We start from the raw sequence: 68096 nt of genomic DNA on the forward strand, positions 1-68096 counted from the left end.
CAAACCGGTTCGCGGACCGAGTGAGAGCTGGAAACCCTAGCGCCAGAAACCGGCAACGTCCAGCACGTCCGGCGACGCTCGCCATGCGTTGTTGGTTTTTGCGGCGGCAGTGTTGCAGTCTGATGCTGCATCTTGCCGTGCAGTTGTCGCTTCTCGTCTCGTCCAGCTTCGCAACCGCGGCGGAAGAAGGAACCGATGGAGTCCGGTGGCCGAGTGCCGGGGACGGTCGGAGGGGCGCCGGGTACGTTAGTGCCAACGAACGCTTCAACGAGGTACTGGACCGCGAAAATCTGCGCTCGCAAATCAGCCGCCAGCTGCCGAAGGAGGGCCGATTTTTCGAAGAGTTCGACGGAAGTAAGTAATTAGCCGTTAGTGTGCCGGAACTGACACCGCGGTGGGTTGAGTGAACTCGGTGGGTGGAAGGGTACGGGTACTTAGTCGGTACCACTGCGACGATAGCGCACTAATCGACGAGCCGGACGTTGGAGTGTGGGTGGGGTACAAAACTGTTCGGTGATTAGGGTGAAGCTCAAATTAGTCCGAAAATGTTTCCAAAAAGAACAACTAAATCACAGGCCCCGGATTTCAGCTGTCTCGGATTAAAAAAAGTAAATTCAAAAATAAAATTGTTCCAAAATTAAATGATATTCTTTTAAGAACTTTATTCTCACTCTTTGTAACCACAGATAAGTTAAAATGCGGATGAAAAATCAGGCCAAATATTTAGTAATTTTCAATGTGGTTTTTTTTTGAGAAATTAAAATTGGATATAAAAAAATAGAGATCCTTCCCTATTTTAAGTTATTCCTAATAGCATAAGTTTCTTTATCTTCCTGTCCGTCCAAATATATATTTAAAAAAATCCTTCAATTCCTCTATGTATTTGAAACAGGAAATTCCCTAATTTTTATCAATTGCTTTTTTCGTATAGTAGCAATAAAACTACAAAAGTGTATTATTTTATTTCTACTTTGAAGGATGATAGTAACAAGGTGCTTTGTTGAAATATTATCTTTAAACATACAATCCTAACCACTTTCATTACTGTCCAAACTGCTGTTTTCTTTATTTGATATTTTCAGAATAAAATTTCAGAAAATATTCAGAGATTGAAGTAGTAGGAATAAACTGTTGTTATTTAAAACTAAATGCTTAGGAGAAACTTCCGATTGGCACAGGTCTGAATCATTGATTATATTCGGATTACATTCCACTTGCCGGCATCTTTCAAAATAAAAGTCAATATGTTGAATTTAAAAAGGTTCAAAAATAAATATTTGATGCACTGTTTTCCCTGACGTTGAAAACCTAAAATGTCAAACAAAATGCAACTTTCTTGAGCCTATTTGTCCCATAATCCTAAACCGTTGAGTCAACCTTTTCCAAAATTCGAATATCGCGACTCGCTTACGACTCATCACGACACTTACGCAACGGCTTTGTCACCTCCTTCACAGTTCCTAAAACGATGGGAATAAAAATGTGCGAATTGTGTGTGTGTGTTTTTAATAACTTCCCCATCGCGGGGCAAAGATTCACCGTCCAGCTGGTGATGCTGTTCCACTGACACAGACGCACCCTTCGCCGTAGACCGAAAGGCGATCCATCAAACAACCAACCAACACCAATCAGCCGCGAAGGAAAGCATTTCCCTTTTCGGCGCTGTGGAATGGAGAACATAAGTTGTTCCGAAAACTTACGGATCGAATATGAGATGGTTTGTGGTTAGGAGGCAAATGGGAGAGGGAAAACTGGACGGTGGAGGTGACCAACAAACCGAACCGAAAGAGAAAGTAAACAATGGCCTCGAACAGCAGGGGGTTTGGGACGCCGTTGACTTTCGCTTTCTTTCGCCGTTCGGAAGTGGCGAGGGCGCGAGTCAAGTGAACATGACCGAAAAACGTGGACTCGAGATCCCGAAAAACCGGCCCGCCGTGAGGGGGCGAGGCACTCACAAGAACCTGTGTGTGGGATGGTTCGGGCCGGAGGGTTGGGTAAGGTGACGTTATGTAAGGGGAATGTCTGGCGCGGGTGGTAGCTTCTTTGTTTCTTCTCCGATTTTGTGGAAAAAGTCGGTTCCGAAGTTAGTTGCTTCAAAATGATTCAACTCCCTTGTCAGAGGGAATTTGAGGGCTAAGTTTCAACAGGGTTTGGTGGTTGGTGAAACGCGCTGTCCCGTGTGGTGGGAGTAACAGCAGAATGCTGGTCTGAATGAGCTTGCGGTTGGGAAAACCTCACTGTCACGCGTACAGCGATCTGTCACAGCTCGCACGAAACGGACCAGCGCCGTCGATGGTGTTGGTTTCGTAGGCGAATCGAATCCGCACAGGAGCGGTAGGGACGGTAGGGGGACCATTTTATGTTTTATTTTGCGCAAAAACCCACGTGCCGTGTCGCAAGGTGTCCCTACCGCCGGTCGAGTCCCGCGTCCACCGCGCGGAGACAACCGTTCCGAGTCGGTTTTCAACTCACTTTCTCCCCGAAGCCAACCGCAGACGAGTTGCGCATTGCGGTTTGCTTTTCGGTGGGTTTGCTGACTTCGGCCCACTTCCCTGCCGTGCGAGATCCGCGAAACTTCCCTCGGCTGCATGCGGAATGAGCAGGCGAAACACTTTCGACACCTTCACGATGCAGCTGTCAGAGAATATGCATAACGCGCCTAAGCAGAAAGTGCGCGCTTTGCTGCATTGGCCTTGCAGCGGCTTGGAGTGGAGTGATATAATAATGTGGCAGGCTTGCAAAATGACAGACTTATACAGCGATCAACAACCAATTAGAGGCGCCCTATCCTGAATGAGATGTGAAGCGAATAGGAGCAGATGGACGGACGACATTTAAGGGTAGTTAAATGAGGGACGCAAAAGACTAAAATTAGCATACCTTTCAGGTTTCAAATGAGTAAGTGTTAGAATGCACTGATAGTCATGAGACAAAGCAATTAAGGTGAAATTGTGGGCAACTAGAGACGAAACGAATCGTTTAAGTGGAAGTGGTCTTAAGGTTAACTTTACTATTGGTAGGTAATATAAATGAGGCCAACAAAAAAACCCAATTATCACAGTGCCTCAGAAACGCAACAAAAAGGGACGGATAAATCCTCATAAATAGGACGTAATAAGAAATAAATATAATACGAATTTAATAGTTTGAGCAAAAATATTAAAATACTAACCTACTAATAATTTTAAACTATGTTAAAATACTAAAAAAAATTAAAATACTTCCTACTAAAATGTTAAAATACTTCCCCATACGTTCAAGTATTACAGGGTCACAAATCTATAACTAAGAATGAAATAGGATTTGTGTTTAACGCAAAAATATGGCATAGGCCAATGTAATAACAGACAACTTTTGGGACCTTTTGATAATTGTCTTACATTATGAACCATTGTTTTGCTTTGTGAAACAAAATAATTAAAAAAAAACGTATGCAACAGAAGGAGCATATTGGGTCCTTTGGAAAACATAAGAATTCTTTGCTATAAATGTGTTTTCAGACTATGTTATCTATGTTTTTAACCGTTTTAAGAAGATCACATCATAGCTATACTTAAATTTTCACTTCTTTTCTATTAATTTTAGTTGTGTTAATAATACTGTAAGAAAGTTTTAAATAAAATAATTTACGGGTTTTGAAATCCACATGCTTCATTTTTCGAAACAACAACCCTAAACCCTAAACAAAAATTCGGTCAACTACCTCCAGAATTGAGCAATAAAACGAACTGTTTCAAAATTGAACAAAAATGGTATTACATCAGTTTAAGCAAATTTTTAATTTTCTTTGTTTTGAAGAATCAGCTACAAAGTTTCTCATGATAGTTTAATCCATTATGAATGTTATACTTTCGGAACCCTCGTCTTTCTACCGTTACGGTGCAGTTTCTTGTACGCGAACGCTGGTGTGTGTCACCGACGGTTCTAGTCATTGCGGAAGCATTTATCCTTAATTGCTGCTCCATTCTTATCGGGCCGGTACGATCGGCTCGAACCGGGACCGGGGCCGGGTGAACCACTCCGGTTGCAGGCCCTAAACAAAAGACTCCAACGACGGGCGCGACGATAAGCGACGAACCCGTTAAATCACATTCCCTTCGCGGGAAAGGTAAAGATGTCAAAACCCCGCACCGGGCGATCGGTCGCGTACCATTGACACAATCCGGCGCATTTCGCTTATTAAAACAAACAAAAACCACTCGCGCCCGGGGGCGTGCTTGCTTGGGGTTTCGCGTCCCTCCTTCTTCAGGTAGGATCACGAGTTACACCACTCTGTGGATGAACCATCGCGTTGTGTCTTGTAAGAAAGCTCGCCGAGAGAAAGGTACTCACCTGCATCTCTTTGTTTCCCCACTAAGAAGGGGGGCCTGGTGTGTGTTCACGATGTTCGTCTCGCGAAGACGTGCTGCAGGTTGGAAAGATTGCGCCCGCGCCGGGCTCCTCAGTTCATCTGCAACTCTCGGCCGGAACGTACACACGTTGGTGTTTTTTTCCTCCGATCGTACGAGCAGCGTTCGGTTCCTTTCTCCCACGAGCTGCCTGCGTGAAAGTTTTAACCGACGACAGTCTCGTCCGGGTTCGTGGTCTTGCTGGTCGGACACTTTTCGCACAAAGTTGGCCCGTGTAGCGACTTGCGTGAACGTGTTCAACAGTGGAGGGAAAAGTAAAAAGCAACGAATTTGAACACCAAACCAATCAATCTGCCCAGGGTGGACGCTACAAGCGGTCCAAGTTCGTTGGGTCGTTAGTGTGTCTCGGTCGTCAGGGGTGTTTTTTTCGTATCAGAGTGAAATCACTGAACCCGAACCGAAGAAAAAAACCACGCCACAAAGGCCACGAAAACGATCCAAGAGCCGCAGAGGCATGACGCTGACCGTGGGACCCACCGTCTATCCGTAGGTTGTGCTCGAGTGTGTGGAAGAAATTGTTGTACTTGCAACGGAAAGTGAAATTGCCCACCTGCCTGCCTTCCAGCCAGCCGTAGACGTAGGTCGTGCGTCGACTTGTGGGTTGGGTTGGGGAAAATTCTCATCCACCACGAAGAAGAAGAAGGCAAAAAGCGGAATACTTAATAACCATCACTCTCGGAACGTTTGGCAGCCGGTGGGAGGGTGGTTCGGTGGTTGTGATCTGGATGATATTGCGCGGGAGTGTCGGCCGAGTGCTTCCTTCTTTCGCCCCGCAGCAAAGTGAAGTCTGACCAATGCCAGACGGGCAGAGAGTTCATTGTCCGATCGCGTTGAAAGTGCTCCTTTTGCTACAAGGAGTCCCGAGCTCGCTTCTCGATCGCTTGCCGAACCAATGTTTCTAAGTGTTCCCTTACGATCCTCCCCAGCGTGTGTGTATGTGTGCTTGTGTCCGACGTAGTGATGTGGTGAACTTCTTTCGGATGCCCAAGATTGCATGCCACAGATCGTAGCCCCAACATGCAATGGTGCTTTGCGCGGAACGGAAGTGCTTCCAGTGTCTGACGATCGGTGATCATCATTTTTTGCCATTCGTTTCCTTCATTTTCCTGCACGGCCCGTCACACACGAGCTACACTCAGTTTGGAAAAGTAAAATAAAAACGAAATAACCCTGCGAAAAACTGAAGAGAAGCAAAGGTGATGTGCAGCAGCGTTGCATAATCCATTACGCAGGCCCGGCGCACCGGAAGTGGTGGGGAATTTTGACCACGGCAGGTTTTCCACGCGCGAAAAGAGAAGGAAAAAAACGCCAAACCCGCGAGTACCGAATTGTGTGTTGTCACACTGTTCCGGCTTGTGTCAAATTGGCCCTCGTGGAGAAAATCGTTGTATTACGATTGCGGTGGAAGAGAAGGAAGGGAGGGAGCGGCTGTGGGAGAAATGCGAAAGTGAGATTTTTGGGGAAGCGCTCGTTTGTATTTTTTCGTCTTTCGCGGCACGAACATTTTCTTCCGGCCACACAATGTTTCCGACGATAGTACGCGTGTTACGTTGACGACTGACCGATTACTTGGCCCCCCAACCCTCCGGAAACGCCTTCACCCGAGGGGGTGGTAGACGCGTCGCATATATTAGTTCCACTCGGTGGTCACCCCGGCGCCCCATTGCCGTCGATGTGCGTACAAGAAGTGTTCCGAATCGAGCGGCAAAGGTGAACCATCCTTTGTTTCGTAACCAAAATGCATTGCGTTGGAGAAATGTTGAACAAAGTGGGCCGAAGAGTGGTGACAAAGTGTGACACACGACCCCGAACACGGTGGACGTACGGATGGTGGGTGGTGGTAGGAGTGCTTGCGGCGTGCATCGGGGCGGGAAGGGCGCAGGCGAACGGACCGACACCACAGCAGGAACAGGACATACTGATACTGGATGCACTCGGGAAGCGGCAAACGTTCAACAATGAAGATTACGGACAAAATTCCATCATCGAACTGTTGGGGAGAAGTATGTCAAAGAGATTAAATTGAAGAAGACCAAGAGAAAATTCATGAACAAGCGTGCAATTAACGTTTAAGAAGAACAATCTTTTATTTTCTTCATGTGTTTACTACCATTAATATGAAAATAAAAATTAATTAGGAAGAATGGTTAAGCACAATTGAAATTCTATTAACTTAACCTAGTAAAGTTTTAAACAAATAAGAAGGAAATAAATGCATTAATGTTTTAAACTTTTTCAATTATATTTCAATTCGATTTTTTTAAATTAAAGATAAATTGGGGTTTTTAGATGATTATTAAAGAAATATTCAAACTATACTCGTTACAATATTTAAAACAATTCAAGGATTCTGCCAGGATCTAAACGACATCGTTAACACAATTTCAAGTGGTTAATTGTTGCATTCAAGTGTTTAATTTGTTGAATTTGTGGATAATTATTCATGTTCTCTTTCCACGCTTCCATCACTTAAACCTTCCCGTTGGTTATCAAACAAATAAAGATATTCTTGTACTAGTAAAAGTATTGCAAAAAAAACATTTAGGCCATGGTGTATGATTTACACAAATAATATTGGAAAGTAATGTACTGTAATGAATGTAATGAATTTAAAAATATTTAGCTTATTCTGTATTATTTTTATTTTATTTGGAAAACGTGTGTTCCGAATTAGTTTTTTTTCCATTGATGTCAATATATCGATTACCGTAACTAAGTCTAGACATTTCGTATTGTTATAAATCTTTTAAAAATATGGTTTGACAAAAACATCTTGAAGTAATCTATCGATAACCATAAGGACAATTTAAAATATTTATGCTCAACTCGTTCGACAGTTTTGTACCAAAATGAAAACTTCTAGGATGTAATAATTTCTAGGTTCTTCTTAGTTTATTACTTTGTCCTAAGACGAAATATATGTTTAGATCAATCCTGTAACTATTTGAACATATTGTAACTTCATTGATTTGTTACAATATTGTACCCATTAGATGTGAACAGTTCAACATATTAACTTCATCATTTGCTTTATATTTTTATGTTGTTTTCTGTGATTTTACAAATGTCGATAATAACTCCAAAATGTTTCCCCTTCCCTTTTCTCGTTCAAGTGATCCCGCAAACGTGCCGCCACAAGGGACGCAAGTTCGAGTGCGGCCTGTCGCTGTCGTGCGTTCTCGGCGGTGGAAAACCGCTCGATCTCTGCTCCGGCGGGATGATTTGGTCGTGCTGCATCGACCGGGACTTTGCGCCCGAGGCCGACCCCGAGCAGGGTGCCGTCCATAATGCGAGTAAGTACATGGGTATGGCAGATGTTTCTTCGACGCGACCAAGTACAATTCCAACCGCCCCAATTACTTCGACCGATCGTTTGTAGCAAGCGCTCCAGGAAATGTAAAATCCAGCTGACAGACATCCAAGCAAGCTGGAACTTGGGACGACTTAATCCTCCACAGTTTAGTTAAGCCCTTTTCTTCTTGAGCCCACGATCACGTAACAATGCAGCCGGAAAAAATCGAGCGAACGGATTAGACGGATTGAGTCGTATTGTGCCAAAGACGACATCCGCATTCGGCGAGGATTGTTGAACGGGAAAAACGATGCCAATTTGAAGCTCCGGCACTGACTCCGTACCAATTTCCATATGCCGATTTGCTTTGCTTTCCGAGTAAACGATCACACAAGACATCGAAAGAGCTGTTGACTTTCGCGCACGGGCCCGCAAGCACGAAAACATGTGACCAATCTTCCCGGGCGACGATTCCCTTGCTGTCGAACGGCATTTCTTTCGCGGCCAGCGAGCAAGAAGCGAAACCTTTTCGCGATCAACGCTCAGCCGGCCGACACGGGGAACGGTGTGTTTTTCCTTACCTCCCCAAGTGAGCAGGCGAAAACATTTTAACCATCGCCGCATTAATCCGTCGCCTTTCACTTTCCTTTCGGTGGCGCTCCTGGCGGAAAAATAGGACCACCCGCCTCCGTGCAGGGGAAGTTGGCTGCTCTGCTCTCTCGAGCACCACGAATTAGTTTTGCCATCGTTTGTCAAGCCATAAACAATGCATCGCCCACGACTCCGGGAGGGGGTGGATATGGCTATGCTTAGACGAGATAACAATTATCAGCGCCACACTCCTGCACAATGGCCCCAAATGGCGGCGTGCGTGGTGTGCACATTGTTCGGTGCGTGTTTTTCCCAACGTACCAACGAATTTCACTGTCAAACGGATGTGCACCGGAACCCGCAAAGACAAGAACTCCAACGAGCCGGCTCGGTCCAACGAATGGAAAGTCTTTTTTCGCGGTCAGAGAAGAAAAAGACGGTATCATAATTATGTTTCCTTCTTAAAACTAGTGACAGCAAAGTGTATTGCGGACAATTTTATTTTATCAACTACAACAAAAGTTTTTATCTTTAAAATTATCAATGTGAAATTTAAAAATCTTTCAACATTTCTTGGAGGAAAGTAAATCCTCAGTAAGTATAAGAAGTAGAGAACAATTTCATCCTGCATAACTTATGCTATTGGTAAGCTTCAAGTAAGCGAAAGGCAGCTCGTTAAACCATCCCGGATATGTACTTTACAAGGCTGATTGAAGATACCGATCATATGTAGCTATTTAACGTGAGAAAGGCACTTTGCAGCTTCCGAAAGTGAATGGAACGTACGATAGCTTTTGTTGGCCGGGAAATTGATAAAACTTACGCAATGGAAGCAGCAAACCTTTCCTGTTCATGTCCAATTAATGGTCGTTGGTGATAAGATGCTTTTGGAACTGTTGATAATGTAGATAAAAAGAGCAAAATCGATTGCAATGTCTACTGTTTGTAAGATTGGTTTTAATAAGCGAACAACCTCAATTGTTTTTTCATCTTTGTAAGATCATTTAGTTCACAACGAAACCGGATATTGTACACGATTGAAGCAAGCAAGAGAACCGAAAACAACGTTTCGAAAGTTGGGTTCATGCCCTAGTTGATATTGAAATTTAACTGCCCTCTTCATAACGCGCCCTTTTAAGGGTAAAATGGGTCACAGATCTTTGGCGTGGCGCGTAATGGACCCGCATTACACCACACTGCTAACCCTTGCGGTAGGTCGATAAATGATTTACGATTCCAAAAGGCGCGACCTTGGCGGTGCGCGTGAAGAGTAATTAAATTTCCACGAGCGTCTACCGAACCAGTTACGGACGCGGAGCCCGGAAAAATAGAAACTCTTCACATTCATTGTGTCATTCGCACCAGCCAAGCGAAAATTAAAGGCACGTTGCTTGCCTGTATGTTTTGACGTTAAGGTGTCGCGAATATTTACGAACTCAAACACCCGCCGCTCTCCCTTCCCATCCTAGGCACCGATGCGCTACTGAATGGATCATTAATGCTGCGCGATCGAAAGAGCGAACACACCACCAAAAAACAAGATGATATGAAGAAACGCAACCGAAGCGAAAAGGAAAGAAAACGGTAACAGGTGACGAAAGTTTTCAATGAAAAATGAACGCGAGAGGGGAAAACACAAATGGTACGAAACATCAAAACATTGTTCGCACAATGTAAGTGCCATAACTCATCGAAAGGAAAACTCGAGGTGTGACGTTTTATCGCCCGTAGTACCGTTTTTTTTCGTTTGGAGCCCGTGAGCCATCGATGGAAAAGCCCGACCGTTGCACGGTTACATTGACGCAGCACGAGGCACATTTGGTGCCTCAATTATCGCATCGCCTTAAAAGAAATGCATTAACCCTTAAAGGCTACTTGTAAGAATAGCAAGTTGTTAAAGATTATTGGTAGAAATGAAAACCCTACAAATATCACGTACCGGTGAAAACCAACTTTCATTGATTGATGTTAAAAATTAGCGGTAGCGCGAGGAAACACCATGCCACAAGTGTGGGATCGAATCTCGAGTCTGGCACCCTCCGGTATTACGAACGGCTGACCACCAATCTATGCTATACCGTCTTTCGGTCATCGAAAACTTGTCCCACCAGGGGATGTTGTGCCACAGAAAAAAAACACCAAATTCCCATGTTGTTCCTTGAAATGACAGTTTTATTTCAAGACCATCCCTCGCTTCGATTGAGATAACTGATGTCGATTTAGTGGAAATATACCAGTTTTTATTCGCAAAGCAATAACATCGTTAGAGTCAAAGTGAAGGTCGTTTTTCAGAGTATCTCACTTATGAACAACTACATTTCGGCAATGATGTTTTACAAACTAGCGCACAATAAAACAGACTTTCTATGATGCAGTGAAATAATCTGACAACAGAACATTGATGAAACTGTTATCACTTTTATTTGCTTTTTGGTGATTAAACTACCTCACGCAGCATCATTTTTGTAAAAGCCATTGAGCGCACATCATTTTTCAAATACCACCAATGGAGTGATTTCCATGAATCTATTACGTTTTTATATGGGCCATTGAGATTAGAATAGCTGCATTGGTTGTACCACCAGGCACCATGCCTCATTTTGGCACAAGCGTCATAAGCATAATTGTCATTGTCCATATCCTTCGTAGAGAATTTCCAGTCATTGCTAGCAGACAATGAATTTCCAGCCGTTCCACCATAATTTCCAACCTTCAGTTTAAATCCTTCCGCTTCACTTCCAATCGAGAAATCGTCGTATCTTGCGTAACCGTAATTTCCCTCGTAGTCCCTGACTTCCACCAACAGTTCATATCTTCTAGTTGACGTCAACTTGTGTAGATATTTTAAACCCAACCAGAATTCACCGGAGGGATTTCCAAAACCGTCACGATATTCGGTCCAATTGCGGAAGAAGTCGACTTCTCCATTGAACCGATGCTGGAATGTAATCCACCCTCCCCCGGAAGTTTCCTGTGCACAGTAAACCTTCACAAACTGACCGGGTGCTAGTTGAATATCGTATGTTCCTGACACTTTAGGTGCTGACCGGCATGAACTATAAGTAGTATCTTGCACCATTTTCGATTGATTTCTGATAAACTCAGTCTGAAGATCGGTTATCTTCTTAGTTTCACTTTGCAAATTTTGCATGGCAGCTTGTAGCGTATCCTGATAAGAACTATTAACTTTCGCTATCAATTTGTTCTCCAGTTGTTCGAATCGAGTTCTCGAATCGGCCTCTGTGCTCTTCACAATCCTGGTTACCTCCTGCAACGACACTTCCCTTGTCTGTGTTGATTTGTCCAATTCCTTCACAGTGCGATCTATTTCCTGCAAACATCAATACCACACTTTGATATCTTGCTCGAAATATATAATTTGCTCTTATGTCTTCCAATCACATACCTTCATTCCTAATTGAACCTCTTTCAATGTGCTGTCCATTGCCTTAATGATGGTTTCAAATTCCAACAGTTTTTTATGGAGGTTGTCGTCTCTCTCTTTAAACGTGCGTTCAATTTCCTGAAAAGATGAATAATTAACTTCATGCACAGATTCAACAACATTTCTCTTCATTCACCTTCAATGCACGTTCCAAATTGTCTAGTCTATCCTCTTGTTGGCTATCGTCCTGTTTTACTATGGGAACCTCTTTTGGGGTGTTCTGACAGCTCTGATCTTTCATTCTCAAATTTTGTTCGACATCCTGCAGCTTGTCCTGCAGGAAATCGAGTTTGCTTAAGAGCAAATCCATACCGAAGCTATTGGAAGCAGAGGTAAAGTGAACTGAACACAGTACACCAACCAATAGCAAAACCACACGCGCACGAAATTTCATCACTAGAAGATCGCGAAACAGGAACAACTCTACAGATGGGACTCCCTTTATTTTCTGACGATCGTGTGTGGAGTTTGCCGATCTTTTATAAGACCATGGAACATTCGGGAACGCGAAAAATGAGATGATAACGTGATCGGGGTTTTCGTGGACGATAGAGAAGTAACCTTCAAGTTAACCCTTGAAGGTGTAGATGTTGTTTTAAAACAACCTTACTTTTAAACAACATTACATTGCGAACGGTTGCAACGGTTGCTGAAATAATATGGATTAGATAGAATTAAATGAAAACATAAATCGATTTCAACATATATCATTATCGTTAATACAATAACAAAGCAAATAAAAAGCGATTTCAACACTGTGGAGTGTTTTTAACACACAATATTTTGTGTACTCGATACAATAACATTTAAAATACAATAAAATAACCAAACAAAAAGTTTAGTGCAACCACTTCAGTTCACACCGTCAGAATGTAGAAACATCGTAAGAGTTGTTTAAGGGTTAACAAAAGTCACCGTTTTTGGTTTTTCCTCCATTTAATTATGATTGAAAATTTTGCTACGATGCTCGAATGAACGCACCAGTATCTGTTATCAGTCAGTTATAGCTCCTGATCCCTGCGAACTCCTTATCTAGCTTAATTTCGGCCGTTTCGCCGATTTGCATAAAGGGTGTCCCAGAAAGTATAAGCACAATTTCAAAATTAGGAAAAAAATAAAACCTGTTCCAGAAACTGAGTTTTTGTTTCATAAATTTTGTTTGGGTTCTGTTCTGGACTATTTGCGAAAGATAAAAATTTTAAAAATTTAATCGTATTCTAATGGCCGCACTTTTGATCTGTCGCCTCCGATATGGCTCAGCACATACTTGTCGTGAACGGTTTTCGACACTTTTGAACGGTTTTACACTTTTTTTGAAAACTGTTGATGTTTTCCGTAGCTTTAACATGTTTTCTCAAGTGTGCCTTCGTTAGCGCCCAAAATATCTCAATTGGTCTGGTCTTGGCCGGCTCATCGTCAAGCTGATGAATGAGGATTGGTCGCACAACAGCTTGTCGTACAGCTTCCGGGCCCGATATTTAACGCATGCAGCCTAATTTTGCACTCCGTTTCGATTTCTTTTGGATTTTGTACGATTTTAAAATCAATCTTGCCTTGTCTCATTGGACGTTACTTTTTGACGTACCCATTTGTTGAGCCACATCGCGAATGGAACTTTCCTATTTTTGCTTGAATGCTTTTGCTCTTTCCCGGTTCAACTGTTGCTCGATAGGACCAGGTTTTTGACCACTTTTCGGCATATCCTCGAAGCTGGACTCCTCCCGAAACTTTTGGATGGCGGTTCGTACGGCTCCGATACACACACCTACCGATTTCGCCAATTTCCGTAGCGAAATGTTAGGAGTCGAACACCATTTGTGCAGAACGCTTTTGCGCTTTTGGACGGAAATGCCTCGCATTTTAACAGAAACGGTTTAAAAAAATAGTTTGGATGCACTATCTAGTAGGTTTGAATGTAAACAATCAAACACCCGAAGAATCAACTGTTTGGCGTCATCCGTTTTCCAGAAACGTTATTTAGAAATCGTGCTTATACTTTCTGGGACACCCTTTATGACCATGAACAACAAAAGAATATGATTTGTTTTGAAGTTTCTTGAGATTATTTCTGGTCGCATGACCCAAATCTTCAACATTTTGCAATGCTATCTACTACATATTTTAGCTTTTTTTTATGTATGGATTTCTATGTACACCTAAAACTCGACCAATATTGAACCGTCGCTTCTGAAACTTTTCACACATTAAGTTTAAGTACTGCAGATGTTGTTGAAGGTTTGTTTGATCACTATTTTTTGATAAAATCATCTAAATTTTACAATTTAAACTCAGTTTTACTAACACAAACAAAACAAGCAAGTAAACAAATGTCAAGGTGTATCTACCATAGTTACACTAAGGTTTATACATCGCGGGGAAATTGATGAAATATCAAAAATTTTAAATATGTCGTTATTGTAACTATTAAATGCAAACATATCTTTCAAGTATTAATTAAAACCATAATTCTTTTCTCAATTCCTTCTTCACCGCGCAACGCCGGGGCGTCAAGCTAGTATGAAATATGAAAGAAAGGGGATTTCCATGAACAAGTTATACGATTCCGTATGACAGCTTTGGGAAAGTATCGGAATAGTGTGTTTCAATTAGTGTATTTTTCGAAGTAAGTGATTGAACAAGTTATGATATATTTTTTAGAACATTGAAATTTAAAAAAAAAATTATGAAGTATCGTGTTTTAGAATATCATGCTCTCTTCCGCCTTTCTCGTATGGCCTTGATCTAAAGTTTATTGTAAATTATATATTTTTACAGTTTATTTTAGTGATGGGTTATGAATGCATTCTTATGTTGAATTTTGTTCTCCGAAAAATATTCACTGATACGACACTACGCCAACCGATCCGATTACTAGGAATGTAACCAGAAGTGTTGTGTGGGGTTTTCTTGTTTTTTATTTCTGGGAATGTGCGGATCAGACCACCCATCCCTAATATACCGTCTTTCGGTCACAGTAACTCTCTTCGGAGAGAGGCCCTGTGCCACTAGGGGATGTTGAGCCACATAAGAAAAAGTTGGACTATACTCAAAGGTTCTAAGCGCTATTTGTTCACACCTGAACCCTGAAAGTTGCTGAAGGTAAAACCATTCTTGCTTAATTTCGCGTCAATTTATGTCCAACACGCTACGAAAATTATAAAATCACTTTGAAAGTTACGCTATAGCGTATAAGCATTAGAATTATATTGACAAATTTTACGTTGCCATGGTAAAGTCGATTAAAAGTACTAGTTAAGGGCTAAGCAAACGTTTGACAGTAAACGACAACTGAAAGCTGCAATCGTTCAAGGTTTTTTTTTTGTATGTTTAGAAAAATAATGAGGCTAATAACAATCTTTGTGTTTGGATGCTCAATTAGTATTCTGCAATTGTAATGGTCAATTGTTTAAAAATCCTGCATTAAAATGGTTCTTGTTATGGTACATGAGGGGGAATTAAATTTAAAAACCAATTCTGTTTGTAGCAATTTTCTTTCTCATATCCCATAAAGTTCTCGCATTGAAATAGCAATGAATTGTTAAGCCTTCTCATTATTGACGGTAGTCAATGAAACAAAATAATAAACTAGTTGTTGTTAGTATCGTAATATTTATGTTATTTCACTCAAAGATGATTGCTGAAAAAAGTCACAGTAAATCTCATCAACATCTTTAACAAATGAATTATACTGTAGTAACAAGATTTCTTATCGTCAGCAATGTTCGCTCCAAACATTCTGTTTTGGTAAAAAAATGCTGATACCTTTGAGGGTTAACTCAACGCGAAAAACGAGTCTTTGTTGGAATGTTCCTCTTTAAACAATGTCGCTCAATTCAGGACTTTTTCGTTGATATAAAAAGATGTGAGAGAGTGCGTGTGAGGGTTTAATTGACGTATAATCGCAACTTGTCGCTGCGGTTCGTCAAAATGGCTTGAAATGAATCAAAATCGTTTCTATGCTGAGACAGTAGCACTGGAAAACGTATTTTCCGCAACAATAACGCCATGGGGAGGGTCCGACAACTAAAGGTGACGAAAATACACCAATTTCAACACGCAACGGAAAAAAGCGAGCGTTGCCTGGTGCTCTTGGCACTGCGTGTTCCTTCAACGTCTGGAAACGCAGTGCAGTCTGCGAACAATTTTTCCTCCATTTTTCACGATCCCTCCCATTCACTCATCCACACTTCTTCCGCGCGCAGGTGACATTATAAACCTGTTCGGGTTTTATCCGCCGGCTTCGCCCGCCTCATCGTCATCTTCCGCGTCGAGCTCCTCGACGGCGCACCAAAACCGTCCACAGACGACGCAAACGTCACTGTTTTCCAGCAATAACTTTAACGTACAGCCACCGTACAGCCATCATCAGCATCAGCAAGCACCCCACCTCCACCATCACAGCAACCTCCACCCGCACCAGCAGCAACATCACGGCGGCACAAGCCCTCCGCCACCGGAGTGGGGCTTCGACGGGAACCAGCTCGGAACGGGCGGGTCGCCGTTCTCCCCCGCGAACCCCCACCTGGCCAGACCCCCACCGGGACTGCCGGAACCGATCGACCACGATCGGCCCTTCAGCTTCGCCGGACGTCCAACGTCGCTGTTCGGCGGCGGGACGGGTTCCGGTGGGGTGCTCAGCAGCGGGCAGAGACCGCCGTCGTCGTCGTCGCCGTCGGTGTTCGGATATCCGGCACCAACGCAGCAGGAGGACGATGGATACGGCATCGAAAACGGTACCAACTTCGTCGCTACTTCGCGCCAACCCTGGTTTTTGTTCCCGTAGACAGTTCCCTAGTGTCCCCGACGGCCTGTAGAGATGAGGGTGGAGTAGAGGTGGTCCTCGCGCCTGCATAGATTCCGCTTCGAACCGGTTCCCTCCGGGACACACGCCAAGCTCTCTTGCGTCTTCGCTTCCTTCCGGGTGTTTTTCCGCGGCTCTTTCGTTCTGGGATGTGGGAAAACGATCTTCTGATACCACCGTGCACGAAAATTTTTAATCTCACCAACCAACACTTCACGCTCGCTAGTAGTACCTGCTTCCGTCTCTCCCGTAGTTCCTGCAAATGTTTGAAACCAAAGCACAGCACAAAACAAATCACTTACTCACGAAACGATAGTGTTTGTAATACCAACGTACAATTGTTGAAGCACCATCACCAATGGTTTTAGTGGGTTTCTCCCGAAAGGGAGATCATTTAATAGAGATCTTTGAACCACCACAAGAACCACCGATGTAAGACAACATAACTAAGTGCCATTTTCTCTCCAAAACAGGCTGCGGTGAGCTGTACACACGCACGAACCGTATCGTCGGTGGACACTCGAGCGGATTCGGAACGCATCCGTGGCAGGCAGCCCTGATCAAGTCCGGATTCCTGACGAAAAAGCTTAGCTGCGGCGGTGCCCTGATCTCCAACCGATGGGTCGTCACAGCGGCACACTGTGTGGCAACGTTAGTATTATTCGCTCGAACGGAATGTCACCCTAGACTGAGTTTTATTACGGGCGAGGTACTACTCCCGATTGTTTTCGTTTGTTTTTCAGCACACCAAACAGCAACCTGAAGGTGCGCCTAGGGGAATGGGACGTCCGGGACCAGGAGGAACGGTTGACGCACGAGGAGTACTCGATCGAGCGGAAGGAGGTGCATCCAAACTACTCGCCGAGCGACTTCCGGAACGATATTGCGCTGGTAAGAAACAGTTAGATTTTGCGAAAGATTGAGGAATTAAATCAAAGGTGTCTGTTGTGTTATTTCTCCCAGGTCAAACTGGATCGAAAGGTCGTCTTCCGGCAGCACATCCTTCCGGTTTGCTTACCCCCGAAGAGTGTGAAACTCGTGGGGAAAATGGCTACGGTGGCCGGTTGGGGTAGGACGAGGCACGGTCAGAGCACAGTTCCTTCCGTCCTTCAGGTAAGAGGAAAACTATCCTAAACAAACTATTCCTAGTTTCCGAGCCGATTTCTAATTCACTCCATTCTCTTTTTTAGGAAGTGGACGTCGAGGTGATACCGAACGAGCGCTGCCAGCGATGGTTCCGGGCGGCAGGACGGCGGGAGACCATCCACGATGTGTTCCTGTGTGCCGGCTACAAAGAGGGTGGCCGAGACAGCTGCCAGGGTGACTCCGGTGGGCCGCTCACGTTGTCGATCGACGGTCGGAAGACGCTGATCGGGCTGGTTTCGTGGGGAATCGGATGCGGCCGGGAACATCTGCCGGGTGTGTACACCAACATCCAGAAGTTTGTGCCCTGGGTCGAGAAGGTGATGGGCAAAGAATACTAGGTCGATGGCAGGATGCTCGATCATGTGATCGGTTTTAAAGGTTGCCGAAGAATGTTTCATAGGAGACATTGGACGTTGAAGAATGATTTTCTTCACAAACAAGAAAAAGAAATGGGAGAAGTGAGAAACAAAAAACAAGAATTGCAAAGCAGATACATTTTAAGGACGATACTAACAGTAAGCAGGTAGATGGTAGCGAACCGGATGGAGTAGTAATTTATTGGTAAATTATTTTAAAACCGTTAAAACACGTGGCGTGATCGCAATGGATTGCGCTGTGAACTAATTTTTTTCAAAACATATTTGTTAGTGAAATAAAAATATTGATGCTGATGCATTTTCATAAACCGGGAAAGTTTTTCATTCAAAAATGCTCACAAACACTCGTTGTTGATTAATAATTTCTACTTGGGAGACGATTTTAAAAATAACTTTGGTTGGATTAAGAAGAGTTCAGTTTGAAAATGAATGTGTGCAATACAATATTGTATGGACTATTTTCAAATAGTAATTGAGCGCAATATGCTGACATGAACAACAAATATCAGTACAATAAGTGTTTTATTTTTCTTAATAGCTGAATGCTGCACGCAGATTTTTCAATCTACGAGAAATCAAATTAAACTCAAGGTCAACAGCACTGCACAAGAACAACCATAATCACGTTGGATGGGGCAAGTCTCAAGTACTTCTTATCGCCAACATGTATCCACGGCTATTTTGGGACCACGGCTTGTGATAGCCTGCCATAATCTCGCGGCAAGCGTGTCTAGACTCCGCTTGCTAAACTGTTTTACTTCTCTCGTACAACCGAAATTAAACCAGCCTCAGTTGTGCTCGAGCAGTCGTTTCGATTGGATGTGTCCAAGTGTGGAAAAGTTCTTCGAAAGCAATGACTATCCGGGTGTGCGTCTTAGTTCTGTGTATTGCAGTAGTCTGGCTGGTCACGTTCAGCTCGGCATCCTCGTCGGAAGAAGATGATAAGGACATGGATTACGCCGAACCCGTGATCAAAAGCGAAGGATGTCAGGGGGGTTTGGCCGTAAGAAATAGACAGTGTAAAAGTGGTTAGAATAGAATAAAAATGTGATATTTACACAGGATTTAGAACGTGCATACCTAGGAATGGATGAAAATCTGAAAAACAGGCTCACGGAAATTGAAAAAAGGCTGAACAAAACGGACAACACTTTGCAAGAAATAGGAGGCATCATGAAGGTGAGGTGCGGATACGCTTTTAACCACAGAACAATGAGTTTGTGAAAATAAGTTTTGATATTTTTCAGGAGGTGGCACGCATCCTGTCAACAAACACCACAACAGGAGAGAGCTTTGGAACCAAACTGGTTGGTATGGATCAAAACCTGCTTACATTGGAGAGCAAACTGACTGCAGAACTGCGCAACATTGAACATAAAATGCCGGATTCCTGCCTCGAATCGTTCGACATTAGGCTCCTGAAGCTTGCCGAAAGCAAAAAGATCATAGATATGCGAGCCGAATCCGTACAAAAGCAGAGTACCGTAGTGGAAATATGCAAGCAGATACTTCCAGATCTGACCAAAACTAGAAAACCGTTACATTCGTGTCGGCAAGCTCCGGCAGGCATATCAGGAACCTATACGATTCAACTGAACACAAATTCCACACCATTCGAAGTGTTCTGCGAGCAGAGAAAGTTCGAAGGTGGTTGGATCGTCATTCAGCATCGGTTCAACGGCGCTGTGGACTTCTACCGGAATTGGACGGAGTATCGCGACGGTTTTGGCGACTTGGAAGGCGAATTTTGGTTAGGATTAGAGCATGTGCATCAGCTAACGAAAAATCGACCGCATCAGCTGGTAGTAGAGTTTAGGGATTTCCATGACAATTATGGCAACGTTACATACGGAGAGTTTGAGATCCAATCGGAGGCCGACTCATACCGGGTGAAAAAGATCGGGAAATTCACAGGTCCTGCAACATCTGATAACTTTATCACCTACCGGGGTCGTAAGTTTACCACGTTCGATCGTAACAACGACGCCTTCGATATGGACTGCGCAGTGCTTCGGCACGGAGCCTGGTGGTACGAAGGTTGCACCAATCAAAACTTGAACGGACGCTATCAGAATACCACGAACGATCCAAGTTCGATGACCTGGTTCGGATTGAAAAATGACTTCCGTGGTCTATCGTTTTCGAGAATAATGATTCGCGATAATATTGATTGATGTAGCAACGAAATGAAAGGATTATGCAAGTGAGACTACTTTCAGAGTACGTGAAAGAAACACATTAGTTAGTTAGTTTTTAAACTCTGATCAAGTAACTTCTACACCAAACTTTCATTTTAAATGGACTTTCAGTACTAGTTTGCTTTGAATGTTTGATTGGTTTTATGTTATAAATCTTATAACTAAAAGCACAGTCAAATAAAGTTAAAGTGCATTCATTTCTTTTTTCATCTAACATTTTCAGTTTGTGAGGACATTGTAACTAAATTTGATCGAAATGAGAAACAAAGAAATAAAGAATATCACTTTTCCTTTATCTGGTCAATAGCCATTGTAATAACCATTGAATAACCGACAAAATTGCTGACGTCACAGTAAAAATTCACAATCACTAGTACTGATTATAAAGGATGTAGTATTAAAGTATACATTACAAGGATCGGCATACATTTCCTAAAAAGCTAGATGATTGAAAGGCAACCGAAACCACAGACCAGATATCTTAAACAATAACTTAATTTTTTCAAATTAGTACAGTTCTGAATGGTGTATCATCTTTCGAAATAGTAAAGTTACATAAAAAGTGGTAAGATAAAATATTTGAAATCTTATCGTTTATGTTTTTTAACATTTTCATACTTACTTTCGCTGAATTTTGATTTGTATTCCATCATATAACAGGAGCACCTCGTTGAACAATATTTATCTTCAGTTTTGGGAAGAAGACAAACAAAATTGGGATGGATTTTGTGTATGAAACATCAACATTTTATTACGGGTCGGGTAAAATCAGTTGGGAGGCCAGATTTGGCCCGCGTGCTGAACTTTGCCGACCCCTGCAATACAGCAATGAGAGTAATGGCGAACGGAAAATTTCAAAACATTTGATTCAAAATTCTTGTAGTATTTACTAGCGCCTAAAGATATGCAACTTGTACGACGTACACTTGAACAGTGTTAAAAACGCTTGACAATCTGTTGCGCAAGCCGGTTCTCAAACCAAAACATATTGCTCATAAAATATTTAGTTTATTTTTCATGATTTCAAATGGTGGAAATGTACTCTTTTACGATTAACAATTTTCTTACACATTTGACAAACTGCAGAACAATTTCTCTAATAATATAGTCCAAAAAAAACCAAAATTAACAAAAAGGAGCATACTAAAATCTAATCATTTTCAAGTAAAATGGTGGTATCTTAATTAATTAATACCGTATGTTACCCACGGTATCATCAAATAGGAACTGTAGCAAAATGTGTTCTGCTTTTTCAACGACGGCAGGCTCATCGCGTCTCGGCTTAGGGACGCTCCTTCGCACGCAAGCCATTTATCCGCCCGTGTGCGTAGGTAATCGCACGTGGAGCAAGACATGTTCTGCTGCTTCCCTTTCTGTGCCCTTTTCTGGGACATCGCGCGGTTTGCGGGCCCGAGCCGGGAAAATTGATAGCATTCGTCGATGGCCGCACGAGCGCCCGACGTTGACTGACGTTGACGTTGATGATCGTTTTAAGGTCGTTCAACTAATATGCGCCATCCGCAAGGGCCCCAGTGTGTGCGGTGAAGATATCCACAGCGAAGCGACACAACGACACACCGTTGACAATACTGGCCGGGCTAGCTAGCGAAACGTTTGATAATTACGGGGAGTTTGATCACAACTGTTCCACTTTATCCCAACGCATGGAGGTCCATGCCGTGGAGGCAGGATGCGTTCGTAGAATCCGATCGTTTCTTGCCCTGGAAGTCTCGGAGGGAGTGGTGCACTTTATTAGCATTCCATTTTCCATTCTCCTGGTTGCGAACTGCCTGCAAAGCGGTCTTCGTCTGCCCTACAGCGGAAAACCTATCGGGCACACCTTCGTGTGTTTTTGTCTCCCCTTCTGTTCTTATTACTGCCTCCATTGCCCGTCGTCATCCGTCATTTGACATCAACAAATGCGCCCGAGATGCTGGAGCCCGAGGCAAAAATGGGGCCGCCAGTGAAGCAGGAGTGCTTGCTAAAAATTAATTGCCCAGATATTGACTTCTATTCCCGCGTGGGGCGGGTCGTCTCTCGAGGTAAAAAGGAAATAAAATCTTTCTCTCCTTCTCCCTTTGTAACACACAGATACTGCTCAGCAATTGCATTCGTGCAGACCTACGGAGGGCACTTTCAGCATCATCTATCGTTCATCGCTCGGGAAATCGCGCCCGTGGTCTCTCGGTTAATCTCCTTGAAGCTCGCCGATGCAAGGGAACGGAATTCGAACAAGAAACGGTCCGCCCGAAGAACCTGCCCGCCTTGTGAAAACGCACTCCAGGTCGAGCAAAGTGTATGTATTACTTTTCCATTTTACTAACTTATCTACGGTGACCTCCATCCGGGGCCTTCTACACAGGAGGCGGGTACCTTCGACCATCTGCAATTCCATCCGCCGCGGGTTTGTTTTCCCGACGGGGCGAGGGAAAACTAGAGTGCAGGGTGCGGCTGTGGCAAACATTGCGCCGTAATTGCGGCCGTGATCGATCCTGGGCCTGATTTGATTATGTGCCGCGCGTTTTTAGCACAATTTTCTACCCGCTTTTTCCAAGCCCGGTGGTTTTTAAGGGTGAAACAATAAAAATATGGATCTATTCGCCTGGAAAAGTAGGTGCACAGGCACTTCGCGCAACGAGGCTATCGGTGGAAAATCGTAAAAATGTTTCTCACCCCGAACGAACTGCAGCATCCATGCATCTTTGTGCCGGTGGCGGGTTATTGCTTCGGATTTATGCCTCCGCGAAGTGCTCGAGTTAATGGCCCTTTAACTTGTATCTAGTTCCACTTCAAATGTACGATAATTCCAGCCGGCTTTAGCGGGGATTCGTTCGCAATAAAAGAGGCTCAGCGTTTAGTGGCGATAATACAGCTTCACTTGCTGGACTTGCGCGTGTCATCATCCGTCAGTATCTTATTTAAATCTTCCCCCCCCCCATCCTGCACGAAACCTGATTTTTGAGGGATGAAAAATAAATCGTAGAAGAACAGTTACGGACCGCAAAAAACCCGTTTCGAACCGATCGAACCGGACCTCTAGCTCTTTTACCGTCCGTCAGCGATCGACTTGCATCGATCGTTCCGCCATTCAACGTAATACCGAATGCATCCGGCCTGCACGCTTCCCCATCGGGTTCGCATCGGCATCGAGGGATTCGTCTCGTTGGGATCATCTTGCATCATTTGTTTCACCGGCTGCCGCTGGTCGGAAATGGTTGCGTTAATTAGGCTGCGCCACCGAGCCACCTCCATCGCCCCACAACCCCCTGGGATGGGGTGGTGGAAAAAGTGGTTCTTTGCGAAACCTGACGTGCAAAGAATGCACACACAGACACTCCCAGCGCGAGTACCTCTGGCGGTTACTCCACTCCACCGCTTTCTTTATCCCGTTTTTATCGATCATTTTCCATCTTTGTTTGTCCAGTTTTCCCTCCTTCTTCTTTCTTCTTCTTCCACATTCTCCACATGCACATCCTCGGCCTCTGCTATTTTAGATACATCCCGCCGGACTCCGGATAGGGCGTGCAGTGGCCGCCCAGTCGCCCATTTTCAGGCCACCTCGGAGCCTCGGGAGGAAAAGCATTTCGCACTGGCGCGCGCACGCGCGCTCGAAAGTGTTCCTGCGAACTTTCCCTTCGCATCGCCTCGTCAAATGACGCCAAACGGGTCGCATTGTTGGGCCCTGGGACGCTTAGGGGCTGGAAAAACTGCTGGCCCCCGATCCCGGGGAATAAATAGAACGATCATTAAACCAGCTTCCTGGCGTCCCTGAAGACTGGTTGATGCCGCTTTGTCCATTTATTAGGGGGCAGATTTTTTTAAAGCAAAATAAAAGCAAAATTAAACAACAATGTTGCACATTGTAGATCAAATGGTTTGAACATAAATTATTTAGATTTTTTTAAAATAAAAATAAAATTAAGAAGCTCTGATTTTCTTGCAAGGATAGTGTTCAACATTTTAAAATCAAAGTGGGTTTTTTGCAACATTCAACCCAATTTTTCTTATGTAAATTTCCGTATGACTAATCATAATACTTATTTTTTCATTAAATGCACCGAAAATGCGTGAAGCAAGAGTGCTGATTCGTACCGGTCACCGAAAAACCACGCCAAAAAATTACTACGAGCATAAAAACCCTTCGCGTTCGGCTCCAAAATCGAATGACTCACGGTGGCAGCAAGCGACGAACCTGGCGAAAAAATTTCCCTCCGTGTTTTTCTTGCGCACAGCGGCTTGACCGCCAGCGATAACGAAGTACACAACAAAGCGGAAGAGCTGAGCGAAGAAGCTAAGCGAAGAAGCACCCAGGGGGAAGAGAAGGGACGAGGAAGGAACGAGGAAGGCTTTCGGAGAAGAAAGATGCTCGGAAAGCAGCACAAACACACTCGCCGCAGCACACATTGCAGCATAAAACATTTTCCGTCAAACAGTTGTTTTAGATGTTCTCGATCTCCTTCGCCTACCCTTCCTGCGTCCCTACCGCGCTGTTTATTTTTCGCTCTCTCTCCCTCTCTCGCTCTCCCTAATGTCGGGTTTCCTCCGCTCAGCCCAGCGTCGCCCATTTCCCTTGGCTTTTCCATGGGCAGGCGCAATGACAGCACGCCGCAAACCATTTCGCCTGACACCGAGGGCAGAAGAATCGGCCGCAACATACTTTCGATCCCCCGAGGCGGGAGGCTTCTGCCTGCAGTTCTGGCCGCGAAGATCGCGCACACACACACCCAGCCAGGTTCGCTCGCGATCTTCTCCATCCCTTTCTAGCGATCTTATACCGCAATCCAATCTTCCCGTGGGAGGAAGCGAGCGAGAAATGGATCGATGGAGAGGGTTCGAGCGAGATGGAAGAGCCGCGCGTCGTCAGGTTGATCGTCGTCGTCTCGCAGCGATCGCCCGTCAGACAACCACAACGACGGCGAGCGCGAGCGAGCGAGCAGGTTCGCTGGAAAACCGCATCGGGCGCACGGGGCAACGTTGTTTGGCCGCCGCGCCAGTCAGTCAGTATAAATCTAACGTCTTCAGTGTCAAGGTCTCTCCTTCCCAGCGAGGAGCGCTTGATCTGCAGCCCGTGCCAGACTCCGGAGACCTCTGCCAGGCAGGCAGGCAGGCAGGCAGCAGCAGCAGCATTGGATGAGCCCTGCCAGCTCATAGCTCCCGTGGATTGCGCTGGTGGAGGAAGTCGCTGGATTTTCCCAAGCCATTTCGCAGCTGAGAGTGCTGATCGGGTATTGCTTCTTCTTTCTAGTTCCTTTGCATTCCTTGCGTGCCACACTGGGTCCCACCCAGAGGGTAAATAGGGCGTCCGAAAGCGGTGGCGACCCATTCGCGAACCGAACGCAGCCCGACTTGTCCAGCACAAACTCCGAACGGGTCAAACGGTCGCTGAAAATCGTGAACAAGAATCGAACTTGCATATTCCACTCGATTGTGCAGTGTGTGTGTGTGTATGTGTTTGGGTGCTGTGTGTGCGGGGAAAGAAACAGAATTTCGGGACAAGAAAGGTGCCCTTCGCGAAGAAAGGCCTCAAGTGCAAAGTGGTCAAGTGAAAGTACGGCTCGGATCGAGCGAGCGAACGAACGAATGCACACGGCGTGAGAAAAGGTTTACGAAGTGTAAGTCTCTGTCGTCGACGTCGTCGCCGTTGTTGTTCGGAATGTGGTGCGTCCAGTTTCCCGGTTGTCCCTGGGGGGAGCCGTTCGAGATTAAACCCTGCACTGCACTGCAGAACGGTGGTGTTGGCGCTGGTGGATTGTCAACCATGATATGCAAGAATCGTCAGCGATCATAACTGTGCTTTTTAATTGAGGCGAAAAGGTGCCCCCCCCTCACAGCTGGGGAGGGGAAGCGTGTGCGGAACGGTGGCCCGAACTGTGCGCGGCAAAGGGTGAACATTCGACGATAGCACGTTAGGACGCTAATCAACGGGGTGGGCCGCTTCTTTCCGTCGAGGAAAAGTCGAAGCCCACGAAAACAAGTTCTCGGAAACGGTGAAGTTGCAGCAAATCGATGACTTTCTTTCACCAGAGCCGAGTGCCTTTCTTTTTCCCTTTTTCCACGACCAAGAGCTGCAGGAGAATGCACCCGAAAGCCTCGATCAGAACGATCACCTCAGTAATGCTGCTTTTGGTTTTTGTGGAGTTTTGGAGTTTTGTGAAAGCTTCGATCGGTGGATGAAGTTCGTTAACTAAGGACAGTCATCGTGAACGGCATGTGCAGTATTTCCGAGTACTTACCGTCCTTATTACGGGAAGAGGAAATCAATTATCGAGTTGGTTGTTTTCCATGCGTTCAAATTCGTGCGCTTCAGAAGCGAACGGAATGAAATTTGGATCTTGAATCCTGGCATTTTTGACGTTTGATTTATATCTTCCGTTTTGTTAATCGTTCCATCAACCCAGCATTTGTTTCTCCTTGCCATAATCTTCCTAATTCCCAAAGCAAACACCAACGGAAGGCATCAGAACCTGTTTAGTCTTTGATACAAAAATCTTTCGACGGACAAGAAGGAATCTATTCTAAGCTTCATTTACTTGAAGATATGAATTCTCACCTGCAAACTGCTCCTCTGCCTCGTTCCACTTTCCGAACGGGGGTTGAAAACTACACCCCATCGGTCGGTTGGGGAGCAATAAAGGAGGATCCTCGGTCAATTTATTGATCCGGACCGGGGCGTCGATAATCAATGTCTTCATCGATCGTGGTGCCTTTCGGATCGATTGAGTTTTCTTTTCTTCTTCCTCAATCCACGATCCAGAAGCACTGGGAGGGAGGCGAATTAAAAGAGTCATCGCTTAAAATTGGACACGATTGTGATGGGGTGAACTTGTGGTTGTCCGGAAAGGGCGTCAGAGGGTTGTGAGATAAGTGAAACAAAAAGAAACCAGAACGCAGCGCAAAGTGGTTCAAATTATCGATCGCGATCGATCGGAGGTGCACAATTTTTCGGTTGCCTCTGTCATCGGGGGTCGAGTCACGTGTTTAACGTCATAATGAAACGGCCCTTCTTCCGCCGGCGAACGCTCCGACCCCGGCGTGCGTCCCAATTCGGTTGATTTTTATTCTTTTCCCTCCACATTACGTTGTTGTTTCGCTGGGCTGCTCGGGTTACATAAACTTCCAACGCGTTGTCGCTTCCCCTGTCGGGATGCTGGTGCTGTGCGTTCTCGATCAGGTCGATCTGAAACCGAGGATGCTGTTGCCCTGTTTGGTGTTTTGTTGTATGTTTTTTCTTCAACCCCCTTTCGTTTCGTTGCCATTGCACTCGGCGTACAGCATCGTCGAGCATCGGTGATATGGCCACGAGATAGCATTGACCTCGGCGGATGGATCGATCCGTTCGTGTGAAAACCTGTTCCTTCGGCGAGCGTGATCGAACGCGCGCTACCAGGGAAAAGCAAAGCATTGTGCGGACGCGGACGGGCATTATTTCTTGCTCACGGAAAGAACACGACTCGGGCGCGTCAGGTGCCCAGTGGTCTGGAGGACTGGTTGGCCGGCAACAATAAAACCATAAAAGAGCTTCTCCACGGAATGGGGAGCAAGGGTTTTCCTTCGTTTCTTTTCATTTTTTCTACCTAACAAATAATTTCTCCATTCTTCAAACCAAACCCGCTGAGCTCGGAAGCACACTTTCACCGAACCGAACATCGTCCGATAGACCGACCGGGCTGTGTGTGCGCAAAGTCGCGTGGTTCGGATAAATCGGGCACGCAAAAATTGCGCCTTTGTGAAAGTATTTTGCTGCTACCCTTCCGCTCGGCGTCGACGCCAATCTGTAGTGAAAATGAAATCGAAAAAGTCAATTCCAGATCACAAACTCACACCCAGTTCTGGCCTCGATTTGGTGGCGAGAAGCGGTCGCGCAAGGATGTATAGTTCACCTCAAAACACACACCTACCGGGCACGAAGTACTCCCGATCGCGGGCGTTAATCTCTCAGCCAGTAGTTTCCACCATCCGGAGGCAACCGGAACACGGCCATTTCTTTCGCTGCAACAACCCCGACTGCAAAGATCACGATCTCGAGATCGGTTTTGCTGGGAAGATGTTGTGTTAAAAGGTGGTGGAGAAGGAAGAGAGAGGCCTGCGGGCAGGGCCGAAACCCACACTTGTTTACATTGCCGGTTAACCTATTTTTTAGAAAGTGGCACTCGGCTGAGAACGAACCAACGAGCGGCCGAAGAAGCGAACGGCGGGGCGCGAAGACAGCGAAAGCGATGCCAGGGAGAGGGCAGGGAGGAGGTGGTAGGTGGAGAAGGAAAGGTAACCAAAACACACACACAAACGCGCACACGCAGCATGCAGCCGAGGAAGGAAACCCGTGGACAGGGTTCTGTCTCCCGGGGCAAGGCGGCATCTTGGCGGAAGGCCGTAGGTTTTGTCATACAAATTGAAGGTCTTTCCGAAATGGGCCAAACAAATGCGGCGACCTGCGGAAGCAAACATGTCGTGGAAGGCTGAACTTTGGGATGTGTGGAGAACTGGACACGAGAATCAGCACAACAACGGAGAGGGACACTGTTTTTTCTGGTGTTACACGAAGGGATAACTCGAGTTGGGAACTCGGTCAACGCAACTCGGACCGAGTCCGGATACGACGGGAGAGTGACGTGGGGGAAGGTTGTACGAATGTGGGTTTGCGTTTTTGCCAAACCCGGAGAAATTTGAAAGTGTCCCCTACTGCATCCCGCGGGGCCGGTTCGACTCCGGAACGCAAATTATCCTCCACTTGGCGATAAGCATAAACGCGCGAGTCGATCCCGCATGAAAGGCCACCTGTGGAAAAAAGAAAGAAGAAACATCGCGGGAAGCGGGGTGGGGTAGAGGAACGTGCACGCATATGTAGCTCCTTGCTCCGACGTCCACCACCAGCGACACACACACACACCAAGAGCGTGCGTGCGCGAGTGACGAGAAATGGGGAAATGAGATTCCCGTATTGAGGTTATGTGAGCTTAGTCATGTGTTCACTGCCTCCCGCAGGCTGCTGGCGGATGGAGCGGAGTGTCCGCCACCACCAGCGAAAGGTGGTGCGGCATATATGAGGTCACCTCGTCGCGTTCGCGTTTCGCGCCTGCCCCGACCGCGATCGGGCGCTTTCTCCACGGTGCTGTCACCGCCACCCGTGGGCCCCGCATGCTGATGAAGTCCGTCGAATGCGCAGCAAAATTAACCGTTTTCCGGACCGAGCGCCACCAGAGCACGCGCGCGCGGAGTCGGGGGAAAGGTTGCACATACCCTTTCAGGTATCGGTTTGCCCTGGGGCGGCGGGTGTACGGGACCGTTAGTGGCTTTCGGAACGGAAGAAGTTCCTTTGGCGCTTGGGCTTGGGCTGAAGTTGATCGATTGACCGGATGACGGTTTCGTTGACGATGCTGCAGCAAGAACCGACAACGGTGAACTGCATTTTATTCTTAACAATGTTTGATTCGATTGTACGGTGTGTGAATCAACTTCTCTTTAAGTTTTACGAGTTTTGATTGAGTTTTCTTTTGTAAGTAGGAGCGTTGTTATTGATACAAAATCTACCTTTGTGTATCGCAATTTCATTTCAAACTTGAAATTTTTAAATTGTTCAGTTATTTTGTACGAGCAAACTCTTTAATAACAGAGGAACAAAAGATTATTTTACATCTGTTCTTTATTCCTTGGTTTAACTTTAGAGGATCAAACTGTGTTTGTGGTTTTCATTGTTAAAGTGAATCAATAAGCTTGATTTTAGTTATCCAAACGATCCGTTTTACGTACCTTTTAATTTTTTTTCTAATCATTAGATTTTTATCAGGTTTTAAGTTTAAACCGATATTGTTTTACATTTTCCTAATTCGTGTAGTTAGTTTGTAAAATTTGCACTATATTGTTCGAAAGTTGTATTTTTATTATTTTTTTTTTTTTAAGATCATACATACATCGTTCTTTTATAATGTGTCGATGATAGTGGTTCCAAAACAAGTTTCATACTTTGCTATACTTGCACGTTAGATTTCGCTCTTAAATTGTTATTTTACTTGATTCATGTTTTTGATTTATGATTATTCTGTTTTACTTACTTCATGTTTAAGTTGCGTTTTTTCTTCTCTGCTATCGAAAGGTTCACTTTTCAACCCATTTATTTCGTTTTTATGATGAATATCATCCTACTTACATTTGCCAACCGTCAGCAACACGTACTCATGCACGGCGAAACAACTTCTAGACCACTTAACGCAATGCGTCTGCAATCGTTCGAGCGCCGAGCGAAAACCGTACGTCCAGAACCTGTTCTACATTCGTTCTGTCTGGCGGCCCTTTCCAACGCCGCTAGTTAACCGTATCGGCCATTAGTGCGGATTTGGTTCTGCCCCTCGAAAACGGCTTCAAATCGTTCGCGAAAGAACTTTTCCTCAATTTCCTCAAATTGCGCCTCCCCCCGCGGGCTCCGTGCGCTCCGCTCTCATTCCGTTCTATCTCGTGTGTGTTGTTGGCATTCTTCGGGCGGCGGAAGCGATTCGATAACCGGAGTGGCCATCGAGTGCACCCGTGCCCACTGCCCCACCCAGGAAAGAATCTACCCCCTCCTCTTCCTCTACCGCGAGTAAAGAAACGAATTGATTTTCAATTAAATACCGTTACACTGTATAACAGTTTATTATGCTTGCTTACATGAGCGCACTGGCGTACGTTCGTTTCTAAATAAATGTTGTGCTGTATTTATTGGTCCGCCACCCTCACGCACCACTCTTCTTTCTTCTTCTACCTCTTAGCTGCCAGCCAGTGAGTGTAATCTTCACACACACGTGCGCGTTCTATGCTCTTCATACCATCGTTTTGTAATTATAAATTCCAACACTTCCTACTAACTACTTGAGCGTGTTTTTCTCGCGTCTGCTAGGGATAGAGGAGGGGAAGGGAAACAATGGTGGACGAGCCAAACACCGTTTAACGCACGCCAACCTAACGACGGACACCTGGCGTGTGCACAGTTTTTCCCACCTCGCGAAGTACCAAGTGCAGCTCAAGTTCGATTCGCTTGAGCCGTCTCCGCTCGAGAGTGGAAAAGATGCGATGAAGCCAAGAACTCACACCAAGAGGCATAAGAACTATGCTCCGGGAGGATTTTTCTCAGATTTTGCTGATGGCTAGAGTAGTTTCTTTTTGCTAAAATAGTTTTGTAAATGATTTTCTCTATGATAGTATTTTCTTGCACGCCTATATTTCAACCTTAGTTAGTAATTTTCACTTCGCTGACAAGTATCAATTATTCATGCCAACATTGTTTCCAACCTCTCTTCCAGCGCCACCTAAGACGAAGACGACCTGCATTTGGCCGCTGATTTTATGCCGTAACGGTGTCCGGTCGGAGGTTTAAAGCTCGCCAGCAACGTCTCTGCATGACCGGTGATCCAGAACCGAAACGTTACTTAGTGTTACTATCGTTCGCACCAGTGACCCTTGGTGCAGTGTACGCCGTCCCGATCGCGTGTGGATGTGCATTTCAGCTCGGTGTTTTGGTGTGCTTGTGAACAAAACGGAAAGAAAACTTCCGGTGGATGAAACAAACCATCGCCAGTGGATACCCCGATCAGTGAAAAGTGCCCCAGGAAGCGGGCTTGGTGTAACGGTGGTTCTAAACCCTGAAGGAACCTCCACACCCTGTTGTCCGACAAGCGGAGAAAGAAACATATTAACCAAGCAAAGTGTCAGTGATCGCTTGGTATTCATACAGTGAAGCAATTGGAAGTGAGAATAAGAGTTGTGCAGGTTATCATTTGCTAGAGCACGAGATTCGCTCATCCCGATAAAGGGATCAAGTGTCTTTAGTGGTCTTTTGAATGCTGGTGGTTCTTCAGATAGCCGCAGCCTTGCTCAGATGCTGTAATCATTCAAAGTATTTGTGCGCGGGACGGTGAACGTGTTTTTTAAATGTTTGTGTACCGCAACAACGACTCCTAACGCAAGACGCACGATGCGCCGTTAGTAGAACACACAACCACCGGCAAGGAAAAAGAGCTTAGGAGCTCACCGGATCGCTAGTGCGCTCCAGGGCACCAACTTCATCCGGCCGAGAACACAACGCAAGTTCTTGTCGAAGCTCCGAACCTGATGGGCAGATCACATGCGATCGCACTGTGACAGGGGACACGAAGCACACAGACCATCACCATCAGCGGCTTGGGTTTCCGGTGTGATCTAACGGGCCACCGGTTGGCGGTCTCATCCATCATCATCCGCCTTTGTGGTGTCCGTCCCAACGCACACGGCAACATTAAACTGAGCCTCCAAAAGCCCACCACAGACCACGAGGGAAGGGACGAGAGACGAGAACCGTGCAGCTTCAATACAAGTTCAAGGTAAGCGGCCTCGGTTTTTGGGACTCTCTAAGGAGGTGACTAATTAGTATCGCGCGGGTCGCGGAGTTCAAAGTTAACGACGGGCTTGGAAGAAGACCTAGAACCAGACTTAGACACACAAACACGGGAAAGATCATTAGGCTGTTCTCTTAATGGTGGAAGTGACCCGGCGAACAACGATTTATTGATTTGAATTTATATTCGGTACGATAAATTACAAAGAGTGGAGCGTCGATGCCGGAACTCCTGCAGGACGTAGACAATTGGTGGTCTCACTTCCCGTCTTTAGAATCGACTTAACGCTGTATGTGCTTGATGTACAGAATTTACGATCGGGAGTTATGTCCACAAGAAGTAGGATTCCTTCCCCAGTAAGCGAGTAATTGCAAGCCAGAGGCTCTATTAACGCAGATCCATTACTGCTCAACCTGTTCACACCTTCTACCGTCTTCGGAATACTGAGCACACTGCTCCGATGGACTTGTGTGGATGAACTTTGATACCAATTTAGAACTCGCGTTGCTTGCAATCTACACCTGACGTGTTCTTGTACGCCGTCCGGTTTACTCCGCTCGCGAAGATGCTCGAATGCTACACACACCGTTCTTAGCTACGGAATAACTCGTGCGCGCATTCCTATCATTAAACAGTCAACTAATCAATCAACAACCCCCGGGCAATCATTCGCAACGCATCACGAGCCCGGTCGTCGCTCTTCCGGTCTTTGCTTCAGATGCTTCAGTTCTCCTGGAGGTCTTATGCTACGGTGAGGACGGAGTGTTGGTCTGCTTTACATAATACGTTCGAGCTGGTGAGGAGCGAACTCGTGACCATCCTTGAGCTGACGGAGGTTTCTAGCCAAGACAAACGGGACGACATAATGAGCCAATCTGATGAACCTTCGATGGGATCGAGGCGTTATCGCAGACAAAGAATTCTCAGTTCTCTCCCTCTGATAATGCTTACCTCCCCCGGATTGAGGTTACTTCCGTTTGCAGGTTGTGCTACTTTGTGATGTAAACAATCAACAAACTGTCACCGTCAATTCGGGTGGTGATTTCACGAGGTCCTGCATGTCAACGCGGAGGACACTAACTCCCAGCCCTCTGACTAACGCCGTGTGTTTCCCAAAGGTGATTGGCGCGAGTGAAATCGAATTGTGCCGATTATGGCATACGAATCATGGTTAGTCAGCAGCCGGGCCACTCTGACTTATGCAACTAGACAATTTCACTGGAGTTTCCATTTCACACTCAACGGACCGTGGACAAATTGCGCAGTGCACAGATAAAGTGATAGCGCTCGGAAGGGAGCAGCAGCTCCGAGAAGTCGAAGATGATGCGCTGTCTTTTGTTCACGAAAGCATGAAATTAGCTGCCGCGACGGTGAGTGATTTATGCGAACACACTTCGCATGTTGTGTTCGACAGTGTGTACTCCTTGTCACTTCATCGGTACGACATAGGCAAATTGATGTTTATCTAAGTCAAATCAATTTTGCTACCATCATTAATGGGAAACACCTTAAATATTAACTGACATAAGGATGGATTTAGATGAATTCTACTTGCAGTCATACGGAAGATGTACTTTTAATAGTCGTATAGGGTAACAACTTTTATGTTTTAATTGTTATGTTTTCTCTTAAATAAAAATGGTTTCTGTAAAATCACACACTATCATCGAGTATCTAGAACAGGAGTCTGCAAAATTATGTTTTCTAATTTGCATTATCAATCACTGCATTCAATAAACACATTTTTCAAAATCATTTTTACGTTACAAAATATGGTACCCTATATTTAAAACATTTTGATACTGAGTTATTTCAATTACAGTTACAAATGTTCTTAAAAGTACACATTGAATGTATTATTCTACGTCTATTTTATTCTATATTAATTGTATTAAAATTATTCTACCTTGGATTAAAGAATGATACTTCATTTAAAATACTTCATTTGATATCAACTGAAAAGTACTAAAACATCTTTTAAAGTATTTGGCCAGCGGATTTGGGACCTTTTCTATCAATCGACCCTGTTCAGGAAACGTGTACCGACCCCTGCTCTGGAACACAAATAAGCAGAAACCGGTACTCATAATTGACAAAATTAAAATGTTGCCTTTTTAATTTCTACTTCATGAGCCGCATTTGACTTTCTTCTGTGGTGTAAAATTGAGGTCCCAACTTTGCCTTTTCCTTATGCTCTACTTTCCATACAGTAACCAACCCTGCCCGCGTTCTGAACCGGACTTAAGATGCCGTTTCCTTCGGTTGACTGCTTCGACATCGTCAGCCGTCCATTGGCTAAACGTAAAGTAAAGCCGAGGTGCAAATGCAAATCAGCTTACCGATTTATATCTCGACCTGACCATCTCCCCGACCCGGGATTCCGTGCATTGGCTTTAGGGTTGTGAGGTGATTAATCGTTTGTGCGGCCGTTCGATCGATGGGCTGGAAGCCTTCGCCATGTGACGCACGTTTATAAACGCGTAGAGCTTTTCCAGCCACCTTCCCTCCAAGGGGGATGCTTTTTGCTATGATTTCTTAGCTCCTTCTTCTATCGCATACTTCGAATCGGAGATTCGCGAGTCCAGCAGCTTGCTGCCCGCAGTTCCATAAATAATGGCACATTAATGATGCACCTCGACGGAACGAAAGCGGAGCGTGTGGAGTACAGTGGGAAATAGACGTAGAAACGCTGTGTTGTATGTGAGTTTCAGCTGCTGCGGATAAGCCCATGAAGCCAGCATTGGATCGTTCGTTCGCCAAGCCCGATCGATTGCTTCCGACAATTAGAAACTGATCGGCGCGTCGATCTCTTGATGGTCTCGTTTCCATCTATCCCAACGTAGCTGACCGTCGGGACGGTGTACGCCACGCTCCATCTATGAGGCAGCTCGCTCGTCGGAAGTCAGTTTTGCACTAAGTACGACTGGCACACATCTGACCGCGCGCGACACGGCCGTATAATTACGGGAGCAAGATTTATCATCTCCGACGGGATGAAAGGAGGTTCAGGGACGTACGATACGAGGGGGGTAGGGTGGTGGGGTGCGGCACAGTTCAGCTTTCTTTTCCGGAAAATCCAATCCAACGGGCTTAACCCCGTTGATGGCCGATGCGAGCGTAATTATCGCACGGGACGCAGTGGGACGATGTTGATGAGGCTTGGGCGACAACACCCCAGCATTTCTCTAAGACACCCTGACGGCGTCACCAGTTGGAGCCGATAGGAATGCGGGGATGCGATAAACTGAAGACTCCAACAACCACACCACCACAACCATGTGACATCCGTTCTCCTTCAGTTCTTCGGGCGCTCTCCGAACAAACCGGTTTCGCTGATTGCGTTGAAATAATAAATTATCACATCGAATTAGGTCAAATCCGTCGCCGATGTCGCCGAGCGCACCGGGCGAAGAGGACATTGATCGGACCGGGCCCGATCTTCTTCCCTCCTTCGACACGGATGGTCACGGATTTGCGCTGATGAGCGGGTTCCGCCATAATCATCGTCGCGTTCGGTTGGACGGTTGCTCATACCGAAATCCCCGCAGCGATGGCGGAAGGTTTCGCTTTTTGTAAACCTTTTAATGCGGCGATAGCATTTAATTAAGGTTACTGAACGGATTATGTGGAGCGGTGCGGGACAGCTAGACACCGTTTACTTGCCGAGTTTCCGATAACAGTTATGAGATTGGTAAGCCATACGTTTTACCGGAAACGGAGCTCTTTGATATCAATTTATTCGTTGACATATTTCTACGAGCTTGCCCTTAATTACCAAATTGGCTTTCTTACTTTTTGACAAACAAAAAGTTCAAAGCGTAATGTGATGATAGCTTAAACATAAAATGACCAACCATGATTGTATTTTTATTATCTGTCTTTTGTTTTTAAGAGTATCATTTGTTGATCATCATTCGCATCATCTTCATTTGTTTTTATTATCGTTTTGCGTATCAGTTGATTTTTAATTTTAAAAGCTTGCTTTTAATAAATAGAGTCTATCTTAGTTCTTTGGATAAAAACGTTAGAGGGTATTTAGAGCGAAGTAAAACATTTGGAATACTTTAAGACTTTTCTATTGGATAAAATGTCCAATGTAAAACCGTCTTTAAGAAATACACATGACAGTGTTCTCTGTAAATAAATACACATTCTGTAGAATTTATATTATACAGTATATTATTTATTAAATTATATTCAGTATATTTATATTAAATAAGTTTTAACGCCTTTCTATAAAATACTTGTGTTGGCACATTTGCTTCAAAATGTTCAGTTCAAGTAATTATAATTTCGATGGTTTTCTAAAAATAATTTCCACTGATCATTGGTTTTGAAAGTTAACCGTTGTTGTTGTTAATTATCATGACTGTTCGCGAATAAACAAATTCGTGATAATTAAATCATTAATAGAAAAGTAAAATAACTTCAAAAGATATTATTGAATGTTAAAATTCCTTGTACATAACTATTTTCTACAGCATATACCAACAATAAAGGACGAGATACGAAAACAGAAGGTTTAGATACAATGTCAAATGTTGCACCACATGGACCGTAGAATCAGAATCAAATTGGTTATAATTCCTCGTTGTATCCATGGAAACTTAATACATCAGTTACTCATTGAATCGGTACTGAATGGAATACGATTTAACTTCGTTGGTTTTATTTTTTTGTTTCATTGCTTGCTTATGCTTTTATATCCGTCGACAATCGGAACGCACAGAAGCGTCAAGAACCAACTACGATCTTCTCCCGCCCAGCGTAATCGTTGTGCGATCTTCCATGCCGCGCCGCTCCATCATTAACACTTCTCACAACTAGACCCCAATAAAAGGGCCCGTCTTCCACGATCCACGGAATCGGCCGATCCTACCGGTTAAATGGCGTGGGGCCATTTTTCGCACCCACCCCGTTCTGCACCCACTGGCTGATTGCACCGCTGATTAATCTTGTCAAGCTCAATTACTACCAAGTGCTGAAAGCCGTCGCTCCGGTGTGTGTTCTACTAGAGAAGCTACAGAAGTGCCCGTACAGCGTCGGGAGGTCTTTCCACAATCGTCTGCAGTTTCAACGGGTGTCATTTGGCCTACGATCCCAGGACGAACCCCCGAGAAGTATCGTGTTCCGCGCGGGACGGCCGATCGTAAAGTGCTTTATGGGTGGATTTAGAGATGGGCAGGCAATCTCGCACATTTTGCTTCGAGTATTGGAGATATGTAGCGAATTAAATGGCTTGATACTGGACTTCCTTCGGACTAGTTTAACATCAGTTCCAGCTTTGAATCCTTGTTTTGAACTGCTTTCGCATACAGTATATCGCAAATTCGCACGATTCGTTTCGGTAATCGGCCGGCGTTTGCCCGCATCCGTCTTTTGAATGCATGTTACCCACAATATATTTTAAAACCCCTTTTTCCCAAGAATACAACTCCGTAGGCAACGAAATCTTAAAGCTTAATCATACGAAGCGTGGAGGTACACATAAATAAAACTCATCTCCCTCGAAGGGTTGCCGCGGCGAGTCGGCAAATTCTTTCCAGCTCGGTGGTCCTGGTTGTGGCTTAATTTCACCTCGCCGTTGCTCCGCCAGCTCGTCCATGGACATCGTGCAGCAAACGGAAGTCGGAGGCAGAGAACAGCGCGAAGCAGTGCTAGCGCTAGCGAGTCGAGGAAAAGGTTTTTAATCTAGATTTTCTGCCAGTTTTTCTTGACGCCTTCTGATGCTGGTACTGCCACCGCTGCCGCCTACCGTTCCGTCTGCCCATTCATGGGAAGATTAACCGCAACGCATCGCAACGCCACCGTTTGCGCCTGTTGGTCACGGTGAAAAACGGGAAAATGATGAAAGTACACACACACACATATTTCGGTCGTTCAACTTTACGACCGGCGAACGAGGGAAAAGGTTTTGCGCCACCGCCACCGGCGCCGGAGCTGATGATTCAAAGTTATTGCTGCTTAAAACGCTGCCTTTTTTTGTTTGTTGGACTGAAAACCTTTTCGGTCAGAATTAGGCCTGGGAAAAAAGGCCGCAGCTTTCTACTCGCGGCTCCTCCTCGGGGTGTACTGCACTTCATTATCCGTAGGTCGCGAAGCGTGAAAGTTATTCTGGACTCCTGTTCTGGGAACTCTTACGCCGGGAAGCATCGGAAAACGGGGGGTCTCTTCGTGCGCGCTTGTTGCCAAAATTAACTCACTCAAATATTTGAACTCTCCGCCAGATTCCTTTCCGGTTTGTGGGTTGTTAGTCCTCCCGTAAACCCTTACACGGGTTGAATGCAGTTGATGATGGCGAGCGTCAAATAAGAAGTTATAAGTTCCCATCGTTGTTCCAGAGTGCTTCCCGCGGGATTAACGAGCTAAGAGAGCGTAATAATGCAGATAAATATGTTTGAGTGACTTTGATGGCTTTCGAAATAAAAAAAAATACCTCACGGAATGGAAATACCTTTCTTGCTTTTATTTGGAAAATGCGTCCCGAGCAACAATCATCATTTGCTCAAGACGTTTCTTCCGGAATGTATAAAATTCGGAGAATTTCGGAACAGAAGAAACTACAAGACTTGCAAGCAGCTTGCATGCTTTAACCTTCAACTTGAACTTGAGCAGCCGGTGACCGGAGTGCATAGGGACACGGCTGACACTGGCTGCAGCAGTTTAGGTATTTTCATGAGCACGCTTGGTCTTACGGCCCCGGAATGGAAACCCTTCGTACGTGTATCTGGCCATGCGTCACGATAAGCTGTGCCCGTTCGCAATCAACGGCAGTCACGCCACCCCTGGAGGTTGTTTTAATTTGCAATTAATTACCCTCCGCGGTCCTTTGCAAAAGGTGCTTTTCGCGAATCCAGCGGAGGAGGATTCGCATTTCGCTTGGAATAATTTTCCGACCAACGAATAAAAAAAAAGGATTGGTATCACCATCACCGGCTCGATTGTACGGTAGCTCACCTGACCACTTGGCCACGACTTGGACTCCAATTAGCCGACCATCCCTGTCCGGGTCTCCCAGCTCCGATATGTAGCATAACGTCTGCCGACTTAATCTGCCACTCGCCAAGCCTTATGTCCCCAGGCACATGAACATTCTTTATGCGCCTTCCGCCTCGGCGAAGCGGAGAAAGAAGAAACCTTGAAAACATTATGCAAATTTTGTCTATGACCTTTCCCCAACCCCGCTCGGGCTTGGGCGCTTCTTTTAGCTTCCGCCTCCCCCGTAATGTAGTTCAATTTGCTCTGATTTTAATTCACCACCACCTTTACTTTTCTCTCGTTTGTTTTTTCTTCCTGTTCATAGATGACCAGCTTAGACCCACGTCGGGGGACGGTGAGATGGTGTCGCCATCGCAGTGCAGTCCAGCTCATCACCTCCCTCACCATCCTGCTTGGTGGCCTGCTCTCGACGGCGTACAGCAGTCCAGTGTTTCCGTTCACGTCGTGTAAGTATACGAGCAACAATGTAGGATCTTTTGGGGAAAGCACATTTCCGCGGAGAGGGATTTTCTCCTGGTCTCCAATCCATCCAAATCAGAAGAGGATTTGATAGAAAAACGATCGCTTCAAGCAGAACCCTTTTCATTCAACATAATCTTGAACATACATCACATTGCATTAAACTACCATTTGGCATTACGCTGTTGTATAGAAAACTTTTGGTTACTGATAAACTTTAGATTTTGTCGAGCACAACTTTACTTCTGTCCTTGCATATGGCTATCAAAGTCACTGGGACGTTCTCATTCCCGAAATAAAAAAACTCCCAAATTCAAAATATATTCCCTTTAACGATTGTCGCTGAAGACATTTGTCAGTTTTGCCTTCAAACGTGTTTGGTGATAGAACTAGTTCCAAATAAATTTAACCCATTGGCATTGAGTGTGATTTAAAAAAACGAAAACATGGAAGTAAAGGAGATGCTTAAAAATTGAACTTAAAGTAAATGCTAAGGACAAGGTATCCGGTAGACATCCACCGAACATGTTCTAAAAGATGATTCAATTATTTAAGGGCTTTCGTGATCTTAATTGCTTAAACAAATTAAAACAATACCTTATCGAAATTCATAGCGGTATCAAACTATTCTTCTTTTCTTTTGCTTTCTCTTGGGATCCTATGTTTAACCTTACAAAAAAATTCCTCGTCATACGGAATCAAATGTTTCCAATTTATTCAATCACGTGTTTTCAATCTCACGCCATCGAACCATATCGAAAATGTGGTCGCAGTTTTACGTAATATTTTACCGCAATAGACAAAAAAACACACCAACGAACGGGACTAAATGGAGCGCGATTCGTAAACACCGCGTGTGCTTCGGACTTAGAGTTGGCCGTAGCGTTCGGTAGTAGCAATAAAAAAGCGAGTACCTCCCGAACTATTCCCGGTGGCCATCCCCCTCTCCCTGCCCAGAGGGGGGCGGATGCCGCAGAACTAGCCGCGCATTAAACCCGCAAGGGTCCTAAAAACTATATAATGAAGCAGGGAAGGAACATATAAACGGGTAAGAACCGTTACGGGAACCAACCCGTCTTCTGCCCGTTTCCCGTACGACCCGGCCAAAAAGTGGTTGGACGATGTTACTTCGGTTTCTTGTTGGTGGTTTTCACCAGGCCGTCTGTCTCCACCCCACCCTGCCGCATCGGGCGCCATTGTTTGCGGTACGTACGTCCGGATCGTACGTCCGGTAACGTTGGAGTCACGCACCTGCAGCGAAAGTGAGCGTTTCCCGTGGCCAACTAAGGCGGCGGACCGTCAATCCTTGGTTGTTTGGTTTCTTCTTCTTTCTTTCGATCCGAGAAACGCCAACCGCGAGGTGGGGGGGAGGGAATTATGACGCTGCCATTACGGAAACTCCTAATCGATGCTGAGTCCGTCGTGTCAAAACTTTCGAGGAACGCCACGAAACGCTGATCGCCCTCCCCTTGGAGCACATGTGATAGAACCGTTGGTTGCTACCGTCCCGACCGTTTTGGGAGATGGTCCCGCCGTACTTTGCTGAGAAGAGTGAAGACTTTTTTGTTTGTTCCCGGTGCGTCCGATTATGACCGTCTGGTTCGAAGGTGGGTTACGATATTGCGTTCTTCATCGCGTCCCGGTGTTCCACTCCCTCGAGCACCATTACGCTAATGCCCCATGTCGTGCCGAAGACGCGCGTGCCACCCGCCTCGCTCGATGCTGCTAGAATAATAACAACCGTCTCCTGCACGTACCCCGCCTGTCGCGTCATAACCCCCCCACGGGCGAGGGCTGAGCTTGGTGACGGGCAGGATTGGCGGATGCAGTTTATCGACCTGCCCAGACCGACTTAACATCCCCCAGTGGATGGGGAGCGAGTGTCATGATAACGGCTAAAACAAAACACACAAAAACTCCACAGAATTTTTCCTTCCAAGTCCGCAGTCTTATGCTCGCCCAGGGGGGGGTTTTCCCCCAACCAAACGCCATTATGATGATGATGGTAATGTTAACGATTCCGAACCAGTAAGCCATGCGGGGAGCGTTCCCATAACAACCGTTTCAAATGTCATCCGATGAGCCCCATGACGTTCGGAGGAGTAGAAAGTTAGGAAGTGAAGCCATTGGAGGGTTGTTTTTTACTACCCGCTAAAACAAAAGTGCTCGTATGTTATCAGAATATATTCAAATGAATGGATCATTAGGTGAAATGATGAAAAGAAGTGGAACATGAAAACAGTCAACGAGAGTATGGGAAGTGTGAGTTTAATTTCTTTATCTCTTCAAAGAAGCAAAGCTTTCGCAAGAATTACTTCTTTAAATTCTTCTCACAAAAAAGAGTCGAACCCCATACTGTAATATTTAAAAACGGCTCCCGGAGGCAAACAATACCATCACGAGTTCATCTGCTTTCGCACCAGAAATTCCTACGTCGGACCGAACGGCAATCGACACGTTCCCGTTTCGTCGTATATGCTGGTCGCCATTTGGAGTGAAAGTGGTGGCCATGTACCAACGACGGAAAAAGGGTAAACAACGACTTCCATTCTAGTTTCAAATTGATTCGACACGGAAACGAAAGCGAAACGCGCCAGGGCTGCCATGAAAAATAAATTAGAGGATTTGGCGCGTCCGTTGTCCGAAACCGCAACAAGTGAAGGCTTTCGTCGATTTACTTTTGAACCGCTCCGTTTAGGATGACAAATTGGGCGTGTTTCTGGCCCGCGGGGTTCCGTGCGGGAGGTTTTCCCTGGTGCTTTTGGGTGAAATAAATCATTTTCCCCACCGGGAGCATTCTGCTGGCCCAAAACCGCTCGGAAAGCTCGAAGGAAACGAGAAACTTCATCTGCGCAGACAATGGACAATTGCGTGAAATTTCGATTTCGCCTTTTGGTACCAGAGAGGGATGGTGAGGAGGAAGAGGAGGGGGGGGGGTTATTGTGGCAAACTTTGTGTAAAAACTATCTTTGCCCCTCAACCGTCTTTGCCTCCCGAGAGCTGCTTATCGAACCGACCTCATCCGAAAGCCCGCCAAGGAGAGGAAAGGATGAGGAAGTCTGGTGAAGCATAATTCATTCCACGCCACCATCCATCGAATTGGAGTTGGTTTCGGCGCCAAAACGGGGTTACTTGCAATCGAAAACCCATCAAAACTTCACGTTTCGTATCAATCGGCGGGCTTTTTTCTTTCTTTCCGCCCAGCTAGGAAGCCGCCTCTTTGTGTAACATTAGCCCCATCATCATCATCATCATCATCAGCTGCATGCGATCACCAGCGGGTGCCCCTCGTCGGATGGCCATTTCTCCCTGCTTCCACACACTTACCGACCGTACCGAAACCGAGCTGCGCAAACGCTGACCATTTTCTCGCGCTCGCCCATTTTTGAGGTCACTGGGTAACCGACCAGTTGGGCAGATTTAACTTACTTTCTTCGGTCGGTCCGCTCCCACCCAAACTTCCTCAAACCCGAACCTGCCACCTGCCAGCTTGGCGCCCTCAAATGGCACCGCCCGCGTCCAAAATGGCAGGGAAAGTACCCCGGATCGGAAGCACAGAACCGTCCGCGGGTGAACCAGTAAAACTAGTTACACGCCTACGCGTGAACTTTGTCTTCGTTCGGTCGTCGAACACTCACTTTCATTCATCACGAGGGAGCGGGGATTTCACGGCGCGAACGGTTTGACATCATACTGGCGAAATTTGTCATGCCCAAGTTTTGACACCCCGTCCCATCGGTGCACGTCCTGGTGCACGAGGCGACACAACCGGATTCCGGCCAGCATTATGTTCGCACTTCGGTCGGGCGATGGTGGGACAATGCGGGCGGGTGAAAGTGCCCATTTGGTGTGCGATGTAAACTACACCCCCGGGACGACGGAGCTGACTCACAGCCGAATATAGTACGCGGATTCGAAAGCGCAAGTATTGGAACGACTTTCGGCGGCGGGATCGGAAAACTCCGACGACCGGACGGCGGGTGGAACAAGTACGAACTGGCCACCCCTAATTGCATATCGGACACCCGCGGGATCTGGGGAAAATGTTTGCTGGAAAATATGGTAAATATTTGCTAGCACTTTACCGTCGCTGTTTCTGTAACGAGGTCAGCATGAATCGCATCGGGAATGTTCCTATCTTGTGCACTCGCGTCTCGTAGGAAACTTACGTCGAATGTTTAAAAGTACTGCAATGCGCAATTTGAGTGCTGGTTAACTTTCATAAGAGCAAGTTGTTTTTGGCAAAGATGAATTTTTAAACTATTATACTTCTATAGAACGGAAAAGTTTCATTTCCATCACATTACGCAAAGTAGTTCTGTTATAGAATGAGCATTTTGCGTTTGGAGTATGAGGAATAAGTTTTTTACCAAAAACTAGGAACGAATTTTCTAGGAAGGAAGAAAATAGGAACCAATAATTCAGCTCTAGAAGCTAACATTAACCATTCATCAGCCTCTTGAAAACTATCCATATCTTACACAGGAAAAAAGTTATGAAGCCTTAAAAAAATCTATCTCTATCACGGATTAGAGCGAAACTTCAATTTCCTATTCAATGTTCAAGTTTGGAAAGGTCTTCCGTTAAACTGTTTGAAAAATCACTGGTGTTTTTTTTTACTTTCGGTTTAATTTAAAGGGAAAAAAAGCTAAAAATGGAAAAAGATGATTTAAAGTTATATGCTAAAATATCTTAATCTTTATGCAAATACAATAAATACTGAATGAATTTGAAATAAGTTGTAAAGCCTGCTATCAATGTTTTATTTCAAATTAAAAGGTGTAGCTATGAGATAGTTTTATTTAAATTGTTAATCGGTTTAGAAGGAATGAATGCTTTATTGGAACTTTTTTTTCAACTAGATTGGGTTTTGTTGTGAAATTTAAATGCCATATGTTTCGACTAGATTATTTCTGAGTGAATAACTATCAGTTATTGAAACACAAAGACATCGTTCCGCTTAGTTTTTTTCGTGTGAAATAATTATGAACGATATAACCGTTTATAAAATGACCATAAACATCTACAAACAGTGACATATGGTTGTATATTGCTTGCAGAAGTAAATCGGATTAAAGCTAGCGGACACAACAAGCGCGTAACGTTTGTTTCCGTTTCGCTACAAATTACGACCAGATACTCTGCATGGAAGCAAACGTGCACGTGAGAGAACGTCACCGACCACCCGGCGGGCACGTTTAAGGAAATGGTTCTAGTGAACAGGCTCGACTGCCCAGAAGTAACCCTACCGGCAATGAACTTGACTTTGAACCGGCTGAACTGCCGGGGAAGTGCCACGACCGGGAAGGGGGTCTTACAGGAAAAAGGAACTAAAACATCACCAGCAGCCACTGTCAAGAGATCGGGCAGGCACATTGAGATCGCCATAAAACAAAAAAAAACCGACCACCGGACTAATGTTCGAGCTTGCGGCCATTGCCATTGCCTTCGGACGTTGGACGATGTTGGTCACACGGTTGCACTCGGCACGGTGGAGGTAGAACGTGTACAGCACAAAACGGGTTTTGGGTTATGCAAACGGTCCTCAGACGACTCTGTTCAGGCCCCGGTGCGAAATCGAGCTCAGCTTCCAGCTCAAGCCCCTCTAGAATGCGCAACGAAAACAAACAAAGTCATTCTTCGGCCCATTGTGGTGGCTAAGAAGTAAAGTGTCTCCACGAGGGGTTTGTTGGACCTCGGGAGGGCTCGGAGTGTTCCCAGAGTGTGGAACTTCTGGGCAACTCCCTTCTACGGTGATCTAGATGAGGGCCAATTCCTCGGCAGTCATGACCTCGCACCTGTGAGAAAACAAGCTGTTCGTAGGAGACGACACAGCATGCAGGAACCGACATCAGATGTGCGTGAGTTCCGGTTCGGAAACGATGATGCATTGTCTCGTTCGGTGTTGGCTAACCATTGGGAAAACTGTTCCAGGTGACGTGTTCCGCGTTCCACCATGGGTTGACAACGAGTGCATACGATCACGATAAAGCCTTCCCTTCCACCGAACGGCTTTCGTAACGTAGTGGTGAGATCAGGCAATTTTTAAGAAATTTAAATGCATCCCGTGTTCCTTGAGCCTCTCTCCGTCCGCCACTTCTGATAAACAATAAACTTAAACCAAACGAAAAATAAACAACTGACTCGCCCCGAGATGAATCACTGCGACGACCCGTGTATCCGGAGTTTGCGCAGCGTTCGTGTCAGCGAATGGAAAAGAAAGTGGTCTTGTAGACATTTAACCGCGACAGCAGCAGCAAACAAAGAGCTTCGTGGGAGCCCCAGAGGAACGGTTTGATGGGGTGAAGAAAGTAAAACTTCACTTCCCTTTCTCCCGAGGGCGCTCTGGCACGGTCGGTGTGTCCTGGCGACGACGATCGATCTTCCCAGTTCGTGCGCACAAAAAGGGTAATTGTATAAGAACCATAAATTGAGGTAAACGATACCCGACTGACCCACTTTCGCGAGCTCCCGTTCGCACACGGGAGAGAACCGGAAAGTGACGCTAACAGGCGCATCGTTTCGAAATTCCACCCAGCATCCAGCAGCACTTTCTGGGGGCCCGAGTCGCCACTCCAGAAAGCAGGGCATCCTTTAAAACCCCACCGCGTACGTCCAGCCGCACGTGGAACGGTTCTTCTAAAGCGCGTCAGCTGCGCTCCAAGAAAAGGCCAAGAGTAACAGCATCTCTCAAGCGGCCACGGCCCAGGGAGGGGTGGAGTATGCAAATAGGATTAGATTAGGTTTGTGTTTTGAGTGTTTCGGCGAGCACGTTGGAGGTGGAGATTTTTACGTGAGATATGGCGTCGAAAATAAAGCATTGACCTAGTCTGCTTCTGGGAGATTAATTCCTCCCCCGACGACATGCCGGGCCGAATAGCGGACTTGGATTGTTCTGAACTCAACGTTTTGCTCTGGCTACAACCAAAAAGCAAAGAGCAGAATAGCACATTACTTTATTTGGAGGTTAGGAATGTTTTTGGATCTCTGACATAAGAGAACATTGTTTCATTTTTGAGGACTATCTTTATGCAGGAACCATCCTTTAGGTCCGTGAGGAATTTCCCAAATTTAGTATTTAAATCTTGATACTTTTAATTTAGTTTTGAATTCTATTTGACTATCAAAAGAAAGTGACGTGAACTTTTCAATAGTCGTTCAAATCTTTAAGCAGTATTTTGGAACATGATTTCACACTAACCAATTTGGATTTTGTTTATTTCATTTCAGTTCAAGCTAGCAGAAACCTACGTCACTTACCTTGCGTCGTACGCAACACTGGCCAGGAAGGCATTTGCATGTTCGCTATCAACTGCTTCAAAGCAAACGGCACACATTTAGGAGTGTGCATTGATAAGATATTCTTCGGTTCCTGCTGTCAGGTTAACGTAAGTATCGTTGCGTAAAGATTATCTGAAAACATTTGTGGTTTTCTTGCTGGTGAACGAACAAGCCATTAAATGTTGCTTTAATTTCGCACAGGATGACCGGTTACTGTTCGAGCCGGACATAACGGACAACAGTATAGACCACAACTCGGTGACCCACTTCCAGCACTTCCCGCCGCAAACGTCTGTGATGAACACGCACCGAAAGCCGCCGCTCACCGAAACGCGCCTCCCAACGACGCCGGCGGTGAACGGGACGCACAAGTACGAACTGGTTAGCAGCTCATCGTCCACGACCAGCCGAACGACATCGAAAACGAACCGCAGACCGACCATGACGACCGCTCGCACAACGAAAGCGCCACTGAAGGTCCAGCAGAAGGACGAACTACAGACTACGACCGAGTATCAGGAGTTCACGACATTCCAGTACGTGCAGAGTAGTAAAAATCCCGCCCCAAGCTCTGGTTCTTCGATGACCAGCAATAAACGCCCGCCGGCAAGGCCCAGTCAAAGCTCCATCCCTGTAACGGAAGGCACACGACTTCCGCCGACTAAGACTACGACTCAGAAACCGTACAAAACGAGACGTCCTACGATCAACAAAACGACAACGCGAGGTCCCAGTCGACGACCACCTCAACCGACGACAACTACTGAAGTACCGACAACGACACCTCCATCGCCGACCCGGAAAGTGACAAGCCAGGGAACGAGACAACCTGTTCAGACTAACGCTACCACTACCATCGGTTCACGGAGACCTCCGAGCACGATTGCGGCCGCTTCCCAAACAACTATCGCAGCTCGACGACCGACAACGTCGCAGACTTCCTCGAAACCAGAGTCCACGACTCCTTCCGTGACGTACTCTCGACGACCGACCACATCGCCGGCCTTTGTACCGCTGACAAAACCCAACCGAAGACGGCCAACACCGACAACGACGACGACGACGACCACGACGACAACCACAACGACGACATCGACCAGTCCTGATACGACGAGAGCTCCTCGTCCAAGACCTAAACCTACGTCGCAGGTGGCAACTGTTCCGGCCACCTCGTTGGATCATCTTATAGAGACAGATTCGTCCCCTTCGAGTTCGTCTAGTGTGCGGTATACCTCGACAACAGTGAAGGTCACGCAGGCCACTACGCCAACCCCAACTCCGAAACCGGTCTCACCCTCTTCAACACAAAAAACGGCCACGACTCAATCCGATCCGATCGTACAATCTTCTTCGGTGAAAGTTCCCGAGTCTCCTGTGCGACCCAGCGATTCCGAGGACTTGGCGACGCTCTCTAGACCTGGTCTCGTCACGTGGACCAGCATCCTCGAGGACACACCCACCGAGCGACCGAGCGTCAACCAAGGTAAGTGTTTTGCGTTTCAATGTATGTCTCATCATATCGGAAGAAAGAAAATTGTCATCAAGTTCTTAACCACAACTCCTCACGTGGACCATCCTCCATCATGCGAACCCGACAGGCCCTACCACGTCCAACAGCTGGATACTCATACAGACACTAACACCCGAAGAAGTCATTGCCAGTAATCAAACTAACCAGCATGAACCATCTTCATCACCAACCCACTTGCCACCCGCTTCAGTCGAGGTGTCCTTCGCGCAGGACACCAAGCTTCCGATCGAGACGCTCCTGCCAGGGGCGGCCTACGTCTACGACACGGTCCAGGAGGAGCAGAATCACACCGCCGGTCCGCTGGGCGATCTCTCGGTGCACTCGCAAGTGACGTCTCCTTCGACGGCCAAACCTGAAGTGATCCTCGGATCGCCCGATGGGAAGACCACCGAAGGTCCGCACGCGAGCACCGAAGAGAGCACCACGAACCGACACTCCGTCATCCATTCGAGTACTGCCGAGGCGCCAGTCACCAAAGGTGTCCCCACGACAACAACGACAACCACTACGTCTACGACGACAACGACAACAACGACGACGCAAAAGACAACCACCACAACCGTGGCGTCGGGCACGAAGTCCCCTGCTATCAAGCCCGGTAGCGCCACGACGATCGGAACAACCGATCTGCCGGCTCCTGTGACGTCGTCCACCGTCGTCTCATCACCATCACCATCGCCTTCATCAACTCCACCGTCGTTCCATTTTACATCCTCCGCCGCACCGACACTCACGACCACGGGTGACGCGTCGGTGACCGGCTCCGAGCCGTCATCGGCGGCATCTAGCGAGGAATCTGGTAAATTGCATGGCTTTTAAAATAATGGCACCGGGAGGGTGAGAGCGCACACTAACTTCTGCACATTCGCCTGGGAATGGCACAAGGGGACTAACAGCAGATCGCATCATTACCCAAGCGATGCATAAAACCAACAATTAATGACATAATTACAAACGAAAATTATTAAAGGAATTGCCGGTGGTCTTGTTAATAGCTGTTGCACTGGAAGAAACGACAAGTCAACAGCTCCTTCATGTCAACAGCTTTTTTATTCAAGTTGAAATTCTTTAACTTCGTTTATATTTCATTTTTCAACACAGTTTGTTTCAGTTTTTGGGAAGGTGTCAACAAATTTCATCGTCAATTGTTCCTCCCATATTACAAAACTCAACTGTTAATCTATTTGGATGATTAGGAAAACAGACTAGATATCATAAAACTAAATACTTTTTGATGTACGAGTAAATACATAATTCTCTTGTTTAATTTAAATTGATGATAAACCATTATAAGAAATGTTTCGAAACGCCCTTTAAAGCCTTTTAAAGCAGATCGACCTCAAGCGCCAGCATTTTTTTACTTTCATTGACCCGTAACTTATAACCTTCTATTAGTTAAAACATTTTTGTCAAAAGAGAATGCGACCTGAATATTTTTACATTTACTTATTCTTTTTTAAAACTTCCTCTATTGCCCATAATCCTTCAACTCTTCATCAATTTTCTTCATTCTTCCTTACGTAGTAATGCATTATCAACCCAAAATTAAACGAGATGTAAATAAAGTGATGCTTTATTGAACCTCATCTATCCCGTTTTAATAAACATATTCTTCACCAACCACCCTAGGAACGTCTACCACAACAGACGCCTGGTCGTTTTCACCTTCGACGACGCTGCAGAAGCGTCCGGTGGACGCATCTTCCACGACCGAAGCTGTAATCGTCCGCGAGAGCACGACGGCCCAGGTGGAGGAGTCGCCCGAGAGCGCCCTGGAGGGAAGCGGTGACGAGGAGGAGGAGGAGATGAGTGGCAGCGAGGAAGAGGAAGGAGAAGAGGGCGAAGAGGAGGAGGGCGAGGAGGGAGCGGATGAAAGTGGGGAAACGGCCGAGGCAGGCACAACCACAGCCTCCCTTCCCAGTGCTTCGACGATGGCGACGGACACAGGCGAGCATAAAGTGACGAACGTAAGCCTTGCGTCGTCTCCCCCGGTTACTACCTTGGTTCCCCCGACCTCAGCGAGTGGGATGTCCTCGACCTCGACGACACTTCAGCAGCAGAACGGCAGTACGACCTCAACCTTGTCACCAACGTCAGCGCTCGGTGGCACTAACGTGACAGTTCCTGCCGGAGGATCATCCTCGTCGACGCTGTCATCGTCGGTCGGTTCTTCCGCATCGCCAACGACCGCCGGCCCCCCTCCGGCGACGTCCGACCGTGGTCCACCAGGGGCTGAAGCCACCACCGGAATGCCCGTCAAGTTCCCTCAGGAAACCGCAGCCAACCAATCGACTTCATGGACGACGACGACGACGACATTGGCGAGCCTGGCAAACGTCACCACGGACGGCGTTACGCTGGCACCGGACTTCCTGACCACCTCCACGCTACCCTCGCTCGAGGGCATCGAGTACCGATCAGGTGAGTGGCCCTTCCCCCGTCGCATCTAATATCGCACACGATGTAATCGAACCCGGTCGAAGCGAAATTATCTCATCCCCGATGGGAACGTGATCGCTCGCCGGAGATCCTGGCCGTTGAGGTAAACATCGCGTTATGTCTCATTACGGTCCATTGTGGCTGGCGTAACCTTCCTCGGGGGCCTCCAGGCCCGGCTCCAGATGCCCACAATTGTGGTCACCGGCTCTCGTCGGTGCCTTCGGTTCGGTCATAAAAATATAACATAAATAATTGATAATAACATAAAACAATTTCAACCTTGAAAGCAAGTTCAATGCTTCCACCGCACGCTATCGCGGGCCCACAAACACATACTCACACACAAGCACCCCAAGAATCGAGTCACGAGAAGATGGGATCGGGCAAAGATCTCCAGCATTACGCTGCTTCTCGAGGCGAAGGCAGACGAGCAACAATGCTTATGCCGTTTCCGTTCGCTCCACCGCGTCGACGTCGTTATGCTGCTTTGTCATTACCACTGCCCGGGCTTTACCACCCCTAATGTGGTCCCACGCCGTCCCCTCGATGGTGTGAAGACGGCCGGTTCGAAGCGGACCAAACCACCCGATCGCCGACGTGCCCCATGCGGAGGCAAGGTATCATCTTCGTGGTGGAATTCTTCGCTCAGGAATCGTCCTGCACAGCACAAACCCCGAATGGAAATGAAAACAACAGAGAAGAAGTGTTGTCCCTCCCCGGGCATCACACTCCCTGGATGTTGCGTTCTCTTAACTGGATGCCTCCTTTATATTTTATATCTCTTGTGCATGTTTAAAACATCAAACAAATCCTTAAGAACGCACTCCGTTCCCTTCGGGTGAAGGAAGAAAACCATTTTCGAAACCCGATTGCTTTCGATCGCTATCGACAGGTTTGGATTATGTTTTCTGCGCCGGTCCAGTACCCAACAATGGGCCGCTTGATTGATTGTCTGATAAATTATTTCTTTTTATGTCAGTTTTAAGCGGTTCACACGTACCCGAACCTTAAAAGTTCTGCATTGGTGGGAACTACTTTTTGTTTTGCGTGATTACGAATGAAATCTGCACAGCTTACGTCATTTAAAGACGTTTTAACATTTTTCTTTTCACAATAAAATACTCTTGAAATATTTGCGAACTACCACAGCAATTTGTTTCTTTCCGTTTCTTTTCGATTCGTCTTCGATAATCACTGTCCGAAGGATGGAAGTGACATATTTCTGAACGTAATCATCGTTTTTGAAAATCCCGCGTGATTTCACACTACTGAGCATAGTTTTATAACTTTTTACATCTCCATAACATTTCGGTTGTATTTTATTACAATAAAATATATGTTTTGAGACAATAAACGTATTGAATAATGTTGACAAACAAAAGGCTGTTCAATTTGATTATATTTTCATCGAATACAATTCATTTTGATTAATAGTCTTGTTCGAGCAGATTGAACACGATGTACGGGAAAGAATCTTGTCGCCCTCCTTGTACGTCCTTAAAATTACACCAACAATGTGACAACAACTGTAACTATGCTTCAACGAGCCTTAAACCGCTTCGAAACACCTCCGGCACCGCACGATACCACAACCGTATGAAATATTATCGCATCCTGACGCATACATGTACGTTCGGCGAACGGCGAGCGAAGGCTCGATCTCGCCCTGCTGCCTTTCGGTTCGATATGCGCACCTGATTTACTGGTTTTTCGGACTGGAGTGAAATAAATTATTTGTATTTACTTAATGGTATCATTACTATCAGAGTGCTAATGTTGATTTATTTCCGCCAGTACCGCGGGCTTCCCTTCCGCGGTCGGCCCAAACGTGTGCCAAAAGATGATTCAGTGTTGCGTGAGATCCTTGCGATCACAGCGAGTCCCCGACGGGGCATTCACAGGTCATTTGTTATCCGGTTTGGTTTGCAAGTGCGTTGTGGCTGTGACGTGTACGTGGGTCCTTGTTTTCTGCAGCACTTTTTGTTCATCCCCCCTCTTTATTCTTCGGACACTTTGTTACGTTGGTGTGTTTTGTTGTCTGCAGATCGCAAAACGACGCGAGTTTTGTTTCGCTGCAGTTCGGTTCCAATGGAAAGAATGCGCACGCGAAAGAGAATCCCGCGATTGTGGCTTATCGATGTGTGTAAACATTATGTAATTAATTGTACCGGTGGGTATTGTGGTATCTATGGAGCGCAAGCATTGTGTCCGGTCATTAGCATTGGAATACCCGTCGAGTGTAAAGCTTATGTGATGTCCCTTCAATTGCATGGAACTCTTTTCGTTGGTTCTTCAAAATTGACCTACAAACGGTTTACAATGAACTTGTGCTAGAAAATTACTGTGCATTATATTTTTAATTTAACTGTCATTGTTTGTCTTTTAAAAACAGATTGAAATTAAATTATAGTTTAAATTGGAGGAACATTAATTTAATTTTGGTCAAGTACTAAGATTTCAGGGAATACAAACTCTTCATAACATAAGATAAGAATGGTTGGTGTTAGAAACACTTTTGATTCTAACGCCAGCTGCCAATTCGGCTGAGAACAGACAGCCCGATAGCATTAAGATAAGAAAGGGGGGGTATAAGCTGACGGGTCGGCTGATCGGTAGAATCGATGACCCTTGGCGTCGGCCATCGGGGCTAGAAAAGGATAAATAGGGCATGTTTGGGCGCAATCGAGGATTGTGCAAATAGGAACCGAATAAAGACTAATTTTTTGGTTTTTTCCGCTTTCAAAATCCCTATTAAATTTCTTATTTTTTCACATTCCTTTGCACATGTTAGAACACTTTCTAACAGTTGGGTTTGTTTTAAATGCATTCTCCTTTTGCCAGTATATTAATGATGAAGTGTATTTTTGTTTAATTAATTTTTTTTCTGAACATTTCTATAACATATTTAAAAATAAATATTTAGCATTGAATGGGTTGGGAGGTAGGATAATGAAAAAGACACAAACCAATATAAATTGAGACAAAAACTGGTCTTTTGGTACCGTGTGATGTAAACTATATTGAATTAAATCTAATTTAGAATCCAATTTAGAAAGGTTTGTAATAAAAAATTGATCTCTGACAAATTTCAACAAACAAATCAAACAATTGTTTATGCTATGAAGTAAAGCGTTTAAATTCATCATCGAATTGAATGTATTTAATCCTAGAAACTGCGAAACTTGACACATTTCAATCTAACTTTTAAAGTGGTTCCTTTTGGTACTTTAATAGCTAAAAAGTGTTTTCTTTAACCAAAAATTGATCTTGACAAAAGAAAATATTAATCCTGACGTTATAAGGTATTTCCATTAATATGTATTTAATGAATGCATCAACGGTAATCGTAATTGAAACTTTTTGATCAATTATAAGCACCATGAACGTAGTCATAAAATCATACGTCAAAAAGGAGGAATTGAAACGGTTTGCCTAATCTCATTACCGCTCGCTTTCACGGCTTTCGTTGTGTTTCGCGCTGATGTATGTATTTCTGCAAGACGAATCGTTTCTCACACCTCGGCTCATTTATCATACCGGACTGCATCTGTCCGCGGAACGTGTACGTGTAGAATTGAGCGTTCAATCTCTGCCCGCCACGCACTGCGTTGCCAGTACGCATGACAACAGTGTTGATGCCCGGCACGAATTGATCCTGCCCGGTGGAGTCGGCGGCTCGTGCATCGGGTCTTATCCTTTCCTAGCGACGCCGCCTGGAAAAACGCATAAACCCCTCGTTGACAGCGGCGGGGTTCGCGGAATGGTTAATTGCGTCGCTACGCACAAAGTGCGCACAAGTAATGGTCCTTTCGTTCTAGTACGGGCGGGTTCTTATCCGACTCCGAACCGGCACGTCTAATGATAATCGGTTGGCATCGCTTCGCTCGGTACGACAGATAGGAAGCGCTCCATAAGAGTATTTCGTTGCACATTATGCATGCGAGGGCAGCTGACCCTCGAGGCGAGTGGGTCGCTCCGAGGCAAATTAATCTTCCAACTGGACTGCCCAGCGCGAGCGCTTCACAGTCAATATCCCGGGGGATCCTCGTCCAAACACGGGTGTCCTCAGCGACTCTGAAGAGAAAAACTGGTTCCCACAGCATTCTGCGGCGCAGCAGGATGATGTTCGGCCCCGGGGTTTTAACATACGTGTGTTCTTCCTTCCCTTACATATACTGACTCTCATCCACACACACACACACACACTTTGAGCTGATTACACGTAACCACATTATCACGATCGTCAGGCGATCTGATTGGCGAGGATCGTTTACAATTTTTATGGCAACATAATTACGAACCATTCGTTTCTCCCACTCCCCCATACCATACCGACCGGTTCCATCCTCTCATTAATACACGCAATCGATGTCGGGTGACTGATCTTCTCCCTTCCTCTTTTTTCTTCCCGCTTTTCCCATCGCCAAAACCGCAATCAAGTTTGCGGCAAACGGATGTTCCCGGAGCCGAGGATCGTCGGAGGCACGAAGGCAGCGTTTGGTCGGTGGCCCTGGCAGATCTCGCTTCGCCAGTGGCGAACGTCCACCTATCTGCACAAGTGCGGTGCGGCGCTGCTGAACGAAAACTGGGCCATCACGGCGGCCCACTGCGTGGACAAGTAAGTAGCCGGCTCGTCCACGAACCTGGATGATGCTGCAACATTCCACCGATGACCCTCTAATCGATCGTTCGATCCTTCTCTCTTTCTCTCTCTCTGTAGTGTTCCACCGTCGGACCTGTTGCTTCGGTTAGGCGAGTACGATCTGGCGCTGGAGGAGGAACCGTACGGCTACCAGGAGCGCCGGGTGCAGATCGTCGCCTCGCATCCCCAGTTCGATCCGAGAACTTTCGAATATGATCTGGCACTTTTGAGGTAGGAGAAAGTGATTAGCGTCGAAGCGGGTTGCCGGGTCCGGTGCTCACGCCCCCTTTTCTTTGTTTCCAGGTTCTACGAGCCGGTCGTCTTCCAGCCGAACATCATTCCCGTGTGCGTGCCGGAGAACGATGAGAACTTCATCGGCCGGACGGCGTTTGTGACCGGTTGGGGTCGGCTGTACGAAGGTACGAACTACACACCTCGCTTGGAGCAAAGCCCTACGAGCCAGATAGTTAACGGTGGGCGGGGTTCACCCCGCGACCTTTTCGTTTTTTCAGATGGCCCTCTGCCGAGCGTACTGCAAGAGGTCACCGTGCCCGTGATCGAGAACAAGATCTGCGAGACGATGTACCGGAGTGCGGGCTACATCGAGCACATTCCGCACATCTTCATCTGCGCCGGCTGGAAGAAGGGCGGCTACGACTCGTGCGAGGGTAAGCGGGATGCGGGCGATGGTGAGCGTGCATTATCTGATCGTCGCTTTGCGTGCTACACTTTTTCAGGCGACTCCGGTGGCCCGATGGTGATCCAACGTCCCGATAAGCGCTTCCTGCTGGCCGGTGTCATCTCCTGGGGCATTGGGTGTGCCGAGCCGAACCAGCCCGGTGTCTACACCAGGATATCCGAGTTCCGGGACTGGATTAACCAGATTCTGCAATTCTAACCACCTTCGGGATAGGATGATTGTATCTCCCACGTTCATTCGCGATCGGTTCGATGCCAAGGGTTTCCCTGGCTCCGAATTCTTCTCTTCTAAGAAACAGGATCTGTTTCTCGTGCGTCGGGTGGGTGTAGTTGTTGATGTTTTATACGTGTTTACTCATAGGATCCTGTTTTATTCGATGCCGTTTTGACCATCGATCTGCCAAACACACAACCGGACATCCAGGACACTGATCGATACTGGATCGTTTGTTCCACCGTCCACCGCCCGTTGGCAGGCTGATCGTTGACACGGCTCAACAAAGGGGGGAACAGCACTAGAATTTATGGTAGCGTTTGGTTCGGGTACACCAGTCCAGTAGCATGATAAGAATTCACTCCCAGTGAGCGCTGGTGCCCGGAGCGGCATTTGCAAACTGTCGTCGACTGAGTCGCGATTCAAGCAAACGAGCCGCCTGTGGGGCGAGGGCAATCAGGAATCGCACGATTGACATAGAGCTTAGACAAAGGACCTGATGCCCAAGCTAGTTGCACATTACGCAGATTTTAATTAATGTACGTTGTGATAAATAATGCAACTTCGAGAGGGAACGTTTCGAAGCGTGCGTACGATAGCGGAACGGGCGAAGCGAAGCTAGAATAATGAAAGTTATCGGTAGATAGAATACTATTTCGCGAGCTAAGTGCATCCTAACGTAAGACACTTTATTTATTTATTTATACATCAGAAGATATTTTGGAGGAACGAGAAAAATTACGGGATGAAACAGAAGCGAAAACTTTGAGAATAGATCATGATAAAAACGTATCAAGGTGCTACCGAACGGGGAAGTCAAACGTACTGCTTTAGTTTTTGCCTCTCCAACGAGGCGTACATGCACAATTCAATCGGATCGCCGATCGTCGAGCGTTAGAAGAATATTACTGTACATATTTGAAATGTAAGATGATAAAACACTTTCTGAGGACACTTATTTAATTACAAATGTATCATACTTTGAAATAAACATTTTAAAACAATGTATTGAACTTTTGTCTACTTTTTTCATACTGTTCTGAATTTGGTATACATATTTCTAAAACAGTTGGCCGAATTGTTCGAAGATTTTGATTTTTTAAAGTTGGTATCTAAAATGATTCTCACATACGGAATAAAAAATATGAGTAGTTTTTTGGTACATTATCTTTATTGGTATGAAAGAAATGAAAACTCTCAACATCACTAGAACTTCTCCAATTTGCTCTTAACTTTAAAAATATATAACCATATTTCATGCTCCTATAAGTCAATGTGGACCAAAAACGCATAAAATAGAAATATGAATATGGAACGTTATAACTGAATCCGACAAACTCTTTACTGCAATTGCAGTAGTAGCGTTTAGTGTAAGGTGCCCAGTGCATAGTGAATCCATCTCATGAATTCACGGCCCCATCTTTTAGTGATCAATTTGTGACCGCTTGTGCATCGAAATATACTGATTGACGTTCCATTTTTCCCCAACTTGCGCTACCGTCAACCCAACATATGAATGACCCCTGAATGTATGCAGGACTACAGGAAACATACCTATGTTTCATGCTTCAAAAGCTCAGAAATCAAAAAGCTTTGTTTGTCAAGCCTCTGGTCAAACCGTCCATCAAATGGGAAATAGCTCATTTACAGTCAAGCCTGCATATGTTGGACATGAAGTATCGTAAAAAACAATTAAAGTGCGACAATTTCTCTTACTCATATCTCTTTGGAATAAAATTAAAGGATGGAGTTGCGAAAATTTAATATTTGCTATCAAGGAAAAAATTGAGGAAAATCTAACCTTTAAAAACAATCAATAAAATGATAAATTATTGCTAAGTAAAAAGTTTGTAGAAATTCACATATGTTGTAAGCCAAAAAAAAATATTAAATTTACATCGAGCATTTCTTGCGTTGAGATGTTCATGAAAGTATTCATTAAACCTTGCATTAGCATATCACCATAATTCGTTAAGTTATGTCCCAAACAAGCTATCTCTGATTATGACTAGATGAATAATAAACAGAAAAGAAACCAATGTGATTGCCTGGTCAGCAAATCAAACCGAAAATACGTAGTTATTTGGTCAGCAACTTTAATCAGAAAATGATTCTTGACAATTCATATGAGATTTCTTTCCCCAGCTAACGAACCGATACAGACTGATTGAAGCAATGATGGAGGAAATCATTAAAAAGCCGTAAAAGTCATAACAAATAATAACTGATCGGAAGCAAAGCCCTACCTCATCTATGCTCCCCTTACTTCGCCATATCCGCAGCATAATTTCCGGCTCAAAAGTTAACTGCTATGCAACCTATTATGCTCAACGGTGTGTGAAGTGCTACAGAACAGTTTAGCTAAATGACACTTTCAAAGTGCTGTCCGCCAGCCTCAGCCTGTCGCCATGCCGAGCTCGGTGCTGAATGTGTCACACGAAACTTTTGCTTTTGATTTCTCCTCCAGGGGTTTTTTTTTACGTATTTGGCAGCTGCTGCTACCACTCGTCGTTTGCAGTCGAAGGAAAAACTTTCGATTGTCAAGGGAAAGAAAACGGCAACGCCAACCGGCGATACCAACCCCAAGAAATAAAAAAAAAAGCCCAAAATAGGAACAGCAAATAAAAGCGGCTCATCAATTGACGAATTCTCTTCGTCAATGTTTTTCCCTTTTGCGACCGTGGGGATGGTAATTTCCGGCCGCCGTGGAAACCCTCGGTCAGGGCAAGGTGCCGGGGGTGGATGGCGGGGGTTGAAGGCAAAACCTACAAACGAAAAAGCATTACGGATTCGTCTGTTGACACTGGCCGTATGAGTTTCGCCGTCGAAGTCATTAAAGCGACCGAGCGCTATCGGCGGATTGGGAGGTGCGCTTAATGGAGAAAACGATAGTAAAAAAAAGTATCATTTAGATTCTTCCCTTTTACGAACTGGGAGTCGAGTGAAACGATAGATTTAAGTGTCGCGATTGATGAACGGAAAGTGTGTGCGTCTTTTGACCCATATCTTGATCAGCTGGGAAGCCAGCTTCTTTCAGGTTATTAAGGGAGAATGGGTTAAGAAACTAAATATTCTGAGCAAGAATTTTAACTAAAAGGAATATCTATCATTAAAAAGGATCCTTTTATGAAAAATCGGTAAATATATTGTCTCAAAAATTACATTGAAATCTGTTTTATTATTGAGGCATTCTGTCGATTTATTCAAAACACTAAACACTAAAGTATTTAGTTTAACGAAGCAATATGTTGCTTTTTACCGCTGCTACTACCATTTCATTGGGAGATTTGAAAGTAATCTACCCAAAATTAATTAAAATAAGTAGCAACCAGCAAAACTATATCATTTTTTGTTCTTTTGGCTGAACACATCATAAAAATAGAAATAATAATTGAAATGCTACGGTTCCAACTGTCAAATTTATTATTGATGATAGTCACTTTTCGTCTCGACAAAAATATATATTTCATTTTTATATTATATTTCATTCATTTATTTCAAATATCAAATCAAATCATATTTCAAATATGAAGAGCGTCATTTAAATAACACAAAAAACCATCGATAGCATAAACTACGAATCCGCAGTTGTGTTATTTTGTAGAGAAAATCTTGAGATTTTTTCCCATAAAAGCAACAATACGAATGGAAGGGCATGATAGGTTCGCGGGCGTTAATTCTTTACTCAAAATCGACACTTTCCCGTTCGGCCTGAAGCCCTGAACCTTTAATAGAATCCACCTTCAGCACCAATAAATCATTCATGGGCTGAAGGGAACGAGCCCAACCCGCAACGCCTTCGTCGTGCACCTTGCGACGCTCGCTTACAATCGATGTGCACCTGGAATCGTGAACCATTATTGCATCCATCCGTTTAGAAAGGGCTCGGTGAAATTTCGCTCGCCCCCTCTGCCCTTTCCTATCCACCCCGCCCGGAGGATTCCATTCAATTTTCCGGAAATCAAGATGCTGCACGATCCACTGTCCAGTCCGCTCGCCGAAGGCAGAGGGTCTCAGAGACAATGCGGGAATGGTCGAGGTATGTATGTGGCGGTGGAAGCGGCGCGGCTCACGATCGTGTTCGCGGAAGAACCGGAACCACGAGGGTTAAAAAACAAAAATCCCATTACGAAGCGTGTCAAGTGAACGCACCGCAATGTGACGTTCCGCATTAACCGCGGCAGAAGCAAGTTTGGCGATGGCGGCGAAAAGTGAAACTGCTACTTGTCGCTCGACGGTCTCCTCCGGCCGCTCAAGCGGCCGAGACGGTAAAAGTGCCAATTGATGCCCAGAAGGATCGATTCTGTATGAAATCCCGTGCATGATCGTGGCCGAGTACGAACTTTCCCTTCCCGAACGCTGCTTCTCGGGTGGAATTTCGAGGGCTCATGTTCGAGGAAGCTTCTCAGGACCCTCATAAAGCTGAAGGAATGATTTTTCGTTTTAGGTACAAACAATGAGGAATTTACTTTAACATCTCAAGTTGTTTTTGTTTTAATTCCTTGCATCAGATTAGTATCAAATTCAAATGAATAGTTCAATGTAGGTGATCTTTTTCTAATAACAATATTCAACAAATTATAAGTATTTATTCAGTCAATCTAAGCTGGTTTTTCATGATATAATCCAAAAAGAACGAATCATTGTTCAGGTCATTATTTCCCGCGTTCATGTTTCATCTCTTGGCAATTAAAAAATACTACAAACATCAGCACATGATGATACATGTTTCCATAAGCGTATTTCATCGTTTATTATTAGCAAACTTTCATCATTACCACCAGCATCATCATCACCATCAGCAGCAGGATCGTTCGGTCAGCACAATTAGCAAACCAATTTTCCACCATCGAAACTCGTTTAAATCAACTTTAACCGCAAATCGACACGCGGGACGATCCCGGGAAAATCTGGTCTACTTCAGCCGCCCAGCGCTCCAGCCCACCTTCCTCCCGCAAGCATTTTCTGGCTCGTAGCAACGTTTGCTTTCACACCCACAATTCGATGGCCGATAATTGGAGGCTCATCGGTAACAGCGTTGAGGTGGAATAAATCGATTAGCACACATACGAATCGCGGGAAAACGTAATCGACACGTTTGGCGTACTGGAAGCGTGCAGCATGTCTTAAACAGGCTGTCGACCGATCCCGGGAAGTGCCGGAGTGCGATTGGATGTAGTCCTATCGAGGGGTGGCGATGGGACGATGGGTGTGCATAATTTGGCCCGCTTTATGAGCAGCATTCCGCGGACAATGAAGCACTTTGGAAAATGAACTGCTATTGGTGTCGTGAGGAAAATACGATTTGCAGAATGTTTGGCTTTTTTTTTATTCGGCTCTTACTTAATTCTTCACCCAACCACCAGTATTAGGAATTTGTTTTTTTTTTTGTGTACAACCAATTATACATTTTTTGCTTTTCGAAAATTTTCAAAAATGGGTGACAAAAGTGTAAAACTCCATTCATCACCAAATCACCTACATTCAAAACAATAGTAGTTGAAATAGAATATATTGATTGTATTTTCCTAATGTTAAACGACACATGGCTGTCTAATATTGATACAACATTAATTGAATTCTTTCTGTTTGTTTTCTATGTTTACTTGTATAAACGCACTCGTGTGATATGATAAACAAATGATTCGTGGAACGAGAAAATTTGTTTACCCTCGCGTATCATCAACTCTCAGTAAAACGGCAGCATCACCATCGCGCACCGATCGCTAAGAAAAAACAAAAAGCGTATAGATTATGTTGGTATGTTTTCTTTTTATCTTTTACAATCACCCCGTGAACCTCAAGCAATGCTGCCTTTGAATGTAGATCCTCCCCCAAGCCACCCACTTTGGAATGGATGCTGATGAAGGGCACAAGCGAAAGCTAATATTTGCATAGTCTCCACCGCACGTGTGAAAGAATCGCTTGAATGCAAATTTATAGCCAATAATAGCGACAGTGGAGAGTGAAAAACTTTACAATCACAGCATGACACTGCCATCGTACCGTACAGTGAGAGTGTAAAAAAAGTGCACACCCAGCAATAAAAAAAAACACCACAACGACCGGTTCTTCTAATCGTTTCTGGGGAAGAAGCGAAATAAAAAGGTGAACCCATACCTTCCACCGTGCAAACGACGAAGATTGCCAGCCGCACAGTAGCATCTCGCCGTGTTCCCTAGTCCCGTTTAAGGTTCATAACAACGGTTTTAATGTGGGCTCTCCGAAGGGAAATAAATTTCCCCAAGGCATTTGCATCTTTGCGCCTTCGCGGCAAGCTAAGGCAAATGTAAGGTGTGTGTTTCTCTTTTCTTTTTACCATGTTTTAACTCTTGTGCCTAAAGGGATCTTCATCCAACTGTTTACATCGCACCTCTTTAACATAGATTCTTTATCGTGGCAATGCATCGGGCGATTATGTTTGTGAACACGTGCTCCAAACGGAGGTGATTTAGGGATAGTTTAGCTAAATATTTTAATTTAATCATTCGGTTTGTTTATTGATGAATACAGATGAACCTAAATATCACCCAATAAATAGCCGAGGAGTTCATTTGATCACTTTTGTTTATCACAATATTTTTCAACATACCATTTGAAGAGACTACTTATGTTTAAATAATTAAATGTGTTATGAATGAGAATATTGAATTTAAAATCTCGACAATGAAAACTTCCATTTCCATGAACTCCCAGTTTCTAAGTAGATTAATAGAAATTAAAAATATGAATATAATACGCTTCGCACAAAGAGTCCACAACGAACCAAACGATAGATTGAATATTAACATTCGAAAAAGGTTGGAAAACAAAAAAAAAAACCGTCAATCCAGTCGCTGTGGAGTGAAAACGAAAACTCTCCCTGCCACTAAGCACCAGGCTCCGCCATTTCGCTGGCAATAAAAGTTAAACAATGTCGTCATTACTTGTCAAACGATCGCATTTCCTCCACCCGTCGGTCACTCATTTCCTTTCTCTGTTACCGGTCAGCGGTTGTTTCCTTCAATTTTCATGCTTTTCCCGCGGATCCACGGTTCGCATAGATGAGCATTTCGTTTACGATAATATGCACGATGGCGGCGGTTGGATTTCTGGTTGGTGTCGTTCGGAAATAATGCCATTAACCAGCTGGCCAGATGGACACAGGCATCGTTCCCCAAAAGGGGAAAGTGCACGCTTCGTGTGGACAATTGCAAACAACACTTTCTTCAGCAACCAGCGTTGCAACCGGTTGCCGCAGCTGCCGTGTTTCCGAGACGGAAAACCATTCTGTCAACAACGCGCATGAACTATTCACATTCAAAAAATTATACAACGGCGGTCTTGTTTATACTTTTTGTAGCAACTTGTAGCCTAAAGTGATTAGTTTGAATTTAAATCATAAATTACAAACACCAACGCAAACTCCCATCTGGAACAAGCTGAAAGAACGTGCGGGATGAAAACTGGTGGGTGGAAAACTTGTTCTAGGCCACAATTTAAACGGCCTCCGCCAGCATGCGTTCGCAATCTACACTAAGGGCACTTTCTCCCATCATCAGCAAGTGCATCAGCTCCGACCTGCAGCTAAACTGCATCGCCTCCGCAAATAGCGCCAACGAGCCACCCCAACAGCAGCCCACCACCTCCATCACTACCAACACCATCGCATCGGAAGATTTGTATGCACTGAAAAACGGTTCAATTGGTTTCCAGGCTCCAGCCAAACAAGGCCGCAGCTTTTCTTGCCCACGACGGCCGCGGCTGGTGAGGCAGAAAATTCGCATTTTCCCGCTATTTATGCATGCGATACGATGCTGCGTTGTTTTTTTTCCACTTGTGCGGAGGTTTCGTGAACCCCATTGTCGTAAATAAATGCCAACGATGCACATATCCAGCAGAGTCGCCCGGAATCGGCCGTCCCGGTGGAGGTTGAGTTGAATCCGAAAAGGGATCTAGTTTTCCGTTTCTGTCCCCGCGCCGCCGATGCCTTCGTGAGAGGGTAAGCATAAGCCGTAGTTTTGTACACGTGCAGCCGATGTTTATGTGGCGAGGTAAATCACTGATCTTCACGCAACATAAAGCGTAGCACGTGAACGATTTTTATTGCTGTTTGCTTAGCATTGCTGTGTGCTGATTGCGGAAAGATAGTGTAAGATGCTTGGGTACTAAAATTTGTTGAAATGTTCCACATATTTGTACAATTTGCAAGCATTAACGAACTTCATGTTACATACTTTTGTATAATTCTGAAACAAGTATGAACCGACTAGAATCTATTGTGTAATATTATTAAACAATATACTGGATTAAAAAGAATTGTCAAGTATGATTTTAAAATATAAAGATTCAAAAACAAATACCCTCGAAGGCATCGGGATCCAGCGTTGAAGTGAGGTGCCCTAGAACGGTGAGAAATTACGCACCGCGCCGGAAAACAAGGGTATCGATCACGATCGTGATCGGAAGGCAAACCTGTACAGCCATGCGGAATCCACGCAATCCGACCAAATATGGGCCACTGGTACACATTATAGCGGTAAGCGGCGAGCATGAGCATCATCGTTCGCATCATAATGATGAGCACGATCGGAAGCACCGAACCCATCGTCATAGCCATTCGCCATTATCGCCGATGCCATTCGAGAAGGGGTATACTGCGACCACGAGCAACTTTTTCCGTTGTGGAACCAGGGGAAAAGGGACTGTTTTTTTACTAGATGATCTTAATCCACCGCGTCAGGGGAAATATATATGACAATGTCATGAAACCAATGTGGTATTTATGGTTAAAACTAGAAATGTATTCTACACAACTAAGCTTGATGCGCTTAAAGCCATTTCTGGGTGTTGTTTTATAATTAATTTTGTATTATTTATATTTTCACATTGCTTAGTTAAAATATTCAACCTATTTAATATAGTAAAAACTTTATTCCTTTAAAAAAAAATTGAAAAGTACGATTAACAGTACTAGTTTTTCTATTTTTTTCTATTTTGTACAAATCAATTGTTTTTGCAATAAATATACGACAACAAAGTGTGATTTACTAATTTTTACTTTTTGTTTCTTTTCATTGATTTATACGAGTATTTTTATTTAAAACCGTTCAAGTTTTTTACTATTAGTTTCTTGTTCAATATGTTTTTTTTTGTATTTGGTTTAAACTGAAATAAAATATTACCAATTGGATTATCAATGTTTCCGTGCGAAGGAAAATATTTTAATTATTCAAATAACTTGAATTGAAAATAACCTCATACATAACCATTTAAAACACTAGCGCAAATAAAACTCGTTAAAACAGAGTTGACACTATATAAAGTCCACCTGTAAACATAAAACGTGGCAAAAGGAAAAGGTAACAAGAATAGATAATCGAGAAAACAAACCCCTGCTCGCATAAAGTAAATTAGAAGCGCTTTGCTATTTTAATCTCGATAGAGGACTCTCAGCATGAAAAATAGCAAAACACTCGATCGCAAATCGGTAAGCAGAGCAAAACATCTTCACCCGCACCGACGAGACGCCTTTCTCCTTCTCCAAAAAAACGTGAACCGGTGTCACACGGCGAGCCAAATAAACACTCGCTGATAAGAGATGCTCTTGATAGTCCTTCCGGAGGAGGCAGTAAGTTGTCCCCTTTTGTCGAGCCAAGTACGCCCCGGAACGGCAATCGATGAGGTAAAAATAACAAAGTCAAAACCCAACATGCACAATCGAGCGGTGGCAAGGAGTAGCATAATCGATGGTGAGGCCTTACTCAAGAAGAGATCGAGAGCGCGATCGCGAGCGTGGATGCGAAGCGCAGCGGAGAGCCAATAGATACGCTTTCTTTCCCGAAGCGGTAGGAAGCGGTGCGGCCCAATCAGTGCAGCATCGGTCAATGATGTTTCAATTTCTCGAGAGGCCCATCGTCTCGACGATCGCGCGGAGAACGTATCAGTCGGGGAAAAACCAACGAGTCGCGCGAGTCGGATCGCCTCGCTGAAGACGAGAAGGAGCTTTCTCTCTGCTGCGCAAGCTCAAGCAAGCTTTCGGTTTCGGGCCGTCGAAACCGTCGGTTCTAATATATATGTTGCGCACCGGGCAGCGCTAGCGTCCAGTTCCCCCGAGACGGTCAGTGCAGTCAGTGGCTGGCTCGCAACGAACAACAAAAAACACAGCGATCTTTCAGCAGCAGCGGTGAAGGCAGCTCCGGGAAGCTTGGAGACCCCGGGAGAAAGCGATCCGCACGATCCGCGACCCGAAAGAGCAGGAGAAAGAAAGCTAACGGCAAACGCCGATGCGAGCTGTGGCGTGTGGTGGGGCTAAGCGAACCTCTCCGGCCCAGGGCGAGTGAGCGAGAAGGTGGTGGTAAAAAGAAAGCGGCCGCGCAAACAGCGAAACGCGAACACGATCGCGAACCTCCTCCCCCCGCGGAACGCAAGACGATCTCCGAGTGGCGAGTGCGAAGCAGTTGCCCGGACCGGGATCGGTACGATCGAACGGCGGATTCATTCCCGTCTCGAGAGTCGCGCGAGCGCAACGCGCAAAACCCGCAAGAAGTACTTCGACGTCCCAGTCTCCACCCGGCGAACACACCTCCTCCCGCCCTAAGACGGGCCGCCAAGACGCTGCCGAGTGGATTGATGGTGAATTGTCCGTTACGCGAGCGCGCGCGCCCAAAGTGCTACTTTCTTTTCGGGCCGGCTGGCTGGCCGGAAAAGACCGGAACGTCGTGCACCGTGGCCAGTGTGTGAACGAGATGAAACTTTCGCGGAAGTGAGCCATTTCCGACGCGCACCCACACCGGAACACAGTACGGACTGCAAGAAAAACCAACACCGAGTTGGCAAAGAATCCTTTGGAAGGAAAGAAATCGTAGTGTAATAGTGCTTACAGGTTAACCATTCACGGTCCTGTCATCGAAGCAGGTCCGAAGCGGGTAACGAGAAGGCAAGAGGACAAGGAACCGTGTACCATTGCGGCCGGGATATTGTGCGCTGCGTGTTCTTCGCCAGCAAGGGAAAGTTCAAGGTTCTCTTTCCTTGGAATCTGGGGTGAAAGTGACCGCAGCGAAGCGACGAACGGACGAAACTGAACAACAACAGAATACATACACCGCACAAATACACGCAAGCGCGCACGCCTACAGTGCGGCATCCGGCGTGTTGGGCGATTAACTTTTTTCAACCTTATTTTATTTCTGTGCGTATCTCAAAGCCCTGGAGGCTGTGTGTGTGTGTGTTTTTAAGTACCCTCAGAAT

At 45.4% G+C, this 68096-nt stretch overlaps 3 protein-coding genes across 3 annotated transcripts; all 3 read left to right on the plus strand.

Moving 5' to 3' along the window:
* Positions 1-6165: 6165 nt before the first annotated feature.
* LOC131264147 (serine proteinase stubble) lies at positions 6166-18022 on the plus strand. The gene is made up of 6 exons (XM_058266436.1): positions 6166-6412; positions 7523-7702; positions 17012-17189; positions 17282-17429; positions 17502-17651; positions 17729-18022. Exons 1-6 carry the CDS (start codon positions 6166-6168, stop codon positions 18020-18022), a joined length of 1197 nt encoding a protein of 398 aa, XP_058122419.1.
* A 1125-nt stretch (positions 18023-19147) lies between these two features.
* On the plus strand, positions 19148-20235 carry LOC131264148 (ficolin-3-like). The gene is made up of 2 exons (XM_058266437.1): positions 19148-19240; positions 19309-20235. The coding sequence occupies exons 1-2, from the start codon at positions 19148-19150 to the stop codon at positions 20233-20235; spliced, it is 1020 nt and encodes a 339-aa protein (XP_058122420.1).
* Positions 20236-39906: 19671 nt separating this feature from the next.
* Positions 39907-56852, plus strand: LOC131264765 (mucin-5AC). The gene is made up of 10 exons (XM_058267034.1): positions 39907-40048; positions 47292-47449; positions 47544-48825; positions 48941-49672; positions 50503-51294; positions 55753-55930; positions 56033-56185; positions 56258-56373; positions 56467-56622; positions 56692-56852. Exons 1-10 carry the CDS (start codon positions 39907-39909, stop codon positions 56850-56852), a joined length of 3870 nt encoding a protein of 1289 aa, XP_058123017.1.
* The last annotated feature ends 11244 nt before the right edge of the window (positions 56853-68096 follow it).

Source organism: Anopheles coustani, chromosome 2 (genome assembly GCF_943734705.1).
Source record: "Anopheles coustani chromosome 2, idAnoCousDA_361_x.2, whole genome shotgun sequence".
Taxonomy (NCBI): Eukaryota; Metazoa; Arthropoda; class Insecta; order Diptera; family Culicidae; genus Anopheles; species Anopheles coustani.

What these genes read in the sequence shown, in the direction of transcription:
- LOC131264148 (XM_058266437.1), top strand. Translation starts at nt 19,148, where the DNA reads ATGGATGAAAATCTGAAAAACAGGCTCACGGAAATTGAAAAAAGGCTG. An exon ending in AAATAGGAGGCATCATGAAG is followed by an intron (nt 19,241 to 19,308) that starts GTGAGGTGCGGA and finishes GATATTTTTCAG; the next exon opens with GAGGTGGCACGCATCCTGTC.
- LOC131264147 (XM_058266436.1), top strand. Translation starts at nt 6,166, where the DNA reads ATGTTGAACAAAGTGGGCCGAAGAGTGGTGACAAAGTGTGACACACGA. An exon ending in GGGTGCCGTCCATAATGCGA is followed by an intron (nt 7,703 to 17,011) that starts GTAAGTACATGG and finishes TCTCCAAAACAG; the next exon opens with GCTGCGGTGAGCTGTACACA. An exon ending in TCCGGAACGATATTGCGCTG is followed by an intron (nt 17,430 to 17,501) that starts GTAAGAAACAGT and finishes TATTTCTCCCAG; the next exon opens with GTCAAACTGGATCGAAAGGT.
- LOC131264765 (XM_058267034.1), top strand. Translation starts at nt 39,907, where the DNA reads ATGACCAGCTTAGACCCACGTCGGGGGACGGTGAGATGGTGTCGCCAT. An exon ending in TATGATCTGGCACTTTTGAG is followed by an intron (nt 56,186 to 56,257) that starts GTAGGAGAAAGT and finishes CTTTGTTTCCAG; the next exon opens with GTTCTACGAGCCGGTCGTCT. An exon ending in CGGCTACGACTCGTGCGAGG is followed by an intron (nt 56,623 to 56,691) that starts GTAAGCGGGATG and finishes ACACTTTTTCAG; the next exon opens with GCGACTCCGGTGGCCCGATG.